This window comes from Corvus hawaiiensis, chromosome Z (genome assembly GCF_020740725.1).
Source record: "Corvus hawaiiensis isolate bCorHaw1 chromosome Z, bCorHaw1.pri.cur, whole genome shotgun sequence".
In the NCBI taxonomy this organism is placed as follows: domain Eukaryota; kingdom Metazoa; phylum Chordata; class Aves; order Passeriformes; family Corvidae; genus Corvus; species Corvus hawaiiensis.
In genome coordinates this window covers 53,778,967-53,845,788 of record NC_063255.1, presented here as the reverse complement: position 1 = coordinate 53,845,788, position 66,822 = coordinate 53,778,967, and the positions used below count along the sequence as shown (strand labels likewise).

General features: G+C 39.2%; 1 protein-coding gene across 3 annotated transcripts; it reads left to right on the top strand.

The window, feature by feature from the left end:
- The first annotated feature begins 14,055 nt into the window (after window positions 1-14,055).
- On the top strand, window positions 14,056-65,332 carry CEMIP2 (cell migration inducing hyaluronidase 2). Of its 3 annotated transcripts, none has more exons than XM_048291316.1 (24): window positions 14,056-14,283; window positions 27,073-27,409; window positions 31,810-31,950; window positions 32,486-33,047; window positions 36,208-36,377; window positions 37,642-37,830; window positions 40,491-40,660; window positions 43,160-43,369; window positions 43,776-43,981; window positions 44,547-44,616; window positions 47,702-47,830; window positions 49,467-49,555; window positions 51,432-51,563; window positions 52,059-52,094; window positions 52,782-52,937; window positions 55,599-55,776; window positions 56,261-56,476; window positions 57,156-57,367; window positions 57,896-58,081; window positions 59,230-59,449; window positions 60,057-60,155; window positions 61,261-61,409; window positions 62,111-62,217; window positions 62,950-65,332. In XM_048291316.1, exons 2-24 carry the CDS (start codon window positions 27,085-27,087, stop codon window positions 63,144-63,146), a joined length of 4,149 nt encoding a protein of 1,382 aa, XP_048147273.1. In that variant the 5' UTR covers window positions 14,056-14,283; window positions 27,073-27,084; the 3' UTR covers window positions 63,147-65,332. The 3 variants fall into 3 exon arrangements, with proteins under 3 accessions (XP_048147273.1, XP_048147272.1, XP_048147275.1); XM_048291315.1 differs by lacking the exon at window positions 14,056-14,283 and adding an exon at window positions 14,934-15,134; XM_048291318.1 differs by lacking the exons at window positions 14,056-14,283; window positions 27,073-27,409; window positions 31,810-31,950; window positions 36,208-36,377 and having other exon boundaries at window positions 32,963-33,047.
- The last annotated feature ends 1,490 nt before the right edge of the window (window positions 65,333-66,822 follow it).

Sequence of the window (66,822 nt, the reverse complement as noted above, 5' to 3'; positions counted from 1 at the left end):
CTTTAATTGTATCACATTTTCACATGGTTTAGAACATGCAAACAGATTAGCAACTAGTGTACAGTAAAAACTTTTCTTATAGTAAATTCTCTTTAAAAGTGCTGTAATGTGTCAAGTAAGTTGTCCATCTGTCCCAGCACTCTCTCTGCAACATTGCTAGTCAAAAGTGTGATTTAGGAACAGCTTGTAGACTGGGCACTCTCTGTTGTCAGATCTCGTGCTCCATTGACATCTTAAACTAGAGAACTAGAAATGTTAAAGACTACATCCAAACCTGTGTCCTTTAAAATCTTTAGTGTATTATTGTGTTTATTGCCTTTTTGAACTTCTTGATACTGTTGTTCCATGGCTACAAATAGAACAATTTAATCACTCTAAAAGAAGTACTTTCTTTTCTCTGTTTTTAAATCCATCTTCTTAAATTTTCACTCCTAAATGAATGTCCTCCCTTTTCTGTTTGCAAGACTTAGTGAACAGTTCTGCCACCATCTTGCCCAACTATTCCCTAATGGATTTGATTATTTTTCTTGGTAAAGGAAGTACTCCCCCTCCTTAATCATTTAGTTGTCCTATTCTGTGTCCTGTTTGAGATGTAGTGCACACTTAGGGTGCACTAAGAAACTGCATTACTGAAAATATGTTCTCATGCTTTCAAATAATCTGATAAAAAGAAACAACATATGTATTATCTACAGAAAAACATAGTGTATAAATATATAATTTAGCCATTGTTATATTTTATGGGTCAGTATTTCTGTAGATACTTTTATTGACCTTTGAGACCATTAGTGTAGAAAAGGACATGGTATTTATAGGATGTAGGTGCTGATACTGTTCCTGTGACAGAATATTTAAAAGAACATGTTATTAGAAGAAACCATGTCTCCAAAGCACTTAGCCTGTTTTTAGCATAGTTAAAGCAGTGAAACTAGGTACCAGCAAACACTTTGAGAACTAATGTAAATGGTCATCTTTAGTAAAGTTAGTAACGTTTTCTGATATGTACTATAATACATAGTTTGATGTGATGGTTTTGACAAAAAAATGTGCATCTACATTGGTAATTCCTGTAGTGATCCTTTCTTTTAACTCGAGGGATTTTTCTAGGAGGAAAAAAAACATTAAGTGTCATAGGTATCTGCATCACTTATTTTGGATTACGCTTCACTGTGACTGATAATTTCTTAGGCCGTTGTGTTAGTAGGTTAATAATTAACTAGGTAAATATTTTTTTTGAAAAGTGCAGTAACAAAGAAGAAACTAAATTAAGCAAGCTTATTCCTGCTTTCATAAGGGAAGGTTTGTTGCCAAGTAGCCGGAAGGCCAGAGGAAGCAGAACACTACAAAAGCTTGTCTCTGCTCCTAAGGATTTCTCTTCCATTTTGTTGTGGGAAAAGAAAATAACAGGGAAGAGAGGATGTGGAAAATAGGAAGTTCCACTGGAGAAAAAGAAAAAAGGTTAAGGTAAATGATCAGCCTGCTGAAGGCCCAAAGATGGATCTGCAGATCAGATGAAAGGAGTTTGTAGTTAGGTAGTGGAGGGCAAAACCAGCAGAATGAGACAGAAAAAGAGGAGATGCTGGGAGAAGCAAGAGATTTTGACAGCAAAATGAGGAAAAGGAAAAATGAAAAGAAAAATACAATAGGCGCTTCAAGCTTTTGTCCTTACAAAATAAAACTTTTTTTGAAAGAAAAATAATCCAAATAGGAGTGGAGAAATTAGTAAATGGAGAAGTGCCAAATGTAATGAAAAAATAGAGAGGAAGAAGGAAAATGGAAAAATGAAAGGAAGTGGAAAGAGGGGGGAACACCCTACATTACTTCTTGTTTTCCAATTCCTTTGTTTTATCATATGTCCTTGGGAAATCAGTTTATTGTGATAAAAGAATTTATGTCTAACAATGGCATATCTTCTGCTTTTATTCACTGATACTGTACTAGGACTAGACCAGTGATCTCCAAATGTTTTTGATCATGCACCTTTATCAGTAAGACCTTTTTTAGCTTGCACCCATAATAGAGGCATATATATTTGTTTATAAACTGTATACATGTACTATTAATGTATTATGTACATTATAGAACATATTTTAAAAATAGAAATTAAATCAATGTGGCATAAAGAGGAAACAAACACTATTTTGAAAATATTTTATTTTATTTTATTTTATTTTATTTTATTTTGCTAAAATCTCTATTCCTTCACTCCAGTGGATTGTCTGGCACACACCCTGGGGGTACTTTTCCCTGCCACATGCATACTTTGGAGAGCACTGGACTACACCCTAATGCAAAGCCTAAAGCTTTGTGATGAGCTCTGTCCACAGCTATTGTTTACATTTCTGATGGCCTTGGTGAGGAGGATAAGGAGGTGGCCTCCTTATCACAAGATGCAGAGCTGCCTCAGCTCTTCTTAAGTGTTTTACAGTACTGCAGAAAAACAGATTCTGAAACAGCTGGTTAGGACAGTCAAAATCATTGATAAAAATGATCATTCAGCCTGACCACATCTGAATTTTCTAGGTTCTGTTTTCTTATATTTACCAGCTACAGGGAAAAAAATGTCAGTTTTCAAAAAAAAACCAAAAAACCCCCACAACTTACTGAAAGCAGTGGCCATGACTTTAGAAGTTTCTAACCCATTTACAGCCAAAGTAGACCTACAACCATTTGATAAAGACATTGAGAATTTTATTTAGTCTTTTATATTGTCCTAAGTTTCTTTTCAAATTAGGATCAGCAAACTGAGGATTAGCAAATGCGCACATTCTTTGAATTAGACCTGCAATCATGCTTTCAGTTATACTGATAAGATTAAACCCACTGTTTCAGGCATAACTTTATTTACATATGCTGACTCTTGGTTTTCAAATGTGTTTAATGTAACACATTTGAAAGTAGTGTGACATTCAAATCTTTGTTAATAAATTATGCTGGGCTTTCTTGAGAAAGGTAAACCCACAAACACCTGCCTTTGTTTTGCCATTTTCCTGTGTGCTTTCCTGTGGAAATTCATATAGCAAAGGTTTTGGGAAAGTAAGAGCTGTAAGAATATAAGCATGAACTTGTATTTAAAGAATAATTTTTTATAGCTGTTTAACAACATTTATAATTAAAGTTTGTTTAATTCATTTTCTTGTGTCTAGAAGCAGCAATTTGAAGCAGTAACAGAAAGCAAATATTGATAGTGAAACAAAACTATGATAAAATGCTGGATTATTTAAAGGTATTTTCAGACTAGTTTACATTTGAAAGCTTTCTGATATTCTTTATGCCCTCTGCTGACATATACCTGAATTACCAGACAATTAGTACATTTAACATGCTAGTCTAATAAATCTTCGTTACTGGCAGATTATCTAACGCAGTCTGCAGTTCGATGGAAAGGCTCTGGGTTTGAGTGCTCTAGAAATGTAGGAATTTATGCCAGCACAAAACCTGGCAAATTATGTTAACCCTTTTGTTTGAATTTATACTTATATTTCAAATATGTAATTGGATGTCAGTGTTTGGGGGTAGGTTTCTGACTTTATATGTTTTCTTGTAAGAGTCCCTCAGTGCTATTGACTGGCCATGTTAATGACTTAAGGACCAGAATGCATAGATCCCCAAAAGACGTGCTTAATCTTCTTGGGCTGCCCAGCACCTTTCTGCTGGAATATTAGAAGAGACAGTAATGATTACAAAACAGACACTGGTTTGCATTGACTTGGACTGAGAAGATTGCTTGTCTTCAGTTTGCTTCCCCCACGGTGGCATCAGGCAATTCCTCTGTACTTTGTTTTCAACCCACTTTATAAACACAAATCCATCATTCTTTTAATCTGCTGGAGTGCTGGTTGAAGTTGACTCAAAGATAAAAGGGTCTGTATCCTGTTGGGTCTCTGCTATCCTTTAAGTAGTATTTAATGACTGTACTGTTGGTGAGACAATACTGGCAGAGTCATAGGAAGACTGTACTGCATTGTGACCTAGATCATTATCAATCAGATAAAAAAGAAAAAGAGGTGCACAGAGCTCTTTTTTAGATTTAGTTGTAAATAGAATGCATTCCATAGAGTTTTGTATGAGCTCTGTTTTACAGAGGATGTTTATGAGTCTTTTCAACAAGGAAGGGCCAGTAAAGTCTTTACTATACCAATCCAGTATATTGAAAACATATGTTGAACCACAAAAAGTCTTGAGTTTATCCCTCTCCCACAACACAAACTAATCCAAGCCTGGTCTTTTTAATTTATCTCCTGTATTTTGAACCATCAACGGACATAAAAGTTATATTGCCAAACTCCAGCTTCAAAACAGAAGCTAAAGTACTTCATTTTTAAAAGAAACCTTAGATTCTGATGTAATCATAGCATTCTAAAGAGAATGAGAGAGTCTAGAGACTGTAAGGCAAATGTTATTAAACTTTGAGCTAATGAAAGAGTCATGAGAGCTGACAACACCAAATGAGCTTGAGTTTCCACATTTATTGATGGTGCTGCTACTTGCAGGACCAATTATGAGATTCTGCAAGCTGGGTCTTAAGGCTGTCAAGGACAGGTGCCTGAGGTTGTAACCAATGGGTACCTTGCTGTATATAACATGGGAGATCATAGCTTTGGCCTCTATTCACAACTTCTCTGAGTTTAACCCATTTGTATTTCAGAGGAGATTAAAAAGAAAGATCAAATATGTTTGTGTCAGCCAGACATCAAATGTAGCAGTCTCCTGCTTTAGATTTACCCAGTCCACAGTAAGGTGCAGCTAGTGTTACTTAAATGTTCAGAACACCCTTAAGCCACAGAGAACTTTGTGCTAAAAGTTCTGTTCATTCTAGTTCCTATGGAAAGTCTATGAATCATCTTTTTCAGTGCTATCTTATTCCATGGCCATGTGTTGGGGTCTCCTCCCCCTGCCATGTAGCCCTGGGAGAGGGGCCCTGAGGGCACAGACACGGGGCTTCCCTGTCCCTGCTCAGCCTCGTTCCCATTGGTTGGTTTGTGTTCCCTGTGCGGGCAGAAGGACCCTTGGTCCCGTGACTGGAACAGTTCCTCGGCAGAGCCCCGGCCATGCGGCTGGAGAAATAAACGTCTCTGAAACATCTACCAAGAATCTGTCCATATAGATTTCCTTTCCACGGGACTCCTGGTTTGATATATGCGTGTTACAGTAATCCCCGCTGTAGCAGCCACGTTCACATCCAAGAAAATGGAATTCACCTGACAGTTCTATTCAGATCTTAAATCCTTCTCTAACTTGAGTTCTAGCTCAAGACTAGTCTAGTCCAAGGAGAGGAGCAAGCCTCCTGTGAAGTTTTGAGTGTTATCAACTGCATATGAAAAAGTCAGCATTTCTTTCACAAAATAAGAAAGAGAAAGGTTGTAGCTGTCTGCCTTCCTCATTGAGGGAACACTTGAAAATATGACTAGTGAAAAGGACAGCATGTATACCAGAACGAAAATGAAGTTCCTTTAAAGGGAGGAAGACACTCCATTCCCCTGGTAAGCAATTCAAGTTAGCAAGTAAGTATATGTTCCACTCCAGGTTTCAGTTGGAATATGGCACTAACCAATAGTGGTGAGGAGTTATCAGTCACACTAACATTTTTTTTTCTGATTAGTAATAAAGTGTTTACTAATATTTCCCTTTAAAGTGTGGTTACTCAGTTTCAGGATTAGCACCCATGAGACATACGGGAGCCATTCACATCTCATGTCTTTTGTTGTACCAGATATGCATATTTTGAAACCTAATCGTAGAGCTGCAGGCCTTCCAAGGCAGATATTAAGATTGTTTGAATATGTGTGTATAGTATCTTGCAAGAAACTTAGACACTGAATTGTAAATACACCAAATAAAATAGGCTTCCTTTTTGGGGGGATGAGAGATGAATAGTAAACCAAAGCTTAAACTCTGAAGACCAAATAGAGCCATGCATTGAAAAAAAAAGAAGAGTCATTACTACAGAATAATACTTTAGATTTATATATAGCAACATATTCCTGAGTATTTTCTACACAAGATAAGTGGATCGGGTAGTACTTTTTCAAATTCAACAATATTCTATCAGAAGAGGTCCAAAATAATAGCATGCAAAGATATTTGTGCCCATTTGTGTCTAGTTTTAATTCATTATCTGTACATGAAGTCAATATTTTGCACTGGCGAATAAGTTTTAAAAGTGAATGTTCTTTCTGTACACTCCGGCTTTCAGACAATTTATGATTTGTTATCACATTTCTCTGATTCCAAAAAAGTGTCTTCTTTCACTGGTTACATGTGAGAGACTTACGAAGTTGACCAAAGGTAAGCTGTTATCAAAAATGCAAAAGAAACAGGCAGAAGCCTCTTTTAAAGTATTTCTGTTAAAATGACACGCCACAAAGATTAAGTTAATATGTAATTGTGGTGGGTTGACCTCAGCTGGATGTCAGGTGTCCACCCAGCTACTCTATCACTCCCCTCCTCAACTGACAGAAGCCTGTTCCAGCGCAGGATTCCCACGGGATGGCATCCTCCTTCAGGCATCCCCCTGCTCTGGTGTGCGGGTCCTTCATGAGCTGCAGGTGGATCTCTGCATCACCATCAACCTCCAAGGGGCTGCAGGGGCACAGCTGCCTCACCATGGGCTGCACCGCAGGCTTCAGGGGAATCTCTGCCGCAGCACCTGGAGCATATCCTGCCCCTCCATCTGCAGGTCTCACATATCCTCACTTCTCCCCAGTGCAATAATTTACATACATGCTTTCATTTTTATCTCCTGAAATGTGTATGATCTAAAACAGTAATGTCAAAAGTGTTAATTACATAACAAATGAAGTAAAATAACAATCTAGAACCACATAGTAGTCCTTTCTGCATAGCAAGAGATTTGACTTAAAGCATCTATAGCTTTGGGAAATGACTGGATCCCACTCTGTCTTTTTGGTTAGCCAGAACATGAGTGTCTAAGAGTTTATGTCCAATTACTGAGTGCTTCAACGAGAGGACAAAAATTTTCTCAGTCTCATACAGCTTTTTGTTCTGACCAGTCTGTCTAGCATGAATCTGGTCCATGTGCAGGTGGAGATTTAGTCCAAAGCCTGCGTGAATCTCACCCCTGCAGCAGGGGCTGATGAAAGCTGCTGCATTGCTTTGGCCTCATGTGAATTTTAGTCTGAACCCATGAAAAGGTCTAATCGTTGTATCAGCTCAGCACCATTGGTGATTCCTTATGCTTGTAAAAACCGTAAATATATGGTGGGAAACGCCAGGCTTTATGGAAAATATTGTCCAAGTAAGTTTTTTAGACAGGTTCTGTCATACATAAAGCCAGCAAGACCTTTTCTGCACAGTCATTACCTCTGATTCTCTAGAGGCTTGGTTGTGAGGTTTTTCTTTTAGACCCCCCCAATTGTAGCATTGTTTTTTCCCAGGAGTTGGCTTCAGTTAAGTTTTTAATCTCTATTAAGTCTGTGCTCTGCCTAATTTGGAATGGAGACAATTGCTTCGACAGTTGTTATACCTTCACTATGCTCAGCTTGAAGTTTCAGCTAAGAAATCATTGTCTAAGTTATCTTTTCTGTCTGAGTTTTGGATGCATTATGTACAAACAAGAAGTATCTTTCTAGCTGTAGTCTTCTTCTTTCTTTTTTTCCTGTGTTCTCTTTTCCATGCAGCTTGCTGCATGGAATTTTGCAGAGGTAGGACTTCACTATAAAATATTGGTGTCAGTCCAACATGTACATCTGCCTGGCTTAGTAAATATGCTTCTACTGCAAAAAAAAATAGGAAACAGGCTAAGGGAGTGGAACCAAAAAGCAAGAGGGAAACATAAGATTGGTAGCAAAAGAACTTGAAGGAAAATTAAAGGGTCAGCAGAAAAGAACTTCCCTGACTGAGTAGCTTTATGTGGACAAAGAATGGCAAGCTTGCACAGAGAATGCTGTCTTGCCTTGAGCACGTTATATATTTTATTAGGTATTTTTTCCTGTCTTTTCTTCCCCTTGTTGCTTACCAAAAATTAAATGACGGTATTTAAGGAGACAATAGGGAACTGATGGCCTCTTTTTTTCAAAGGGCTAGTTTATTACAAAGGTTATCATTTTTGTGTGGCTCCTATTTTGCAATTGACACAAAACAGGAACTTGCTGAACAAAACACGAACAATCTGAAATCCAGCTCCTCCTTAAAAGCTTACTGATGTGATTGTGATAGCATATGGTACTTACAGGTTTTTGGGAAATCCCAAGTACAGTTTAGGTACACAATTACAGATTCGAAACAGTTACTGTTCAGAAATACTACTAAGGAGACATCAGCTGAGTACTCAGTGGTGACCAACAAAGCAAAAAGACTTTAGATATGATTTAGGGAGAAAGGAGAATGAAAAGAAAACACTTTTTTTAATCTAAGGTACCCATATTCTGGAGTATACTGCAATTCTCCTGTCCTCTTTAAATAAGTGGGCAGCAAAATTGGCAAAAGGAAAATAAAGATTCTGAGAAATGCAACCATTTCCATGAAAGGGACAAAGAAATATGTTTTGTTAATACATTTATTATTATCTCAAAAGAGATAAGCATGAGAGACCATGATGGAGTGTCATGGAAAAGGTAAATAAGGACTAACTTTCAACATCAGAACTCCAGGGTATCATATGAAATGAGGTAAGTGAAACCTCTGAACAAGAGAAAGAGATATTTCTCATTACAAGAAGCAGTTCTGCTACAGAGCTCCTTGTCACAGGGCATCATGGATGTTAGGAACTTACATAGTTCAGAAAGCAACAGATTCTTTAATAGAAGCTGGTAAAAAGAAGCATATCAATGGTGACACAAAGCTGCAAATCACTTGAAGAAGGGGAAGTAGTCTATCAAGTTTTGATGTATGTTTACTTTACTTTTTTTAATATATTCTTGTAATTTCTTGTCATCAGCTGTCGGAAGGAGTCTACTTTGCTAGATGAACCTCTGCTTTAGTGTAGAGAGTCTTATTTTAATGTTAATTTATGGTTTTTGTAAAGAAACAGATCTGCAAAACCAGTAATGATCATGGTGTTTTCACCTCAAGCTCTTGTTTAAAGAACTGACTTTAAAAAAAGTAGCATAATTTTTAGGATTATTGAATATCTCAATCAGAACCAAATGCTTAAGGTCCATGTTCTGCAGGACTACAAATGCATCTCAGAGAATCAAAGTATTCATTTCTGTCCGGCAAAAAAATACTTCTTGTTTTCACATTTGGTTGTCATTCATATGAGACACTTCAGTTCCTGGGGCGTTTTTGTAAAAAATACAAAAGGTCAGAATGATGTCCTATGCATGGAATCCAACAGATAACTTTTCCTGTAACTGTGATTCGCCTTTGTATTTGTTCTTCCAAAAAGGAAAAAGGTTCCGTCAGTCATTTGGTGACATGCTGTGTTGGCAGAAAACTGAAAATTTACTGGAAACAACCCCCCCTGCTTTTACATATGCATGTTGTTGCTTTGTTACAAAACAAGGTAAGCATAACTGCCTTATTCTACGACATCACTTAAACATGTGTCAAATGTGTTCCTGCTGAATTTTACAGAAGTTTTTATAAAATAATGAAATTTTGAGGGCTACAATCTAAATGTGAATAGGGAAGCCCAAAGCTTTGCAAGAAGGCTTGTATTAATGAATCATCATGTGCAATAAATGTATCTTGTGATTGATGGAGAGTTCTGTTTTGAACTTGGTTTTAATGCCATGGAAAACAATGTTATCTTAGTGTTGTAATGTTGCAGTTGGCCTTTTATATTTTCAAATACACAAAGTGTATTCCTACCTACATATGTTTCTTCTGGGACAAAATGAGGTACCAGCAAATACAGGCTTTTAGAACTTTCCATATCTGTTTTTGGCACTAATTTGGAAGTATTACAGCTTTGTTATTTTCCAAATGTTTTAATTATTTTAAAATACGTAATATTCCTGAGCATTTCACCTTGTGAAAATATTTATATTTTCTTTTCAATCAGATACATAATAAATAACCATAAGAGCAGACCACTTAAAATGCATTTCTCTACAGTGGAAGTCAGACACTCTGTCCTTCTCAAAAATTAAAATAACACAATTTTGCCATGTTTAATGGCTTATTAGTATGTGAATGCAGATCAGAAATCTGTGCTTTAAGCTGTGCTCTTCTTCTCATAAAATTCACAGAGTTTTAACCAAAATCATTCTCTTTTAAGAGAAAAACAAAACAAAAAATTCAGGACTTAAATTTATCACATAGAAACGTGCATAATTTAAAAGCAATTACACCAGGCCCATGAGATGAAATGCAAATGATCATAGGCCTTTCAAATAGTCTCAACCAAAGTCTAGCAGGCAATTTGTAGGAAATTATGCATGTAACAATTTTTAGTCTGCCTTATGGACTGTGGAACGTCTCATAATCAAAGATTTCTGAGAGATGTTAAAAGGTCTGTAGACTGTGGCTCTTGTCTCTTGAGCACAGCACTCCAAATTTAACTCTCATGGACCTGACTAGCCTAACAGTGTATCTGCTTATATATTGCTTATGGTTCTTGACCAAACAAGCAACTAGAACCAGTAGTCCTTGCAGCTGTGTTTCTGGTCACTCATTTACAAATGAGTTTCCATCAATATCTACTTTAAATGCAAGGCAAATTTACTGTTGCACTTAGCTTGTGAAATTAACATAAATGTCAACCCAATTCACATTAAAATATATATTGAAGTGACTTGGAAGGTGGACACCTGCCGTGAGAAGCTTTCCCAAGGAAAAGTTTTTAAAATACATAAGACAATCACAATCACAAGTTTTTTAATAACGTTGAACTAAAATCTAAGCACAATGAGAAAGTAGTACCTGTGTTTCTTAACTGTTGAATTGATTTGGTAGGGAAATGTGACTTTTGTTCAGATGATATTTAAAACTAATGCACTATGGCTTTGTTGCATTTTGGTTTTCATCCAACTGCACTTTAGAAGTGTAAAAGGCAAAATACAGCTTTCTTGTACTCATATCTGCTTTGTGATTTTGTCGGGGATTTTTTCTTTTTTCCTTTTGTCTCAATTATGTGCTCCCCTTCATATGTTCCATCTGTGTATATCTGCTTCCCCCTCCCATTCTTATTTGTTCTTTATACTTATTTTCAACTATTCTTTTAAAACCTAGTTTATTAATTCTCCTTGTACCCTTCAGTGCAGCCTATGCTCCTTTCATTAACAGAAGCTTTAAAATTATTTTGCTGATTCACTATCAACTTTTGATTACAGAGGAGGAAATCTAAAAGCCATTAAAAATATATCAGTTTTTGTTGTTGGGTTTCAAGAGTTTCTCATCTTTATATGACCCAGAATCTTGAAATTCTGACAAGTTTCTCCACTGTAAAATTTTTGGGAACAGACGAAGTAAGGGAGGAGAGTGACAGGTAGGATTCAGCAGAACTCAGAAATAGGTCACACTTTTCTGTAAACCTGAAAAAAATAAATTAGTTGCATATGGGTTGTCTTGACATACAGAAAGAAAAGGGCATTGGCTCTTCAGTGAGCAGGGGAAGATGGTTCACTGAAACTGCTCCCAACTAAATTTGGTTAAAAATTACTTCTACATTCCCCCAATATGCATTTTACACTCTTGTCTTCTCCCTTATACTGATGTTATATTTTATTAACTGCTATTACCTTTGGTTGAAGCACAGTATGTCAAAGTAAGATCAGGCTTTTACTGAGAGCAAACCTTCCCCCAGCCTAGGCAGCCATTGTACTCTTTCAATAATTTAACTTTTATTTTGCTACATGTGCTAAACTCCCAGAAAGTTAATTAAAAATCTGTGTGTTTTTTATGATAATTTAAAACATGGCTACTATATGGAAAAAGTATTACCACAGAGTACCTGGAAGATATGCCAGAAAGGCTTAAGTAAGGAAAGAAATATGTACATTTGCTCTCTTATCTCAATAGACCAACAGCAGTATTTTCTAAGGACCTCCACGGGAATTGAGAGGACACAATTTTAACTGGTAACTACCAATACTTACTCCCTCCTGTTGCTTCCTAACTCACTCCCTCCTCTCTCCTAGTACCTCTTTTTATTCAGAAGGACAAAAGCTGCTTCATTCTCACTTATTTTGAAATCATTAGACCATAGTGATGGCATCAATCATCTCTTTCAAATCCATCTTTTGCCAGTTTTAAACTTTGGTTTATACACTTTACCTACCTTTTGTCTGCTGAAACCCAAAGCAGTGTGAAGAAACTAATCATATCAAATGCAGAAGCACTAATGCTTTAGTGTACCATTTGGGTTTGATAGAGAGGTTTCAAATACTCAGGTAATTTCAAAGTCTAATATTTTGCATACTTACAGGGTTAGGGATTGTTTTATTCAAATGTATCCATCACTTAAAGACATTGTAGTTGTTTGGTGATAATTCCGTTCTGTAAGAGATCTACAACTACCTGTAAGGAGGTCATAGTAAGGTGAGTGTCAGTCTTTTCTCCTGGGTAACAAGTAGCAGAATGAGAGGAAATGGCCTCAAGTTGCACCAGGGGAAGTTTAGATTAAATGTTTGGATTTTTTTTTTTTTTTTTTTTTTTTTTTCACAGAAAGGGTTGTAAAGCATGGAAACAGATTGCCCAGGGAAGTGGTGGGGTCACGATCCCCAGATGTGTTCAAAAAACCTGTGGGTATAGCACTTGTGGACATGGTTTAATGGTGAACATGGTGGTGGTGCTGGGTTGACAGTTGGACTTAATGATCTTAAACGTTTTTTCCAGCCTTAATTTTTCTATGGTCCTATGATCTAGTGCTTTCGCAGCTCAAAGATGTTTGGGACTTGCCGGAGACTGAAAAAAACGTATTATGTCAGTTGTCTAAAATATACACACACGTGCACTCCTACACACACACACATACATAATGCAATACATTTTGTTTCAGACTATTTAAGCGTCTAGAAATGTTTTACTTTATGCCCCTATATAGTCGTACTGGCAAAAACATCTACATGGGTATCACTGAAACAAGCTTGTTTTCAGGCTTCTGGCTGAGAATGTTGATCAGCAGTCTGTATTTCTTCTTTCTTTACACAAGTATATAAAAAAGTGAATACTCTCTGATCCTGGACGGAAATACAATAGTAATATCTTTCCAGTAGATAAGCAATGCTTACTATTCAATTTAATTTTAGCCAAAGTAATTGGCAAATCTAAGTATTCAGTTTGCATATGTTTGTTGAAAAGAGGCAAAGATTTACAATTATATGTGTTAGAATGATTGTGCTCCTGGGCTAGCAAAGAAAGAATAGAAACAGAGAAACACTATCAAAGCCAAGAGGAAACTGTCTTATTAATACACCTAAGGGCTTTCCTCTCTGTGGTTTAGTGGCAAGGGCAAGTTAGGAACTGTCTCAACACCTTTCGTGTCTATACAGGCAAATCTCTGTCTTGAGTCAATTACTGCTGTAAATCTCAGGCCTGAAGCTCAAGCTGTGCAGCAGAGCTGCAGTCACAGCTCCCTCCTGAGCTAGTTCAGCTGCTTATTCTACCACAGTCCCTGCCCACGGCAGCTGCTATTCAGTGGTGTGACAGTTTGCGGTAAAACCGCTCCGCACCCAGCAGTCCTAGGGTGAAATATTGCAAGCAATGGATTCAGCTGTGATCTCCAAGATTTCAGACTAATGAAGCTGATTTGCAGTCTATTATTTAGGCGCTAGATGTCTCCATATGCTATAAGCACACCACACAGGCTATGCTTATTCGTAAACAAAGAGGAAATCGCTAGAGCCAAAGTAGGGCAGTGTTCATAGACACACAAGTGAGTTATTACTTTGTATTCATCTGTTTGTAATATTCCCAAGGAAATAACTATGTTGGGAAACGTTTGTATTTCCCGAAGCATTTCATTGAAGCATCTTGAATACGATCAGGGTGTCTTTTTTGGTTTTTGGTTTTGTTTTTTTTTTTACTGTCTCATTAGTAATGAGTGTGGCCCAACCTCGGTGCACGGAAATGGTGGGAGGTCCCAGACTTAAGAGAAGTCCGTTGTCAGACTTACATCAAAGCAGACAGCCTGAGAGGCTGAGGTGCCCTGAATCTTCACAGTTCCTCTGAATGTCTACACCAATTGATGCTCTTTGCTATGTAACAGCTACAGGCAGCGGTTCTCTGAAATTCAGAACATTTTTTGGGTTTAGCTTGATTTTACTTAAAAAACATTAAAACCTGACACAAAATTAAAAAAAAAAAAAAATCAGAAAGTGGAGTCAGGTTTTCCAGTCAGCTCTTTGCCCTGGTCAGACTGCCCGGACTACAACCGCCGTAAGTAACTCAGTTCAGCCTGCACGTACCGACAGCTGCCGCGTGTCTCTGCTCTCTGCTACTGTCGCCTCTCATGCGCTCCGGGTGTCTCTCCATCGCTCCCCGCTGCCCCTCCGGAGACAGCACACTATCTTTCCTCGCTGCCGCCTGGCTCTTCAACTGCTCTCGTACCTCGCGCAAATTTCACACCGCCCAGGCAGCACCTGCGTGCTTATACTGTGGATTTATTATTATTTTATTATTGTTATTATTACTACTGCTACTATTACTATTATTACTATTACTTTAACTCGGACATCGGTATCTAACGCCGTGTCCAGTATTTGAGCTGCCAGTCAGCTCTTCTCCACACTGCCCAGAGGAGAGCCGTAGGTCAGGGCATGGATGCAAACTACCCTGTGCCTCCACTTGCCCACCCCAGGCCCTGGCGCTGCAGGAGGCGGCACCTGGTCCCCCGGTAGCAGCGGGAGGGCCTAGGCATACAGTCCGGCGGGGGAGCTCCAGGGGAGAGCCGGGCAGCGCAGCACCCGGCGGAGCGCAGAGCTGAGGTGCGGCCGGGCCGGGCGAGGGGCGGGCGGGCGGCCCCGCTCCTCCCCCGGCGCGGGGGCGGTGGGAGCGTGGGAGGCGGGGCTGCGGCGGCGGGGCGCAGCCGCCTCCGCTCGGGGCCCGCGATCTGGGTAGCCCCGCGGGGTTGCGGCCGCTGCCAATTGCGTAAGGGCGGCAGCCGAGGCGGGGAGCGGCGGAGTTAGAGAGCAGCCGGCGGCCTCCCGCCGTCTCCGGGGCGGGGAGCGCTATGCCGCCGCCCTGAGCGCGCCGCCGCCGCCCTGAGCGCGCCGCCGCGCCGGGCCCAGGTGAGAGCGCGCCCGGCCCGGCCGGGACCAGCGCGGGGCCGGGCCGTGCCGGGGCGAGGGCCGGGCCGCCGCGCCTCGCCAGCCGGGCTCCGCCGCACTGGCGTCTTTTGTTCCCGGGGCCGGCAGGAGGGGAGGGAAGGAGGGAGCGGGGGCGGCAGCAGCCGGCGGCGGGGCGGGGAGGGCCGGGCGGCAGCCGGAGGCGGGTGCGGCCGCCCTGAGGAGTCGCGCGTGCCCGGCAGGTGTGGGCCTCGCTCCGCTCCGCGGGGTCGCGGCAGGTGCGGCGGCGGGGCCGCGCTCCTCGGGCCGCGGCTTTGTTGGCGCGCCTGGTCGGATGCTGCCGGGATCGCGGTGGAGAGCGACTGGGCTCAGGTCCGCATCGCGGCGTGACTGCGCTCGGACTTGTCATAGGCATACGCGAGTGCTTGGGCTGTCGTGGAATGCCGTCCTTGTGACTGATAACCAGCAGCTGCTTTACTTGCCCCGAGGCACGGAAGAAACACTGAGAGTTGTACATCATCGCAGCCCCTCTAGGAAAAGCGGGTGTGCAGTGATTAATGCGCTGCATTTGTGCGACATCACATCTTAGATGAGGGCTGTGTGCTGAAGATACTACCCTTATTTGTATTTTACATGTGTATTTTACATGTGTATTTAGTGGCACGGTTTCCTTAAAAAAAAAGAGATTTTATGTTTCTGAGTAGTTCTAAAAACAAAATAGGAGCTGGGGCTTGACAAAGACAATGTAATAAGGAGTATAAAGTAGTACTTTGTATTTTTGTGTGGCGTTAGTCTGTTTTAATGAATCACAGAAAAAGATTGCCGTGGCTTGCTGGTGGTGTGAAATGGCCCATGGGTAGCAGTAAGGAGGAGGGAGGTTCATCTTTGTTCGTAGGAGTCTATAGCTCTTCGAGGTGCTTTGTCTGCGTGGATCCTGTGCACTGCCAGCATGGATGTGAAATCTCCTACCAGATCAAGTTTGTTGGGCCTGCTCCTCCTGCACTCTCTCTATTAATACAGCATCCGGCAGACTGTATGCCAGGGACTTGAGCTAGGCAAAGAGGCCAGAGAAATAAGTTATATGTAAAGCACAAGTAATGCCTCCAGCTACAGAGGGATTCAGGAAGAAAAAAGAGAATGTGGAGGGGAAGAGGACAAAGACAAGGGGTCTTGTGAGGTCTGTGCTAAAATGAGAGTGTCTTCTGAAGTTCAGCATCTCAGCAGGAGCTGTGGTGTGTGCTGTTTTGAGATGTGGATAGATGTTTCTCAGTGGCACACTGTAGGTTTTTTTAATTACGAATATTAACACATTAGCCCCACAGTATTTTGTGGGGAATGTGGTGTTGAGGGTTGGCTGGAAGCTTTTAGCAAGTTCATCTGACTTGTTGTTAGTAGAGACACTAACTAGTAGGAGATGGTGGCGTCTCTTGTAAAAATCATTGTTTTCAGAAGGCCCTGTGTAATCCACTAAAGGTCTCCCAGCTGTTACAACTCCTGTGACTGGAAGCACTGGAAGCCTTTTGGTGGCACAGTTCACAAGTTGACAAACCAGGGGAACAAATAAGGTTGTTTTTCCTCTAAGGCATGAATATAAAAACAGGTAGAGCACAAGCTGTGGGACTGTCTTGGTTATTTTGCTCAGGGTTTTTGGGTTTTTTGTTTTTTGGTTCGGTTTTTTTTTTTTTGGTGTTGATACATATTGGAGTAGCTTGTATTTCAAATGAAGTTAGGAGGTTTATTTCCTTGATTAATGACAGGGTCCAGCAGGACAGGTGCTTTTCAGTCTGACTTAAATACTTCAACATCCTTACCACCAAGGTTGCAAAGAAATGTCTGCATGCTGATGCCATGAAGATTTTTTGCCTTTTCTTTTATACCCATTATACCTTTTTTACAACTTCTGTATTCTTAGTGCTTTTTGCCTACATTCTTGGACTTGTTTGTTCAACTAGGAGACTAAATGTTTTGGAAGCTCCATAGGTAGGGGTTAGTGTGCCCCAGACCCCAAGGTCCTCTCCAGAACACATTATGTAAACTAAGATAGAACCATCCAGGAGAAGGTTCCTTGGGGAGGAGGGGGGGCTCATTCAGGCCTCTCATTGGGGAATTTTTGATAGATATGCTGGTTAGTAAGACCTATAATGTTATACCAGATCTTTTGGGGGTGGGCATTGCAGTGTGCATTGGGGTGCATTTGACCTGGACGTAGTGCACCTAAGGATCCTTAAAATAAATACCAAGGTAAAATGCTTTTTTCCCTCCTAACCATGTTTGACTCTTGATTTTAAGACCAGGAAAAGGCATCATTGCCTTGGACCATCAGGACTAAAAATGTTTTTTAATTACAGGTAACTTTTAATATGCATTAAATACAAAGCCCAGTCATTAAATTCCTTTATTATATGTCCAGCATGTTTCAGAAAAGTTTTATTAAACAGTTTTAGCATACTGTGTTTGTGTGTTTTGAGGTAAGTCAATTCAGCTTCTTGCTGGGGAAGTCTTGTTTGCAGAAAAGGAGCAGTGACTCAATTTTGTCTTACTTGTTGGATAGGAGGGAGCTGTTTGCTTCTCTACATGTGGGAAGGCTCCAGCTACCCTGTGCTAGGATTGGAGCTTCATCTCCTCTTAGTTCTGCCTTGTACTGGAGCTGGGGGAAGCTGGGGAGGAGAGGGAACCTGTCCCCATTGTCTGCTGGAGGCCGATGCTGCAGCCTCCACAGCTGTAAGGGCACACCCCTGCTACCCCTGCCCCACGGCTGAAGGAGCTCCCTCATGGGTCATATCATGTGTGACTTCAAGGGAACCTGTCCCACAGTGCTTGCGATGAACTGTTCTTCACCTTCTGTGTGCATGCACCAGTGATTTAAAAATTTCAGAAACTAGTGGGAAAATTTTTGCCTAGTAAATCTCACTTTCTGTATATTAAAAAATTAAACCATAGGAGTGTAATCTGAAGTATATCAGTAAGGTTCATACTTTGCATTAATAAGGCTGTTCTGTAGAATCACCTACAGTATGCATCAAAACATGGTTAAAGTCTGTATTGTAAATTGCAGTTTCTTGTTTGGAGTCAAATTGTGACTAGACTTGATCCATTCTCAACTTACCGAAAGGGATTTCACTATCAATTTAATGGAGTTATTTTTGGCAAGACAAATGGGAATGAATTGTTTGTAGATGTGGGTGTTTTTCCACAGAAGTATTTTCTTGGAATAGTAATACTGAGAAAGAAAGTGGAAAAAGAGTTGAAAAGTTGAGCAAAGATGTGAGGGAGAAAAGCGATGTATTTGCCAATACGGAAAGGAAATACTGAAGGCATTAAAGAATGCATACTTTAGAACTTGTAACTGGTTTTATTGCTTTCTTGTGAAGTAGGTTAACGGAAGGGAATGTGCTAGTAGCTCTTCTATCTTTTTCTCATATGGGATTAAGAAGAACATGATAAAAAGAGTACTGCAGTCATGTAAGATGACTAGCTATACCTGGCAGGATGTTGCAGTACTTGGCAGTTGGTTGCAGAGTTCTTGGAGTTTCCTAGAATGGAATTTACTGTAGTCAGCCAAAATACAAATGTAGCCACCAGCTCAGCAGAATGCATACTTAATGGTGGATTACGGGGCTTTGTTTTGCTGTTTGAAGATTGATATTTTGAGATATCCCAAATATGCTGTTTGTGTTTTTAATAAAAGGGCAATGATAGAATGTTTTTTCTTTAATAAAATTGTACGAACATATCACATTGTCAGTTGAGAGCCTGATGAAAAAGGAACAGTGACTTAATTTACCCATAGTTCTGTGATTTCTGTGATACCTTAGAGCCATGGGGTATGCTAGCATTCACATATACAGTCAAGTTGTTCTTCTTTAGTTCATCAGTAGACACACTTTACACAAGACCTTGTGCCCTCATGCATTTAGCTGGCAAGTGCTGTGCCCTTCTGCTGGATCGCCACAGTTCCTACAGCAAAATGAAAATTGTACTATGTTTCGGCTACTGTGTATCAGTTTGGCAGGTAGTGTACACAATCAGGTGAGGGTGTATTTTGTGCTGCTGATCTCAGCAGGCAATTGCAGCAGCTGAATTGAGGGGGATTTGGTCCTTAGAGGAGGAGAGGGGATTTTGGAAAAGTGAAGGCAAAAGACAGTTAAATGAGATCTTAAAGCATAGTAGAAGAGTGACCACATCACATCAGGCAAAGTGGCCATCCAGGCAATTACCGAGTGTTTGACAGTCATGAGTAATAGCCATCTGGTGAGGCTACTGCATGGTGATGCTACTGCTCTCAGCCTCAAAAAGCTTGCATTCCAAGGACTTCCTAAACTCAAAAGTGTTATTTATCCAATAATTCTCAGCTGACTTCTCTTCTGCACCCTTGTTGCTCTCTGAACCTATGTAAATTCTTGAAGTCCAGAGCATACAGCACTGAGTCAGGTTCACAGACTTCTCAGTGTCATCTTTTTTTTTCTTTCTTGGAAGAGGCATGAAACGTAATTTGCATTCTGCCAGCTACTTCTGACTCTATGGACCTGTGTCATATAGCTTCTCTCTTAAGTCATCCATTACCAGGATGAAAAATCCTTTGGGAGTTCAAAGAGCTAAGAGGTGCTGATGTCCCAGCTGTGTTCACACTGGATGTGATTGGATGTGATTTGGAGCTCTTAATTATTTTTTAATGCAGACTCATTTAACTTGGCTCATACAAATGCAAGACAGAAGAATGTGGGTGTGCAGCTGCAACAATTCAGCTTTTCAAGCAGCATTGTTTTTTTGTGGTTGATGCAGTTAAAATCTGCAGAGACAGTCCTTCAAGTATGCAGAATAAGGGGTGACATGTCATTTACTGAAGCTTGAGTTGGACTGAAGAAAAAATTCTAAGAACTTAACAGCTTTGCCTAAGAAAGAAAGAAATCCACATGCTGATATGGAAGAGAGCATGTTATGATACCGATTCATGTTTAAAATAATTTGAACATGACAACCCTTTGATGATTAAGTGATCGTATGAGTACACTCAGGAGTATTTTTGCATATGTCGGTTAACCAAAGCTAAGTATTGGATCTGACTCTTTCCCACACTTCCTGTTATATTCTGTGCTTTCATATATGCTTATGATGTATTTACAAGAGCTTTTCTAATTTGGTAATAAATATCTAATCTTACTACCTTTCTCTTTGGAGGAGGATTGTAGGCCTAGTGATTCAAGGTAGTGCCAGAACTCAACTTTACTTTTCTGAAGTGTAATACCATTACACAAAAAATTTTCCACTTTGAAGTCCTAAGGTGTAGCTGTTTTGGTTGGGATTTGGGTTTTTTTTAGAGACTACAAATACCTGTATTCCACTTCTTATTGTCAATATGAGAAGTAGTTTAAGTGTTTTTCCCTGGTTTTCATTTGGTTTTTTCCCCTACCGTCTTACTCAGGTTCTCTAAGGTGAATTTGCCTTCTCTAAGGCAAATCCGTCACTTTCGGGTGAAAGTTGTTGACTTAAGTGTAGCTATTTATTTACTTAAAAGTAGGCTGGTACTCAGATGCATCACTGAGCTGAGGCCAAAGCGTTCTCTAAACTAACCATCACAAAGTCCCTGTGAGGCTAGTGACCACTTTTTTTCTCATGTTACAGGCTTGGGACCCAAATAAGCTGTGACTCATGCAGCAAGCTAATGGCAGATGGGTGATTAAAATGCGAGTTTCCACTCTTGATCTCTTACACAAATTATTGAACATTTCATTTCTGAAAGTGGAACAGTGAAAATTATTCCATTCATTTTTCCTATTTCAGTATGTGCCATATTTCCTAGTGTGCTCTTGGATGTGCTGTATTTAAGTTGTTGATAATTCACTTGTTTCTGCATGGTTTCCTCCAGCAGAATGTGCTATTTTTTAAACAGTGAATGAAAAACAGAGTAGAGCTCTCCAATTTATAAGTAACTTATAAAGATAAACTGTGTCAAAAAGAAACAAAGGAAGGAAAAGAGGGAATTCGCTGGAAATGTCAGACACCATTTTAGATACACTGACTACAGTTTGCTGTGGCTTCTGGCTTACTTTTCTTTGTTTCAGTGGGCAAGACCTGATGCTACTACAGTTGTATTTGAGCAGACTGAAAATTGCAGTGTCTTCGGGTGAATTAAGAATTCTTGAAGGCTTACAGGATGATGTTTGGTGTCTAGGAACTGGAAAAAAACATGTCCCTGCAGTTTCTGCAGTAAGACGCATCTCTGCAGCACTACAAAAATCCCTAAGTTTTGTACGTAAACTTTCTGCAAAATTACATACTTCATCTGCTGCATCAAATGTTCTGTAAGTGAAACCAGGTGAGTGCTGCAGAGCTTGTTCACACAAACTGTATGTGAAGGACAAAAGCCCAGTTGTCATTGGAACAGGGAACCATTTTTCTTGTACAAATACCATCTGAGCTTTGTCTCATCCTTACTAGTGATCTGCCAAACACCTGCACAGGAGGGTAGGAATGAAATTCATGGCTCTCCTGTATGCTGTCAGCCATGGACATGAGAATGGTTTTATTTGACCATAATTTCATACTTATTCCCACAGACAAATTCTATTCCAGAGTGTCTGTTTACCTGTTTCCCTTGGAATGGAATCTTCTGACTATTCTCTCCCCCTCACCTCATCATCCTTTCTAATCCATGGATAATAGCTTAACTGTTTTGCATATCACCTAAACATATGTAGTTCAACTTTCCTTTCTTGTATATAAGTTTGAAATTTGCTTCTGAACTGGAGAGAGACTTGTGTTCTCCTAGAGTTCATTAGACCAGCTGATGAAGTTTATTTCTATCTAAAGGCCTTCTCTCTCACCATAAATATAAGGCATGCTTTCACTTCTGTCTCTCGATGTGTGGTACTGAAGTAATTCTGTGATTCTGTACTTTGAAAGATTCGGTTTAAGAAATGTGGACCTTGGCTCAAGTGGTTGTGTATCATGGAATTTTACATGTTTTCTAAGTGCCAAGAAATTCACTAAAAATTAGTAGTTGCTATGCAGGAAATTCAGAAAATCTGGTGCAATAAAGCTTATCTTTTAAGTTTTGTAACTTCTACCATTCTTATATCTCTGTTTCTTGCTGATTTTTGCTCTGATTTTCTTCTGAAAGTGGTGGGCAAGGGAAAAGACTTGGTAGTGGCATGCAGAAAACAGCATATGTGTCTAGATGTCAGTAGAGTTTTTACAGATTTTTTTTTTTGTAACTCAGCTGAGATTTTCAGGCTTTTATAAATTTTGTGATTTCCAACAGTTACTTAACCGTAGCAGTGCATCTTACTGTGTACGTATTCTTTCCAGCTTTTGTGCATGGGTGGAAAAGTAGGTTCCTTCCAATATGCTGTTTATTGTCTTAGTGAATAGGTGTAATTTCAGAATGAGGCAGTATGAGAAAATGTGGGCATGGAAAGGAAAGCATGTGGGCACCCTGTTTGGAATCATTCTTACTAGTGAGGTTGAGATTTGTTGAACTGGGGACTTCCAAAGCACTTGAGCATTGACATTAGTATCTCTATTGTAGTTGACCAGCTTGAAGGTCTGTAAAGGTGTGTATGTCATACTTTAGGAGCTTGCTTTACATCACTTTCTGTTCAATAATTGTTTCTACTTAGGAGCTTTTTAATACTGCGTTCTTGTCTCTTTCCATTTTCATGGGTTTCTCACTGCCCTTTGGTTTTATACCAGACAAGTGCCTCTACCAGGAAAGTAGTAATAACTTTTGTGGTACTATGTTGCATGGGGAAATATTTTTTTGTGTATGTGTTGTTTTCCTCCACCCTTTGCTCAGTCTTTTCCTTAGCAGGAATTATATACTCTGAGGCTAGACAGTGTGATGATAGGTCAACAGTAGAGCTGGTGGTGTTTGGTGGCCCAGATCAACAGAAGTGTGTCATTTCTTCTGGTTTCTCTTTTGTTTTACTTTTAAGACCTGTGATCCGTAAAGCATGCTTCAAGAGAAGCATTAATTTCTTTGCACTGTATGAAGTAAGCAAACTTTCTTCACTAAGTTTTCAGACAGTGCAGGAGTAGTGTGGGAGTTTTTTAGCACGTTTGACATGTTTTTTTACAGTTAGCACTTGGCAACACAGAAATGTAAAATATCTTGGTATTTTTCTCACTTTTTGGGTGGTGTCAGGTGATGTTTTGAGTTATCTGGTAAAAGAAGCCAATTTCCAGCCCCAAAATGAACAACGGATAAGCATGCTGCTTGCTTCCAAGCACACAGTCACGTCTCAGGAGGTTCATATGTTATCCCCTGGTTGTACAGTGTGTACATGTTTCCAGTTTCTGACCATGTGGAGCAATGTGGGTTGTATGAGTGTGTGGTAGCAGCACATGTTAAAAGTGGTGAAGGAATTCTTGAGGAGATGGGAGATGTTGCAGCCTGTTCAGCAGCTCACTGCTGTCTGCCTGCTGGGATTTGCTGTCCACATCTGTTTGCTCAGATGCTCTGTAGACAGATCCGGGCTTGCAGGTATTCACTGTTTTCACTTGGAAGCTGTGCAAAATAAACCTTTAATTTTTTTTTTTTAATTTAAGATGTGTTGCCTGATATGACCAGCATGAGAAGTACTTGTTTGCTTGCTCATGCTGTAAGAAGGGGTGCACGAGCAGAAACCTGGATTGTGTGGAGTAGCCCTCCTCTTGCAAAAGAGTGATATGCAAATAGTGCAGTCATCCAGCAGATGGGTGGCGATACTCCAGATATATCGTGGGCTGAAGCATCTGAGATACTCCAGCTGAGTCTGTGCATTGGAAGCTTCCCTCCTACTGATGGGCTGGAAGCACATGCTTAAGTGTGGCCCTGCCTAAAAGCTGTGTTGAATCTTGCATAATACTCTGATGTGCAAGAAGTTTGGGAATAGTATAACAGCAGCATTAGTAAGTGGTGTTACAACACATTTGTACAGATACAGCTCTGTATAAATGCTAAGTAATTGGTTTTATGTGGTGTGAGAACTTGACTCTTATTGAAAGCACTGTGAAGCAAGCAGCAAAGTAAAATACTGCATCATCCTGTGTACCACAGTACGATTGCAAAAGTGTGTGGTGTTCTTGTCTGGGACTGACCATCAGGAAGTGATGCCCAGATCATGAGTTCCTGTAGGAGACCACAGCATAGGCACAGGTCAAAGGGAAACGTGGAAAAATTCAGATGCATGGGAACTTGCAAGCAAATGTGGTATTTACATCATTCAGGTGTTTGACTATTTTGTCCTGCATTTTACTCTGTAAATTCATTTGCAGAGTAAAATTTGTGTTGTATTTGTGACGCACTGTATTTGTGCAGCCAAATAACTGCACTCTTTGGGTCATAACTGGCCATACAGCCAATTACTATACATGCATTTATGTGGTGCTCTCTGAAGGCTTCCTCAGAGTGGAAATAAAGAAGCCAATAATTTGAATCAGATTATCAGTCTGTCTTTTAAAAAAACCAGTAGCTGCTCAACAGGATATAAGAGATCCTTTTTCAGCGAGACTTTCAAATAACACATGAAGAGGGAAGGGAGTATTGCAATGGTTCCTCCTGTTGTAATGGAAAACTGTATGGTGAGTCTTTAGAATATGCTAAGTATCTCCTTATGTCTTAGTTTCATTATTTTTATTTTATAATGGCTAAGACAGCAATTCTGCCGTCTCTTTCCCACCTGTCCTTGGGGTGACCTGTGTTTTCACTTGAGCAGGATAGTTGAAAACCTTTTACAGTTGCCAAAATGAGGTTTGCAAACGAAGCGCAATGCTTTGTACAACAAAAAATACGCTTGAAATATGACACAATTGTTTCCAATGGCTGCTGTAATGAATGTTTGTTTGTTTTTTATTATTTCTTTAGAGGTCTGGCAGTACTTTAAGAGGCTTTGGTGGGCAAAACTATGGTAAAATTATTTTGTAAAACTATTTCAAGTCTTGCATAGCCAATCTGAATTTAGTTGATATAGCTGAGTAATTAACAAACTTTTTAACTGTTGGTATTACACTATAATGAGCTCTGTAGTAATTTCCTCAGTGTCACAGATAAATGTCATAGCTGAAAACTTAACCAAGTTTAAGGTGTTGGGGTTTCAAACCATAAAAAAAACCCTCAATGCTGGATCAGATTTCTTAAAATGTTTAATTAAGAAGCTAGTCCAGCATTTGTTTAGCGAGACATAAATACTGTCTTTGAATTAGCTGAAAAGCTCCATCTCTAGTCAGCTTTTAATACATCTAAAACACAGAAATTACTTTCACTGCTGAGAGATGACAAGTTGAGTGTAAAAGCACATGAGGTTAAAGCAAACTGTTCCACAGTACACATGACTCATTGGGCAGTTAAGTTTGAGAGCAGAGGATTAGGTTTGGGAAATAGTTTGTCAAAGAACAGAAAGGAGAATGCTGAAAATTAATTTTTTATAATGAGCAGGTGCAAGAAGCACTTCTGAAGGACTCGGAATAATTTTTGCATTCTGAGATAGCTACTCCAGTTAATGTTTCAGTGCCTTCATTGTCATTGTGCATACGTCTGGGGGTGCACTGTCTCCCATGAAAGAGTAATCTAGCCTGTTCAGTAGTAACAGCTCTTTTTCCTTGAAACAGTGACATATCAGATTTTGCGGCATGTGGGACAAAAGGTTCCTTTGCTACTTCTCAGAATAAGATTACAGTTCTCACATTCTTCCTTCATCAGCGTGCCTGACACTTCAGAGTATGGCTCAGACTTCCCTTTGTTAATGGAACAGAAAGAGGATCTTTATACTCCCCCATTATCAGTAGTTTTTATTTTTCCTAAACTTTGCTGTTTAATACACTACTTGTGCCTAAATCCTCTTCAGGGTTTGGTTTCAAAAGTTAGGTTTCAGTTAACTGAAACTTGACCATCTTTATCCAAAAATTCCATCTATAAGAAATGTTAATCATTTTGAGGAAGAAAAATTATACCAGCTTTGTGAATACTCTGTACAACACTGTTGACTGGAAAACCAGAGAAAACAGTCAAATGCAGGTTTGTCTCTTAAACTAGACAAGTGTGGTGAGTTACAACTGCTGCTGAAGATGGGTGAGGCAGTGATGGCACTGGTACGCTTTCCTCTTGATGTACTTCAGAAGATGGAAACAGTACTAGTAACTGAAATAAAAGCAGCACTCACTTCTGCGTGGTAGGTACAAAGATCTGAAGCAGTCATGTTGCTTCCAGACTTCGTGTCCAAAGCCAGGCATCTCAGCAGTGAGAAAAATTACAAGGTTTGCTGAACAAGATGTAGGTGACTTTCTTACAGAATCGTTCCTGATGCACCTTTACTAGCAATTGAATCATACTGTGAGTAAATTAAGAGTTTGACAGCTCTATGCACCTCAGCTTATTAAAAGGGTTCACAAAGTTGCATCAGCATGACTAGAAATAAAATAGTATTTGGTATTTTGTATATAAAATTTAAATAGCTTTTAGGGCTTCCAGTGTAGAAGGCAGGCTTGTCTTTTTTCAGCTTCTTTTCCACAAGGGAAAGTGGTGAGTTTGTTCAGCTTCTGTGTACAGAAAAAGTACATTTAGACATTCTTTGCATAATTGTGGGGAAGCAGGAGTTGCTAGCTTTGTCATTGTTCAGCTGATTTCTTAATCTCATACTACAAGTTAGCTGTGAAAATAGTCTGTGAAAAATACCCACTGGAACTATGAAGAAGTGGTGTGTGCTGTACTGGGTTCCCACACCACATGCTTTTGAATTTTTGTTGAAGACGTATGCTATTGTTCGATGCAGTTATTCCATGGCAAGTGACCAGTAACAGGTGACTGATACTTTGTAAATAGTCCCAGCTTCAGTGGCTGTTCTTGACATATGTGGCTTAAAATTGCCTTTTGTTGTCCTTTTTTTTTGTTTTATGCATTTTGATGTGTGTTCTGAAAGCCTGTCTCTTTATTTTTTCCCTCTGTGTGTGTGTGTGCGTGTTCCAGTGACTTTATAACATGCAAGGCACTGATACCAGGGGGACCTCCCCTGCATTCCTCCGTCCTCAGAATGGGAGCAGTCACAGGTCTTCGGGATATGTCCCAGGGAGAATTGCCCCTCTCCGTCCCCCGCCGCCTTCGCAGAGCCATGCTGCAGCAGAATTTACCTCGGCGAGACAAGAAGCCCAGACAAGACTCCCGTCCCTACCAGTGGAGCAGCACCGCCGACAGGCAGAAGCCAACAGGCATAAAAATACTCTCATTTGCTCTGCCATTTCTAGCCTTTCACTTTTTGTTGCACTGGGGATTTTTTTGGGAATAGCTTCAAAATATGCTCCAGATGGTAAGTTCTTTTGCAAAGAAAATAATCCCTAGAAGTTATGCTACCTGTGAGCATAATTCAGTAATTCAGCATCAGGATTAATGTTGAAAGTTAAGTGCAAAAATAGGACACTTACTGTGATTTTAACATCGAAGGAGGCAGAGTTTGGGGGCAAAGATCAGCTCCCATTTTTGTTATCTGTGTTGTTTTTATTATGCGTGGTTTGATTTACTTACATGAAATAGAAAGGCATAGCAGTAAATAAAGATTACTGGTGAGGGGAGAAAGAGGCATGAATGCTTTATAATTATTTTTGTCTGCAGAAGCTGTCTTATAGGTTCACAAATTGTAGACCACACTAAATCCTATCTGTTTAAGCAGTAACTAAGGAAGATAGTAAAAAAATGTTAAAGTAAAATCACTTAAAAAAATCTCTGAGAACGTATGCTAATAGTATGTGTTTGTTTTGTTTATATGCAAATTGGGCAGGGACCTTTTTTGATCTATGAGCCCTGATTTTTTGTTTTCAGCTCATTTTAGAAAACAGGGCAGCTTCTGCGGAATTTGGAGAATCTCTGAAATGTGTCAGTGGTTGTAAAGCATCAACAGGTGATGTGATCACAAAGTGTATGTCCCTCTAGCCAGTTACTCCTAGAAGATGCTGTGAGGTGCAGTTGCTAAATCTTGGTAGTACAGTTTGCAGTATGGGTTGTTTTGGTGAGTTTGTTTAGATTTTTTAAGGCAGTAGTCAGGTTTCTAAAAGCTAAACAGGATTTTGAATTGAAACTGTTGGCTGTTGTAATAAGAGACTTCTCAGTGGCTTTTGACATAGTAATTAAAAAGATGCTGTTTCCAAAGTCAGTGCAATACAGGCTGAACAAATCAGATAAGCAGCTGAAGACTTCAGATACAGTACAAAATGCTTCCAGCTGAAGTGCTCTTGGTGGTGGCTTGCTGATATACCTCCTTGGATGAAGACTGAGTTTTCCTAATAATTATGAAGGAAATCAATAAAACCTTAGGGACTAGTAAATGGAAGGTTATTCCTGTTATGATCTAGATTGCTGTTAATGGGTACATATGCAGTAAGTGCTTTGGTTACAGACAAATTCCAGAGGAGACCGAAGGGTGACTTACCCAAATGACTCTCTGAAATACTTTAGGGTGGAGCCAGGCTCTTCTCAGTGGTACTGTACAATAGGACAAGAGTTAATAAGAAGTTCCACCATAATATGAGGAAGAACTTCACTGTATGAGTGACTGTGCACTGGCACAGATTGCCCAGAGAGGCTGTGGAGTCTCCCTCACTGGAGATACTCCAGAACTGTCTGGACACAATTCTGTGCAATGTGCTCTGGGATGACCCTGCTTAAGCAGGGAGGCTGGACCAAATGACCCACTGTGGTCCCTTCCAGCCTTATTTATTCTATGATATTGTGAAACCCTGACACAAGAGAAACTGCTACAGGCACCAGGGAAAGTCTGGCTGTTGTTTCAGTCTTGCAGTATGGTTGTTGCAGAAGCTCCCCAAAAGTTCCCCAGCAGGTTGAAATGTTAATGTGTTTACCTCTGACCCAAGCACATGTGGTACTGCAGCGAATGACACCACTTCCTGTTAGGTGTGCTTTTCTTCAGGGCTAATTGGAAATCCGTATTGTCAGAACTTGTAATGGCTGTTTAAAAGGCAGTGGAGGGAATGTGACACTTGGTAGTAAATGCACGTAAATCCTAAACCTCCACCATACTTTCCCTGAAGGGAGGATGCTGCTTGTCAGCGTTTCTGTTCCTGCTTGTCAGCTGGTTTCTTTTTCCTCCTTGCTTCTGTATTCCTGGCATTTACTCCTAACTCATCTAAGGAGTCCTGAACACTGGAGATCAGGGAGAGCAATGGAAATGCAGTTTCCTTCCCCATTTCCCCAGGCTTCTGATGCAAGGAGAATGGCAAGCTGGGGAGACTTCCAGGGAAGAGTTCTTCACTCTTGAAGCTCTCAGCTGGACTTGGCCAGGGCAAACAGAATCCTCAGAAAATTTAGCTGCAGAAGTCTGATAAACTTCTGCTGAGCAGAATATAGCACTGATTACTTTTTTCCAGAGGCCTTAAAAGCTCCAGATGTGGTGTCTAAACAGGTAGAAAGGAACTGTTTAGTTATAGCTCAAGAACTGTTTCCTGCCTGTCTTTTTCTCCTGTCAAATTTCATTTGCTTACTCCATGAAAAGTTCTAGCATTGGGGTTTTTTTTGTCAGGACATTTTCTCGTGAATGGTGTACTTTTCCTCCACCATTTGTAGAAATTTTACTTTTCCCCCCAACTCTAATAAAAGCAACTAAACCTTAAGGAATGCTTCAGGTTCCATTTTTACAGAAGTGTTTTGAAGCAGAGGCTTGACTTGAAAAATTTTCAACGTTAGTGGCTAAATTTGGCAAGGTCATCACTACCTAACAGTTTCTGGTCTGTGCTTCTGTTTTTATTTAACTTTAAAGGCAATAACTATCATCTATAAAATCTACTCGGTAATTTTGGAGATAACATATGGTGAAGTTCTAAATATTTTATGTTTTCATGAAACCCACCACAATTGCTAAGGGAGAATTTCAAAATACTTTTGCTAAATACATATGATCTGCTTGCCAAAAAGTTGACCCACTGTGCCCCAAAAGCATGTTTGCATTACAGGAGTGCCTGTTTCTGATTCTGATGGCTTTCTTGCTGGATTGTAATGTACAATAGATTTGTAAACTATAATTTTTTTAGTTACTGTTCTATACCTCTTCTTTCTGATTCAACAGAAAAATCATGGTCACTAGATCTGCTCTTCTGTGAATCACACTAAGCAGAAGTCATCAGGTTGCTGACTCATGGTTTCCTCACACTGCCCTTTGCTACCAGCCAGGAAATAAGTGTTTCTTCACAATGCTTGTGTGTGTGGTGTCTGGGGAAAAGGGATTAGGGACTCTGCATGAATCAGGCAGTAGACTTGCCTTTATCTGGTGTGTGCTCAGCAGTCTTGCTGATTGCAGTTCTCCTTGCTTTTTGGCTTTCCCTCATGTTGAATTACATTTTCTAAAAGATGTCTTCATAGGATTCTCCCAAAAGATTTTATTTTGTTTTTATTTTTATAATACTACTTGTATGCCTTTTGCCCTTTCTGCAGTTTGCTAATTTTTCCCCAATGGTAGTCAAATCTTGGTTTATGTGGGTTTCCTGAGTTGGGAGGGATTTGAAATGTGGAGAGTTAATAGCAAAGGAAAAATATTTCTGTTAGCAAAACTAAGGCTGGCTTGTATTAAACTTGTGGATATTAATTTCTTTAGATGCTGCAAGAATGGACTATTTCTGACAGCTTTTTGCATTGAAGGAGCATTTCAGAAGTGGGGGTGTATTTCTCCAGAAGATAGGATGTGAAAAGGTTATTTTGGCTGTTACCCTCAGTTGGCCTCTCCTAACATGTTTATTTTGGCATCTTTTTGATTGTCTTTTGCATAAGAAAAATATCTTCAATATTTTAATTTTTTAATATTTATTTTTAATTTTGGTAAGATAATCCAAGGAATATGGCTTCCAGTTTTTACAGTATGTCTATGCTTCCACATTACTCAGATGCTTAATTTGCTAGAGGTGTGTAGTATAAATACTACATTGCTGTAACTTTGTCTGAAATCACGCAAGCCTGACACTTCTTGCTGTTGCCTCTCCTTCTCTGGCCTTGTAGCTCCGTGTTACTGCCTGTGTAGTGCCAGGGTTTCCAGCAAGGATTGCCTGTGTCTCTGCTCTTGTGTAGTTTGTAGCCTGGTATTTAAGCTGACTTCCTGAGGGATACAAATGTTTAAGTTTAGACCCAAGTGTTCTATCTCCTGGGAAACTGCTCTAGGTAGTTAGGTTTTATACTAAGTATATTAAGGGTGTCTTGTCCCTCCTGCAAGCTTCCCCTTAAATAATGATTTGGATGCTTAAAAGTAAGAAGGGATTAGCCTTTCTGACACGGTTGAGACCTTGAGGAGGTGAGATTCTTAGATGCTTTACAACCATGTTAGTTATCCTAGTTAGTAGTGTAAGACTTCCAGTGCTCAGCATGGTTGCTCTGTGTCTGACTGCATTCCACTTATCTCTGCTCATCTACTACAGGTGATCCAGCAAGTAAGAAGAAAATCAGTTGGGGTTCAAAAGTATCTATGGTCAACAATGTGTGGTCAACAGTAGTTTAATTCGATAAAGGAATACCTTCCTACCCCTGAGACTTTAGCTATTTTTCAGGTGTCTTTTTGGCTATTCAAATACAATGACTGTAGTACTGAAACCACAGAAGGAGGTGGGAGTCCTTTGTGGGTGACTGACTCTTTCTTACTTGTGTTCATCCTAATGCTGCCTTGACTGATATGATGATGCTTGTTTTTTAAAAGTTGAATTTCACACTGTGTTGCAGAGAACTGTCCTGATCAGAACCCTCGCCTTAAAAACTGGAGCCCTGGAAAAGATCCTGAAAAACGAGTTACTATCAGAAAAGGGGATTTGTTTCGTCTGAACTCAGATGCTACAGTACACTCTGTAGTTATACAGGATGGAGGTATGAAATAGCAAGATGAACCTCTTGCTTCAGTGTTTGCATATTTTTCGCTTCTGTGATTACATAAAAATATGTTGAAACTTTATCTTGCAGCTTATTGACCAGTTCCCATGTTTTTTACTTTTCAGCCTGCTGCCAGGTCAGGTATATAATTCAAAAGATGAATAACCACTCTAGTATCTTTTCAGTGCAGCATTGGTGTAGTTTTCTGTGCAATATAGTAAAACAAGGTTGTTTAGTAGCCTTTCTGGTACTAAATCTGTTTGTCCTCCAATGGTAACTGTTGTATATTAGTAATCCTATCAAAAGGGCAGAAAAAAAACAGGAATAAACCAGCAAATTCTTAGAAAGATAAATCACAGTTGGTAGCAGTTACTTTCCCAAATACTCCTAAATACATGTAAGAACATAACAACTTAATTCATGGGTGTGAAAAATAAATCTGTAATTTTTCTGTTGTTGTTACTGCAGAACTTGGTTATTTGAGTCTTTCTGAATTTTGCTTTGATGTACAGAAATACTTCCTTTCCTTTAGGTTTACTTGTTTTTGGTGACGATAAAGAAGGTTCTAAAAATATTACCTTGAGAACTCGATTTATCCTGATAAAGGATGGTGGAATGCTTCATGTTGGAGCAGAGAAATGCCGCTACAAATCCAAAGCAACTATTATTTTGTATGGGAAGTCAAACGAAGGTGCTGATGTGCCAGAATTTGGCCAAAAATTTATTGGCGTGGGCCCTGAAGGAACGCTGGAGTTGCATGGGCACCAGAAGGTATCATGGACTCTTCTGTCAAAGACTGTATATTTCTCAGGGCTGGCCTATGGTCATTATACATTTAAAAAGAATTTTTCCCGAGGACTAAATGTTAGAGTGATCGATCAGGATACTGCAGAGGTTTTGGAAGTGCTGAAATTTGATACTCATGAATTTGCTGAAGAAAGCTTAAAACTCCAGAATTTACTGAGAAATGGACATCCTGGTCGCATTATTGCTATTGCTGTAGGAGATTCAGCTGCTAAAAATCTTCTGGAGGAAACCAGAGTGACTATTCAAAATCTTCTGGGAAGTAAGTTTGTCAGAGGATTAAGTTACAGGTAAGTAATTTATTTTCTCTTTTGTTCTGAGTGAAGATGACATGCAGATTCTCCTGTGGGGGATTTTATGAACTTTGACAGTTCATAAAGTATTCAGAGAATTCTTGTTGTTGTACACAGTGCTGCAGTAACAGTATTCAGTTAGCAGTACAGTGCAGAGACTGGTATCTGTGTGACAGACTTCATTACTTACTTGTAATTGCTTGCTTTCACTGTTCGTTATAGAAATTAAAACTGGGAGCAGCAAGGATTTTTTTTTTCTTGTTCTAAGACATGGATAGATAACAGTTGCTAGGTGAAGCTTTTAATTTGTATGACTTTGGAGGAGCAAGGAGTGGAACTAAATGATCTCTAAGGTCCCTTCCAACCCAAAACATTGTTTCTAAGGGTTGCTAATCCCAGGTATCGAACATCTTATTCATACTCCTGCACTGTTGAAATAAAAGTACCTTACCTCTCCATTGAGTTTTCAAAGGAACTGACCTGTAAAATTGTTTTGTAATTGAAATGCAGTTACAAGGTGTTTCTATATCTTTTGGCCATTCTTTTCAGTTGGTCAGGATTTGGATGGTGAGTCAGTAGAAGAGATAAAACAGGAATTATTACAGCAGGAAAGTTGTGCTCTTCATTTAATTGTTGCGAAGGCTTTTTGCAATGTGTGTTCTGAGCTTGGCTTTGTGCTGCAGAAGGTTGTCCACACTGCTCTGGGCAACACAAAGCAGTGTGCCCTGGGAGCCAAGAAGGGCAATGGCATCCTGGCTTGTATCAGCAATAGTGTGGCCAGCAGGACAGGGAGAGTTCTGTACTGGGCACTGATGAGGCCACACCTTGAGTCCTGTGTCCCGTTCTGGGCCCCTTACTACAATAAAGAGATTGATGTGCTGGCTTGAGTTGAGAGAAGGGCAACAGAGCTGCGGGAGGGTCTAGAATGTAAGTCTTGAGGAGCTGCTGAGGGAGCTGAGAGCGTTTAGCCTGGAGTAAAGGAGGTTCAGAGGAACCTTATTACTCTCTACAAGACAGGTAGGAGTTGGCCTCTTCTCCTAAGCAACCAGTGACAGAACAAGAGGATGCAACCTCAAGCTGTGTCAGGGGAGGTTTACAGTTGGACATCAGAGGAATTTCTTAATGGAAGGAGTTGTTAAGCATTTGAACAGATTGTCCAGGGAGATGGTGGAGTCATCATCCCTGGGGGTGTTCAGGAAACAACTGGATGTGGCACTTAGTGCTGTGGTGTAGGTGACGAGGTGGCCATTGGTCAAAGTTAGACTTGATGGTCTTAGAGGTATTTACCAGCCTAAACGATTCTGTGATTCCTGTGTTGGCAATACAAGTGAAAAGTATACCCAGTCTCCTAGCTGCCTGTCAGTCTGTTCTTCGTCTTCTATTGAGATGGTGTTGTATAACCTCTTTGTATTGTCCAGTGTTTTCCAGGAAATTGGTCACTTAGTTTTTCCATTCCATTCTTATCCCTCACTGTCCCCTGACATCTGGATTCCACTTAGTTTCCTCCCTGTGCTTTGGCAGAAGCGGGCTGGGTGTCAGTCAGGATGGCATGTTCTGACCCCAGTTCCTGTCAGGAGTACATTTGTATCCCTGGCTGTGTAAGCACAGGGGTGTGGGATGGAATGCTCTTGCTTCTGAAGCAGTTTGGCCAAAAGTGCCAAGACCTGGATGTCCTATAGTAGCATACCACTTCCTGAAAGCAGCAAAGCCTGTGTGGCTTCAGATTGTTCAGGTTGTGGTGCAGCCAGCCCAACCTGTCCTCAGAGGTGTAGGTTTCTGCCTGTGGCCTCTGCACCAGTTTGTCTGAAATGAGGAGCTTCTTCAACCTGTAACTGGGAAGAAGCAGCCTTTTTTCTTCTCTGCTGAACTGATTCTTGTCTGCTTTCCTTAGTCAGTAGACGCTCTGTAAGCACATAAAATTATTTTGTTCTGCAGTGGAAGATAGGTGAGAAGCTCTCCCTGATGGCTCACTCAGGAAAAGCAGGGTCATTTTCTTAAACCTCTAAAGCTAGTGAAAGGCAGCATGGAAGTGAGTACTCCATTACAGCCCTCTCCCCTTCTCCCTCTTCTGCAACACATGGAATGCAAAACATGCATCAAAATAATTTTATTTTAAATGTCACTATGTGAGATGTTCAGCTTGTTTGCTGTTGCTGCTGAAAAACTGGCTCAGTTATCTACTACTCCTGTGAACATGTTAACTCTAAATTTGGCCTTTTTGTCCCAATCAACAAAAACATCAAGAAGGGTTAAAATAAAGGCAGCTGGATTGAAGGTGGTTTTATTATCTGCCTTTGAATCAACCATTAGCAACAGACTGCAGTCCGGCTAGCTGACACTGTTTTCACTTGGAGTGAATGATTCAACTTTAATGATGCAAAATTGTCTGGCTTTTTAATAGATGATCTCGACGTCTTCCTTTGCACACATGGTTATGGCATGACAGAGCAGTAAAGGACAGCAAAATAAAGTTGTTTTTTTGAACTTAGTGGCAGCTTGCTGTGGTGTGTGGTTTGCTTTTAATTTCTAAACACTCACACATCAGTGATATCTTGTACAAAGGTTATGTAACAGCATGCATTTCCTTTTCTGGATGTGAGCATCCTGAAAGGTGCAAAAGCTATTGCCTGTCCAGCACTGGGGCAAACACCGGTGGCTGTTGTGGCTGTGTCCATCCCTCTTGGCCTGATGAAAATGTGGTCCACTGGAGTCCTGACTGCTCCTTTGGGGTGTTGCTGGCTGATGGCAAGGGTCTATGGCAGGAGCATTGGCACTGACTCCTGCTCTGCCTGTGCCCTGCTAAAGCTGTTTGGGAGTAGGATCCTGTGTGGCTTTTGTCACTCAGCTCTAGCGATTTGCTTTTGGAAAAATGTGTATCTTGTTGAATGTTTTACTAAAAATGTGTATGAAAGTCTTCTCCAGTAAGAGCTCTAGTATTTGCCAATTTGTGTATAGGACACCAAATCATTTTAAACTATTTTTCTCTGCAGTTAAGTTTGCCCATTTTCCTCTACATTTTGAAGTTGCATTTTAAAATTAGTTTGGAAGAGCAAGCAAAAGGGGTTTTTATGTCTTCTATGCTCCTTGTCTTTTCCCAGTTTTGTAAAGAATTTTTTAAGGGCCATTCTATTTAAACATTTACTTTTGATTTTCACAGGCAAGCCTGGGCTTTAGTTGGTGTCATAGGTGGTGGAAATTCTTCCTGTAATGAATCAGTGAGAAACTATGAAAACCACAGCACTGGTGGGAAAGCTCTTGCTCAGAAAGAGTTTTTCACAGTGGATGGTCAGAAGTTTGTTGTGAAAGCTTACAGCGAATGGAATGATGGTAGGAAAGTGTTCTGTGAAATCCTACAGTTGGGGGAAAAAAAAATACTTTATGTGCTTTTTTTTTTCACTAGAACTGCTGGTTGCAATTTAAATTTTTAGTACTGCTGTAAGTTGCATTTTCTTGCTATGGATGAAATAGGACGACACAGTTCTTCAGTACTACCTATTTTCTCACTGTTTGTATACAGTATGTGAGCAGCATAGTATTGTCTTAAATTTTAGTATATTTAGATAAAGGTAGGAGTCATGTAAGTTCTGAAACTTTTATTTTAGTAATTTGGCAGTCATGGATGTTTTAAATCTAAGCTTCTTAGATGTTGATTATAGTACTAAAAAAGAAAAAACTTAATGGAAGCCAGAAGAAATGTTTTATTCTTGTTACAATTTTCTATTGCTGTTAGAGTCCTGAACTTCAGACAGCTGTTCAGATACAAAGTTGAATCTGTGGTATAAAAAGCTAGAAGACTTGCCACTTGCTTGCTTTTATCCTTTATTCTTCTTTTTAAATTTAAGCTATCTTTGATCTGAGTTTTTATGGGTAATCATCTCTGTATGTTTTTAGAGTTACTGAATGCTACTGTGATTTCCTCAATTTTTTTATGGTACTCATGAATTTATTTGTTAAGTAGTTGAGCTATTTCGTACTACCCCTTTACTGTTCATTACAGCCCCATGAAAATATATGGACTTACATTTAAAAAAGAAATAATCTATCAAAATACATCTTTTACTTACTGGTGCTGTAGAATTAGGTTCAAGAGTTGGCAAAAGCAGCTGAACTTGGGCACATTCATCATAAGCTAATGAAATTCCATGTGTGTGTAATTTAGTCTGCCAAACTGTTCTATTAGTTGTGCTTAAAAAAGAAAGTCCTCTACTTTGTTTTCCAGGTCCTTGTTTACATCTGTACAGTTTCAAATGGCAAAAAAATGTCACTTGAAACAAGCAGAGGTAGCTGGACCTACAAATTAGTGCCATATGATACTAGGGTTTTTTGGGGAAAAAAAGACCAAAAAACCCCCAAACATAGGTTTTTCCTGTCACCATTAGTTCTGTCTTTTCCCTTTGTTTCATTTGAGATCCAATAGGTAAACAGGCTGTAAAGGCATCTCACACTGGCATGTTTGAGGTCAGAGTTGTACTTTAGAGGGTTTTGTGGCCTGCAAAATCTCATACATATTTTATTAGTATCACCTTGAGAATGGTTTCATATGAAGGTGAATATAATCTTATATTTGTTTCCTTTTCTTTTTTTTAATTAGGTGTCCCAATATCAGGCTTCCAGGTGGAAGCGGTGGGTGGAGTAGTACTGAACCTTCTGGATGATGTTAGTAGTTGGGAGCCTGGAGACAGGATTGTGGTTGCGAGCACAGACTATTCAATGTATCAGACAGAGGAATTCACCCTCCTTCCCTGCCCAGAGTGTAACAAGCATCAGGTTAAAGTCAAAGGTATGAGAGCAGTCACTGCATGAAGATCGGTGTGAAATATGTATTTGCTGCTGGACAGGCCCTTGCAGTGGAAGCAGTAAAGAGCAGCCTTTCTCCAGTTGCTGTATGGCTTTGTTGCCATATACACGGATGTGTAATTCTCTTTGCTATAAAGTGGCTCTGTGTGTCAGATCTGCCTCACAGCTCACCATGCTAACTTTTCTTTCTCATTTTTTCCCAGGCTCATTGAATGCCTTATTTTTTTTTTCCAATAGGGTTAGGCTTGTTTTCCTTCCCTGGCTCCTTTCTGTCTTTTCCCAAGTTCTCTTTATACATACTTGAATAGCTGTTGTGGTCATTACTGTTTCCCTTGCCTTTAGTGTCATTCTCATCTTTTGAACTGTTATCATTATAATTTTTTCTGTTGTTGTTAAAAAAGTAGAAGTAAAAGCAGGAAGAAAAAAAGAAAATTGCAGTCTTTGAACGTGTATCTTGTTTCTTTTTTTCTCCTTTTCCTCAGTCTCCTTTCTACCACCTCCCCAACAAAATGGTTATAAAGTAAGTGGTCCTTCCAAGATGCTGCTCTCACAGGATATCCCCGAGTACTTGCAATCTGTTTTTTCCTTTGGGTGTGATGCACAACTAAATGGTCATGCGTGTTGTTGACCATTTCCTTTTTATTATCTGAGTCATTCTGCTTGGCATCGCAAGAGTCTCCCAGGGGACTGGCTTGCCAGCTGTGCTGGCGTCTCTGTTTTCCTTCTGCTGCTCCACACCTGCTCCATGCTGCCGCCCTCCTCCTTGGCGTCCTCCAGCTTCTGGTCTGGAGCTTTACCTCTCACTCCTGGTGGGCTGCAGCATCAGTGCGTAGCACAAACTAATGCGTGTTGTTTCACAGTGTTAGTTTGCAGCAGCTCATGGGTGTTCTTCTCAATCCGGTTTTGCCCCGTTAATTTCTTCACAGTGCAACTTCCTCTTCTTTAAACTGCTCTTCTCCTTCTTCATTCTCGAAAGTTTTCTGTCAATGCCCTCAGACTTCCCTGCCCACCTGTGCCTTAAGGGACTGTCAGTCTGTCTGCCTTTCTGGCAGTGAAATTTGCTTTTCACACATTTGTTAGCATGGTTCACATATGTTTTACTGCACTGAGAAGTCTCGCGTATGAAAAAAGCATATCTGCATTTACCTTATTATACATCAGAGAATACGCATTTGAGTGAAGCTGCAGAGCTAGCTTAGTGCTATTGAACGTGATATTTCCTCAGCTTCGTTCTTAAGTGTCATGTTGTATGTTTTAGTTTGCACAGTGTTTTAAAGAGCAAACTTAACTTGAAGATTGCAGTATGAAATTTAAGGTTTTTGTCACCACTGAATAGTGTGTGTGTAGACTATTTCATCTTGAAAATCATGTGCTGTGAAAAAGTAGCTGCTTTTAAAGGTTAAAAAAAAAAACATTTTCACAAGATTTACAATATGGCATAAAATACAAAATCTTGCCTTTTTTTTTTTTTTTTTGGAAAGTAAATCCTAGCTAAACTATTAAAAAGATATTAAAGGAGGTAAACTTGCAGTCAGCTTGCCCGTTTCAGGTTCTTTGCCACCCTCAATAAAGTTTTCTTTGTCATAGTAATATATACAGTTTTAAAAATTCCCATGCCACCCTACATATTTGTTCCACAAAGAATGAATTTTCTGTGTAATGGTAAACTTGACAAGCTGAAGAATGTGCTGTCTTGAAATTATTTCATGCATTGTTTTGCTAGGTTTTTAGCTGGTTTCACCTTTTTGTAGAAGGAAAACTAAAAAGTATTGTGTTGTGGGAGCCCTAGTTGCTCTTTCTTCACTGGTTTACTGACTTGCTAGTCAAATATAGGGGTAAAACAATAGTTAAGCCTTAGGGAGAGGAATGCAGACATCTCTTGTCTTTTTAAACCCTCAGCAGCAGATACAGAGTTGGTATAACTCTTAGTTCTTCTTCATATTGTGAAGTTTAGGCTTGTATCATTTTTTTTTAAGCCTTGAAAAGATGGTGATAGTCTGTATTCAGGGTATCATTAAATGCATAAATGCATTTTTTAAGGTTTACAGAATCAGATTTTTTTCTCAGTTTAAATAAGAAATTGGTTGGGGTTTTGAAGAAGAGTGTAAAACCTGATTATCTTCTTTTTCCTAATTTTGAGTTTATGCATCTTCAGAATAGCTATCTAAGAAAGAGGAAATTTTAGGAAAGCAAGTCCTTTTTTCTTTTAGGAGGGAGGAATACAGCATTTTCAAACAGTGTTTTGGCTTCACTTTCAGTTCTTAATTTGTCTTTGAAACAGATTAAGCAGACAGCATCTTTCTTCTTTTAAAGCAAGTCTGCATCTGTGTTTCACTAAAAGTTTGATACATTGGATTAATTTCAACTCTTCTTTGTTTTTTTCCCCTTCTGTTCACAAACTATTTGATAGAAATTGAGATGCACTTGCAAATAAAATGCTGATATTTTTTGAGGATTAGTTTCTTATTAAAATGAAAAATACCATAAGAAAAGCTAAAAGGGAACAGCATGTTAAGGAGGAGGAACACATGGGTTTTGTTGCCGCAGTTAGCTTGTTTATTTATATAAGTTGATTCTGGTTTTAATCAGTGGTGACTTTTTTTCTTTCTTTTTCCCCCCACTTCAAAACTTGTTGTTGGACAGAAAACCCTCAGTTTCCTCATGTAGGAGAAGTAATTGATGGAGTGGACATGAGAGCAGAAGTTGGAGTTCTTACAAGAAACATCCTAATAAAGGGGGAGACAGAAAATACCTGCTATCGTGAAAAGGAGTGTCAGTTCTTCAGTTATGATACATTTGGTGGACATATCAAGGTCTGAAAAACATTTTAAATTGACTTTGTCATATAAAGGCATATTAAGCACAAAAAGATGAATGTTAAACTTTAAGGGATTTGAAAACTCACTATCAATTCGTTCAATTGCTTTGTGTGGAAATGACTTTGTTCTCAGCTTTCCCCAAATTAGATTTAACTCATCAAGACTTAGTCTGCAGAAGGAAGGGGTATAATGCACAAACTGTTCTAGAAATGCCCAGCAGGTGTTGTAAAGTTGTATGGCAGGGATTAAACTGTACAAGTGACATCCATGCATGTGCATCCTATAACATTACAGAATAAAGCTTGATCTCCCTTGTATCTCTCTTCCTTCCTTTCACTGCCTTCCTGCTTCCCCAGGTGATGAGCATTGAATCCTAAAGATCTGTCTCATCTGAGGTGAGCACTAGAGAGGCATGGAAAAGGAAGAAACTGACTTGTACCATGGGTTTTTATATTTAGTTTCTTAAAAATCTGAAAGTACTAAGGTTATGTAAAGGAAACTGCTTCTAATTTATTGTTTATGAATATAAACTAAGCTGAGAGAAAGTAGTGTTATAGAAACTAGTATTTAAAGTTGCATTCACTTATATTTTTAGATGAAAGATTTGAACAGCAGTGCTTCACTGATGCTAAAGAAGTTTGAGGCCTCAAATTTTAATTGCAAATATATTTGTGCTCATTATGTGGTCATCGCAGTTTAAATCTCTTTCTAATGTATTTGCATACAGATTTTAGTTTCGTAGTGGTGGACATAAGAGTGGGAAAGAAAATAAGCCCTTGCCTACTATGTGGCAGCTTTTGTTTTGTGGAAAAAAGTAGGTGGACTCAAGGCACCTTTTATATTCATATAACGTAATGAAAGAAGATAATGACAAGCTGTGAATCTTGCAAAGTGTGACCTTGATTGCCACAAAAGTGTAGATACAGCAGACCTTCAGTTGGCTGGAAGGTAGAAAACAAAAATTTTGGCTCATCAAAGTTAAATTGTTCCCAGGAGACTGTTCTGAGTAGTGAGTGTTTGCTGCCAAACCTAGACTTCAGCACAAAAATGAAAGCATTTTTGGCTTATGCTAATCTTACATGCTCAAGCAGAGGGATCCTTGACGTTAAGAAATGTAATAGCTTTTGAACATCCTGGATTTCCTACTGTCACTAGCACAGTAGCCTAAAGGGGGCTTAGTGGCAGTGAGGAGAGGCATTGGTTTGCAATTTTGGTGCTTTTCAATACTAAGCTAGAGATGAGGGATGCCTGGTTTTGACCATCCCTCTTTATGTTAGGCATGCAAACCCTAAGAGTTCAATTAGAGGAGGAGGAAAAAAATACTACTGATTTCCCTAGAGGACACAGTACATATGAAAATTGGTATTTTTGATAAATACTCAGTATAGGTAAGTTAATGAAATGAAGTTACAAAAAAAAAAGAAGTGAGGGTTTGTTTTGGTTCAGTTTCTGGTTTTTTTGTTTGTGTGATTTTTTTCTTTTCCCCCCCTTATGTTAGCTTCTTGCAGTTTAACTGTTGCACTTGGTTTATGCTTTCATAGCAGGTTAGGTGGAAGAAAATGCTTTCTCTTTCCTGCATTACTGGTACAACCCCATTATGATTTTACTTCATACATGGTAACTTTACTGTGAAGTTGTATGATTGTGAGGTAATTTCGTATATATTCCTTAATAAAGATGTTTCTCTGGAGCGCTGTGTCCAGTTTGGGGTTCCCATTGCAACAAAAAAGTAGATGCACTGGGGTGTGTCCAGAAAAGGTGGTGTATGGCAGTATGTGGTGGTGAGTGACGGGGAGCTGAGAGGAGGGATCTTGTTGCTGCCTTCAGGTACTGGTGAGGGTTCAGAACAGCCACAGCAGTCCTTGGAGGTGCACGGTGATATGACAGGAGGCAATGGGACCAGGCTTAAAGAAGGCAAATAATGCTCACATGCTGGGGAAGTGAAAGGATAGAACCAACTGACATCATGAGCATCTCTGTGACTGGAGGTATTTTCTGAGCAGTGTGCGGAGCAGCTGTCTTATGAAGCTGACCCAGCACCGAGCTCTCAACTGGACTAGATATCTCAACATGTTCCTGCATTATTCTGTGGTTTTTATCCAGCCAAGCCCGTCCCAGGTGGACTGTGCTGGTGCAGCTTCATTACAGACACATCCAGATGTGAGTGACTTCTGTTTGGTTGTACCTGTAAGGATATTTAACGTGCCACTTGGTAAAGACCAAACAGTAAAGTGTGGCAATATGTCTGGTGAAAATGCCTCTGTTTTAGCCACGTGGAGATTTAAATTTGAAATTTATTTATGAAGGATGCAGTTTTTGTGAGGCATCTTGTAGAGCAATACAGTAATGTTTGTTCTAACTTTTGTTATGGCCTGTGACAACTGTGTACATCTAGCTCCTGTACATCTGGGGTAGATGATGTATTAATTTAAAATTTCCATTGGTTAAAAAGCAAATAATTGGTTGTTCACTCGGGACTTCATTTTTTTTTAGATTTTGAAGAATTTTACATCTGTTCATCTCTCCTATGTGGAATTGAAGCAAATGGGCCAGCAACAGATTGGAAGTTACCCTGTTCACTTTCACCTCTGTGGGGATGTGGATGAAAAAGGAGGATATACTTATAAAACTTATCTGGAAGGTCTTTCCATTCATCACTGTTTTTCCAGATGTGTGACTGTTCATGCAACTAATGGTTTGCTGGTAGGTGCAAGGAGAGTAAAACGTACTGTGTTGAAATAAATGTTATGAAGAGTATTTAGACACCAACATAATCCCATCCCTTCTGCAAATCCAAGGCTCAGCAATGGTTTTCTTACTTCAGTGAAAAAAAAAACTACTGCTAACAGTATTTTAACAGTTCTCACCATTCTGATTTTTCAGATTCTTACAGCAGCTAGCTGTAAGACAGCTGTAAGGCAGCTAAGCTCTCCAGACATAGCAGTGTGTTTGTAAGGGATAAATAAAACTATGTGCTTGAATCATCTGAGCTGCTGATACTGAAACTTCACTCTGCAGCTGTGCCAAGACAGTAAAACTAGATGGTATTTGTCAAATAAATCTCAGTAAGTGCTGTTACTACTGACATAATGAACTTGTATTTCTGCAGATAAAGGACACCATTGGCTATGACACACTAGGTCACTGTTTCTTCATAGAAGATGGCATTGAACAGAGGAATACTTTGTTCCACAACCTTGGGCTAGTCACAAAACCAGGCACTCTTTTACCTACAGACAGAAACAGCAGCATGTGTATTGGGATTAGGGATAAGGTATATGGAAATTATGTTCCAGTGCCAGCCACAGACTGCATGTGAGTATGTCACGGTGAAAAAGTAAAACCCAACCAGCGACAGCAGTTAAACTGCTGGTGGCCTCTTGACAAAATACAGATGGAAACATTTTTATCTATAATTTAATGACTGTAGTCCACATAGTATTGGTATTTAAAAAATAGTAATAAAAATTAGCATTTAGTCTTCAATAAAAGAAAAAAAATTGGTTTATAGGAATGTTGTTGTTTCGTATGATACTTGGGGCCTTAAAAGTCTATTGAACATTTTCACTGCTGCATAAATGCATATTCCCAAGCTATTGCCACTGTTTTTTCTGAATACTACTTATTTCTTGTGAAAGCTTCTTAAAACAGTTTATCATTGCATGGGATATCTGCACAACATTAAGTACAATACTGTGCACTGAACTAAAAAAAGGGCAATTTTGACTTGTAGATGTGGGAGGTTTTGTGATTTTTATTTTGAATGTGAAGTAGTTACTTCATCAGTTTAGCTTTTTCTGATGTGCTTATGAAAAAGGGGAGATATTTCTGTTGGAGCTAGAGGTTTTCTGTAGTAACTTGTTTCTGAATAATATTTCAGGGCTGTTTCAACATTCTGGATTTCTCATCCCAACAATCATCTTATAAATAATGCAGCAGCAGGCTCACAGGTGAGGCGTGTGGGTGTAATTCATGACAAACTGCTCATGTTACTGGCATTTGTAAAATCTGTAACATGTACTGCCAGATATACATATATTTTTCTTTTTTTATATATGAATTTTTTTATCTTTGGCAGTGTATTGGCATTGAAAGTGGAGGATGTGTCTAGATGTGCATTTAAGAGATGCCAGAAATCTTCATTGTCGCTGGAACAGAGGCTATCTGAGGAGATCTCTTCTTCTTTGTAGTTAATAGACCTTACAGTAGTTATCGATGCGTATATGTAGAAATCCTTTTATTTTCACAGAACTGATGCATTTCATACTGAGTCTTCTGTGTTTTCTGTAGGTTGTCATGAGTTTAGTGACAGCTCTGCAAGAGCTGTAGTCAGTGGAATGAAAACTGACTACAAAAAGGTGTTCATTGTGTAAGAAACAGCTAAAACACTTCTTTTTCTGTTAGTGGTTAGTCAGTTGTTTCCACCCAGTGACTGCTGATACGGTTTTGCTTGTTCTGAACATTGTATTAGTTCAAGTATCTTGCCATAGCTGCCTGTGAAGTAAAGCTCTGTACATATAGTGGAGGAGGGGACTGGAGTCTGTTCTATATTGGGTGAGAGGCTGAGATATGTAAGGTTTTTAACTGGATTTTTCTGAAGAGATCAGTCGGAATAGAAAACAGGAAATGTTGTTAGTTGTTGTTGCAAAGGCTCCAATGTTGGAAGAGTAGGAGCCTGTGTGTTCTTAGCCACAGATAACATTTATCTCTAACAGACAGCATTTATATAAATAGGTAATTTATTTATTAACAGATAACTGTTATTTATAAATAGAATATCAAAATACTTAACTGAGTTGAAATAACTAGAGTATTAAAAAAACTAGAAAATTTTATTCTGCTTTTTGTGTGGTCTAACTTTTGTTGCTTTTATTGTTGTGAGTTTGTTTCTGTCTGTTATGACAAACTTTGCTATTTGACTGTTTCCCACTAGGAAGGATCTGGATGCACCTACCAAATTAAACTAGTTCTTTTCTGGCCAGCAGAATGTTTTTCTATTTCGCCTGCTTTATGTAATATACCTAGTTTAGGCATTGCCTAAAATTAAAGGCTAAAGCTAAGTTAAACAGCTTCTTTGATCTGGTGCTTAAGTCCTGCAAGGTTTTTTTCTGCCTATGTAGCTCATCCCAGTAGATGTCCCAATATGGTCCAAGCCTACACAGGAACGTAGCCCTCATGTCGTACAGGGCCATGGCACTGGTAGCCTTGGTTGTGCCCGAGTCTGCTGACGAGCCAGACTATGAAAATCCTGCTCCTCACACGCCGCGAGGCATGGATTCATGATGCGTCAATATAACACCAATTAACATAATACCGACTGTGACTTGGGTGGACAGGCCACCCTTACTTAACCCGGAGAAGGTGCATATACGTGTGGGTATGCTCATAAAATAGCAGGATGTGCCTGACAGGAGCAAAAAAACTGAAAAAACTTTTGTCTGTTGCAAAGTTTAGCCGCTCTGATACACCTCCCTTGCATGGATGTAAACTCATTAGGAAAAAGGGACCACAGCTTGCTGTGTTTCAAAAACAGTATAATTCAACTGTGTTCATACAAACTCTGCACTATAGAGCTTTTGCTGGTATAAACTAGGGCAATTCACAACAAAATAATTCCATTCCTCCCCCAGGTCCTTTATTATGCAGTTAAGCCTATTGTAAGGCTGTATAGGCAATAGATGTTTCTTTTGTTTTTGTGCATATGAGACAATAGGTGTTTCTTTTGTTTTTGTGCGTATGAGAGAAGAGAAAAAAACGACCCCTTTTTCATATTTCTGAATGCTTGCAGATGCTTAAACAGCTTTTAAGTTTGTCTAAGTCTATTTTTCAAGCATCAGGGGGTGTTTTGGATAAAATTAACTTGAGTCTGCCAAGCACAGATCTGTACTTAATTATATGTGAGGTAAGATTTTTTGGTATTTTTATTAATGGAACATCCATATTTGCTTTGTAATGGTTAATCACCAGAAACGTCAGTGCATCATCATTACACACTGGGATGGGAATGTTACTGTAAAGTAGATTTTCCAGTACTGCTTGGAAAATTAGTATATTCTTGGAATGAAATGCATGAAATCTTTTAAGCCAGGGTGAATTTGCTTTATCCATGTTTCTTGAAAAGGTTGATGACTGTTTCTCATGAGATGGAGTACTCTGTGTCTTTAGCTACCATTTAACCCTTTAATGTGCTTTGTTGGGTGATTTTTTTTTTTTTAAGGGCACACAGCCTGTGGTCAGGCACAATTTTTCGTGTCTGTAGGTGTCTGCTGTGCAGGTGTTGTCATGATGTCACCTCTTGAGAACACAGATGTATGGGTGTAACTCATGACAAGCTGCTTATGTCACTGAAAGGGACATTTTGTGGGTCTCATTTAGCAGATAAATCTAGCTTCTTTAAGAGCAGAGATATTAAAGTATAGAAAATGAACAGAGACTAAAATTATTACTGCATGTTATTGGCACAGTGCCCCGAACTGGCCAGATTTCTTGATGTGCTTTTGTTCTGTCTTCTGAAAGCTCTTGTGGGTTTTTTTGGCTGTGCCATTTAAATTTTCATGGGAGCAAGGATGAACCAACCTTAACAGACTGGAACAATAAGGAGAGGAGGAATTATTTTGAGTATCTTACTGTGAATAATATTCTCTACTAGTAAAGGAAAATCTAGTGTGTGGGATGGCATAACTGAAATACAAAAGTTACATTAACTTGGACACTTTTCTGCTTTGAAATACTAGATATGTGGTGTTAAAGAGCTTCACTGAGAAGTAAAACACTTTTTAGTTCATGTTGTCCACTAGAATATAGCCTTATTTGCAAAATCCCACTTTTTCACTGATTAAATAGTTGTTTGGAGACTTTATTTTAAAAATATATATTCCATTGGGTGCACTTCTATTGGACTATGTTTTTATTTGCTTCTTTACTGAAAATATCCAAGTTCAACTTATTGTACACTTTTTCTGTGCATAGATGTATCAGCACCAATAGTAGTATCAGAATCACTTACAAGTAATATTATTCTCTCCTCTCTTGCAGGATGCTGGAATATGGTATTTGTTCCACAGGGTTGCTACAGGAGATTCTCATAGTTTAGCCATTGAAACCAAATCAGAGCTTACACCTCTAGGAATCTTCTATAACAACAGGGTTCATTCTAATTTTAAGGTAATGTAGTATGTTATTTAAAAAAAAAAGTGAAGTTTTTATTTCTCAGTATTCTATATTAGAACTTGTCTGTTTGCATTTTAAGCTGATTAGGAGAGAGTTTGTGCTGTGTTTGAACTTTACTGTAGAACAATTTATAATCAGTGTGGGTGTATTTTCTAGTTGCATTTTGAGTATTCGCTGTTTCAGATCCTTGTAAGATACAAACAACTAAAATCAATTAATACTTCTAATAAAATACTTTTTCTCTGAAGTAGCATTTCAGATGCTATTCTTTATAGCTTTGTTTCCTACTCTGAAGAAAGCTGATCCTTGAAGAATCAAAGTTTATTATAGTAAGGATTCATCTAGTAGCTTGCTACAGTAGCTCCAACTTCTTTTTCTGAGTCTCCAGTGTATAGTAACTCAGGTGTTTGCACATGGTGACGCAGTCTCTGGCTAGAGATTAAGCTTCAATATTGCCTTCAGGAGCTCAGTTATTTGCAACAGTTATCTTATGGAGTTCTCAGCCTACAGTCATTGAGGAGTGTTTTGTTAGTATGAATTTCAAACCTTTTCCACATCTCAGCTGAAGTTTCACTTCAGCTGAAGTCCTTAAAGTATTTCATTTGGAATCTAGCTGCTGTGTGTATATATAAATACAATGACATTTACAAAGCCACCTAACTCTAAATAAATACTTATTTGTGGTTGGTTGCTGCAGGAGAGTCTCACAGTTTAATGAAACCTCATAGAATCATTATTGGATTTTTTTTTGCCAAGTGGAACTGATGTTGCTTGACAGTTGGTTGTCTGGGATACCAAGAAGTGATGCAACGTTTTATGGAAGCTGTGTTAACAGTGTGTTTGGGACCGTAGGGCATTTTTTTCAGATTGGAATTAAAACATACTGAATAGGGAAGTGCATTGTGAAGAAAAGAGTTTCAGCTAGTATCATCTTTAAACAAGGGTAGCAGTTTGTGTGCTAAAACTCCGTGTTGAAAGAGAACTCCACCAGCAGGTCTGAGAATCTGCTTGTGTATAAGACTCAATTATAATCATAATTTGGATCAGAGGTGAAAGTAGTGTAGGTATTTGTATATAATTCAGGTAAAAGAGCCCAAATGCTTCCTCATGCTATTATTTTCTCAAGTAATTTATTTCATACTGGATTATTGAGTTTCAAGCTTGTGACTGCTTGCACCAGAATAATCTTTAGTATTAAAGGTAGTTTAGTTTTAAAGTGAAATACAAAGGCTTTTTCACAGTGGGTTTTGAGTTTTCCTTTATTTATTTATTTTCATTTATGAGAATAATTTGATTTCGCCACAAGATTGGCTTCCAGATTTTCCAGAACAGCATCTGGTAATAAATGGAAAACCTTAAATAGATGTTGTGAAAGAAATTAGAAGTGAACTTTGATCATTTTCTTTTTTTTTTTTTTTTTAATCACAGATAATTCCTTTCCTTTTAGCACAGACTGGTTTATTATATTAATCAGCTAGTTTTCTCTTAGACAATATCCCAGTTAAAGCCAAACTGAAAGATCTAAGAGTTTCTAATATGTATGGAATGCAAAGCTTAAATTTTAAAAATTTCATGTTTACTCTATCTTTAGTTTTGGATAGTATGAATTTTCTTTCCTTGCTTATTTCAGGCTGGTTTGTTCATTGATAAGGGTGTTAAAACAACTAATGCTAGTGCTGATGATCCCAGAGAATATCTTTGTTTGGACAACAATGCAAGGTAAAGGATATTTTCTTTCAAATGAGTGAAAAATGACAAAGTTTTGAGACTGCTCTCATATGGGGAAAAACCCTTTTAAAGCAATAAAATAATTTATAAATTATACCCAAATAGTAAGTTCATATATGTTCTTTTCCCTTATTTATTCATCTGTTTTGGAAACAACAGAGATGGTGTCTCTTAAAGGATTTGGGTTTCTTCTGAGCTTTTGCTCAGGATGGTTTTCATCCTCTTAGAAGACATTGTTTTAAACATACTCTATTGTCATGCTTAAAATGTTTTCTGGACTTCCTGCTAATAGGAAAAGAATCCTTTAAAACATGATCTTCTGATTTATGACTCAGTTTTAGCTAATGGTTAGAAAAAGGCTTCAGTAATCCATCCACTCGCCTTTCCTACTGCTGAATGTTTCTGCCTTTCCTTCTAGACTTGGAAGTCATAGCTCTGTGGTACAGTTCTACTGGAGGCTCTTTGCAGAGGTGGTACAATCAACCACATTTTCTTTAGTTTACAAAGTGAGAGAAAGTAATGGAGAGTCTAGGAAAGTTCCAGGTTAGACTGTGCCTGGTTAGTCTTGTCCTGAGCTTCAAATAAAATAGCCTGGGATAGTGGTTAAATGAAAGCATTGGATAACTCTATCTGTCAATATTTTATTGTGTCAACTAAGCATTAGCACTGAAAATATGGGTCATAGGATTATCTTTATTTTCAACTGACCTGTGTTTAGGACAAGGACAGTTAAGTGACTGCTGCAGATGGAAAGAGGAAAGTTCCAAATTTTGATGATACTCAATACTTCATAATTTGGAAACGAACCTGCTAGTTCTGTGTTTTGACAGAAAGCCCATATAACCCTTGTGGTTTTACCTCAGTCATTACAAGTAGTCAAGAGGAACTTGAGAGGGTCAAAATGCCCTCTGAGAGCCTGTAGTGTGTTGAGGATGCAAGAAACTCAGTGCATGAGATGGGGTTGTGTTTCATAGCAGAAGCAAAAGGAATGAGGCACTGCATAACTACGTGATGCCCCTAATCATTGTACATGGAACCAGACTGGAGGGGTTTAAGTGTTAATTGAGAAGACTGAGACTATCAAAACCTAATATTTACCTACTTTCCCTTTCTCCCTTGGATGGGGAGGGGGCAGATCCAAATCTGAACAAAAACATTTTATATGATTGGGGCAGCAGACATCTTTACCCACTCAAAATGCTTGTTTGCAATTTTTTTAAATGTATTCCTTTTTTCTCTGGGGTCTTGGGGACAATGAAGTGAAAATGTCACCAGTTTTTAATCAGACTGTTTCTTCCTACGATGTAAACTAGATTCCAGTCATAATTTACTGTACAAGACCATCTTTGTAGCAATGCAATTAAAAAAAAAGTCTCAGGCATGCCTAAAGAGGAAGCACTCCTGTATGTCAGAAGAGTTTGAAACATTTGAAGAACCAGTTATACAAATGTCCAGACTGTGCTTGCGTAACTAATGTCAGCCCTGTGTGTCCTTCCAAGGAGCTTTTAATTCCCTTCATCAAACTTTTACATTAATGCTTCAGTACAAGTGGGGAGGGCAAAAAGAAAAATGGGATAAAGGGAGGCTAAAGGCAGCTAAAGAAACTTAGGGAGACTGAGCAAGAGCCTGTGAGAGTTACTGGAAAAGAGAAGTTTCAGGTTCCTGCTTCATTATATCCCAAAGACTAGTGATTTTCTAGTAATAGAGAGCCAGACCTGTACCTGATTTTAGCTTCTTTCATTCCAAACATGAAACAGAGTGGAATTTGCCCATCAGATGAGTGTTTATCTTGCAGGCTTACTCAGAGCAACATATATGGCACATGTAAAATAAAAGTTTTCTTGTACTGAGTGTTTATCTTTCCCAGGTTTCGACCTCATCAAGATGCAGACCCTGAAAAGCCCCGAGTTGCTGCCCTGATTGACAGATTAATCTCTTTCAAAAACAATGATCATGGGGCCTGGGTCAGGGGAGGGGATATCCTCATTCAAAACTCTGGGTAGGTATTCGGAAGCAAACAGCTGCATGCTGTTAAGTTTTCCCCAAAGCTTTGTTTATGAAAGGACGTTAGAACAGGGTTGTAGGAGAGGGTTGATGGTTAACTTGAGGAACTTCTCAATATCATGACCAGCTTTCATACCATCCTATTACTTCAAATAAGTTTATATGTGATTAGATGAGAACCTGCCTTAAACAGCAAAAAAACAACTGTAGTAAAAAGAAGCCTAAGAGTTGGTAAAGATAGTCAATTCAGACTGGGATTTCTGTTGTCTCCCTGAAGCTCTCAAGTTCTGCTTAAAATGTGTAGAAAATTATTTAATTACTTAACACTTAATTACAACAATGCTTTTAGAAAAGTTAAGTGTGTGGTGGTTGTAAGTTCCATTAATAGAAAAATTCAAGCTTTTTTCAATGCATAGCAGGATGTGCTCTTACATTAGCCAATTGTAGGATAATTCAGAAAAAACAACTGATGCTTTGGGCTCTCTTGTAGGTTTGCAGACAATGGAATAGGTTTGACATTTGCTAGGTGAGTACTTTGTTAATAGTTTCTGTGTTTCCTTGCTTAGAAGCTTAGAAAATCTACATGTATTTATTCAAATTAATATACTTTCATAAGGCTGCAGTTTCGGTTTGGGGCCAGGTTGTATTTCCAGTCATGCAAATGATGTTATAGAGGCTGTAAAGTGGCACAGCTGCCAAAGTTTCCACTTTAGTTCAACCTGTGCTTGGCTTACACCACAGTTTGCTGCCTCTTTACCAGAAAGGCTATATTTATCCAGGTATTCTTGGTAGTGCATGATTCCTTGGGCAGTATTTTATTTTCCAGCTGAAAGTGAGTAATGGAAAAGAAAGGGGGTGAGCATTTAGCTGGGGTGAGGCCTTTTTCTAATGAAAATATCAGGTAACTTAGGTAGTGAGCTAAAATTGCTGCTATTTAGATTATGACAAACTGGTTCTAAGATTGCAAAAGTGGGCTGTAAATAAAAAAGTGCTGCACTACAAAGGGAGGTAGAAATTTTAATGTTTGGCTCTGCTGAACATTTCAAGGAGTTAGCCTCTATTAATGTTAATGATTAAATCTTATTTGTGTATTGTACATGAAGTCTATACTGCTTTGCTTGAGGAGGACTGTTAGAGAAGTAAAAGTAGCCTTGGTATTACCATCTGCTGGAGAGTTGTGGCTAAAGACTTATCTCTGATGTTGCTTTGATAGTGATGGGAGCTTCCCAAATGATGAAGGTGCCAGCCAGGAGGTATCAGAGTCTCTGTTCATAGGGGAGAGCAAGAATTACGGGTTTCAAGGTGGACAAAATAAATATGTGGGAACTGGAGGAATAGACAACAAGACACGCACTCTGCCTAGAAATCGGTAAGTATGTCATGAATGAAGGGAGTAGAAATACAAGAAATACTCTTCTGTATCAGATGTAAAGACTCCATGGTTGAGCTGTGAGAGATTAAGACTCCATTGAAAGTGATGCTGTCTTTTTTTTTAATGCAATGTGTGCAGCTGTGTCGCTCTCACCTTTTGCTGAGGCAGGTTCATCTGATGCTTCCTCAGGTTACTATTCTGTAGCAATTTAAATTTTCCTACTTAAATGAAACCTTAGTCTTAAAAGATATTTGGGTCTGGAAGAGAGCTTTCAGGTAAAAGAATTTCAAAGGTCAGTTTGAGACTATAGACTGCAGTCTGTCTGTGACAAATCACAATTTGTCCATGTCCAAATTTGACCATGATTCTTCTCATTTCTCTTTGACTTACACTGGTGCTTGTTTAACATAGTACCAAGTCCTACTCTTGCCACAGGATAGGAAAGAAGACTGTTTTGGTTTAAGCCCAGCTGGAAATTGAGCCTCATGCAGCCACTCCCCTTTCCCCACCTCCACGGGTGAGAAAGACAAAAGGCAGAGATCTCGAGCTGAGATAAGAACAGTTTACTGGAAACAATGAGGTTAAGGAAATGAAGAGAAACAGCAACAATATTAATAGCAAAAGTATACAGAAGGAAGGTGATTTATGTATTAAAAGAATGCTTACCACTCAACCTGGCACTGGGTGGCCCCCCAAGACAAGGAACAAAATGGCCAACAGACCATCAGCACCCAACAGGTTTCTCCCAGCGGACAAAGTGTTACTCCACTGCTTCCCTGCAAAAGGAGCACTCTTCCTTGAGGAAATGAGAGAGAGAGTCCTTTTCCTCCCACCTCCTTCTTCTAGCCATGATGTAACATGGTATCAAGTAGCGAAGTGTATTGGCCATGCCCACATGGCTCCAAGCTCTGGCCCCTCACATCCTTGGCCAAGTAGGACAAAGGGTGAAGTGGGCCCAGGGCACCCTAGCTTTTTGCTGTTTAGCCATTTAAAGGGGAGAAGTTAATGTGGTGGTGATATGAGGTACTCAGTCTTGTTGAGTGGAATCACAGAACCACTGAGGTTGGAAGGGGCCTCTGGAGGTCATCTTGTCCAAATCCCCTGTTCAAGAAATGTCACCTAGTGCTCATGTTCCAAAACCACATTCAAGTGTCTTTACTATATCTTCAAGGATGGATTCTCCACAACTTCCCTGGGCAATTTGTGCCAGTGCTCAGTCACCCTCTCAGTGAAAAAGTTTCTCCTGATGTTTAGCAGGGACCTCCTGTGTTTCATCTTGTGCCCATAGCTCCTGGTCTTGTCACTGGGAATAGCCTGGCTCCATCTTCTTGGCACCCTCCCTTCAGACGATACTATACATTGAGATTCCTGCCTGAGCCTTTTCTGCTCCCAGTTGAACATGTCCCCAAGTGTTTCTTCCCATGAGAGATGCTCCTGGGACTTAATTGTCTTTGTGGCCCTTTGCTGCACTCTCCAGTATCTCCGTATCTGCCTTGTACTGGGGACAACCACTCTAGCTATTGCTTCACCAGTGCTGAAAAAAACGATATCACTCCCCTGAATTTGCTGGTAACACTTCTCACAGTGCAGCCGTGGATACCTTTTGCCTCTTTGTGGCAAAGGCACATTGTTTGGCTTACGGTTAATTTGGTTTCCGCTGGGACCCGTAGGTCGTTTTCACTGACACAAAGGGTTGTTGCTCCCAATGTGCAAGGCCTTGCATTTCCCCGTGTTAAACTTCATGAGGTTCCCATCTGCCCATTTCTCCAGCCTGTCAGGGTCTGTCTGGATGTTGGCACAACCCTCTGGTGCATCAGCTGCTTCACTCAGTTTTGTGCCCTCTGCAAACTTGGCCCACAGACTATACTTGGCCTAATCATTCAGATCACTAGTGAAGGTAATGAACAAGACTGGACTCAGTATTGACCCCTGGGGTACATCACCAGTTACTGGTCTCCAAGGAGACTATGCCATCACCTTCTGGGCCCAGCTATTTGTTCTCTCATCCAGCCCATACATCATGAGGATCGTATGGGACATGGTGTCAAAAGTCTTAACTGCAGTTTTGGTACACTCTGTCCACTGCTCTCCCCTCAAGCTACCAGGCCAGTCATTTCATCACAGAAGTTTATCAGCTTCTCCTTGGTGAATCCATGCTGATTATTCCTGATGACTTTCCAGTCATTCAGGCACCTGTAAATGGTTTCTAGGATTAGCTGCTCCATAATCTTCCTGGGGGTCAAGCTAAGCCTTACCGGCGTGCCCTTCTCTGGGTTCCTTCTTCCTTCTTCTCTGGGTTCCTTCTTCCTCAAGTTAGAAGTGGTGTTTGCTTTCCTCCAGTCTACAGTCACTTCCAGTTGCTGTGATCAATCAAAGAGTAGGTGGTATTACTTTTCTGCTGTATTTCTCATATTGGAAAAGGGGCACATTTGTGAATGGCCAGTGATATCTCTGCTAACAGGAAAATTTAAGAGTGGGGGATTTTTTGACTCATTAGAGAAGCGCAGAAGCCATATTTCCTTTACTAAAATCTATCTTGCGAGTCGTTCTCTAATTGTTGCTTTCTTGATTTCTCTGAGAGGAAATGTATTTGACACAGATTCAAGCATATCATGCGTTTTGTTACAGGATGGTATAAATATTTGCTTGCATCAACAGGACATTTCCAGTCAGAGGCTTTCAGATTTATGATGGACCTATTCACCTTACCAAGTGCACATTCAAAAACTTTGTGCCAACTCCAGATAGATTTACCAGTGCAGTTGGATTCTTGATGAAAAATCCATGGCAGATGACTCCAAAAAATAACATTTCTCTTGTGAAGTTTGGTCCAAACGTAAGTTTATTACAAGTTTCCCTTAAGCCTTGTAAATGGTTTTCTTTTCTTGTATTTAACATACACAGACAAGAGCTGTAGGTCATCCTTTCTATGCATACCTACTCCAGAGTTTTTATCCTGGCTGGAGTTCACCCAGAGTGTATCCTTTGTCTCCTGAGCAAAAAGCCAGTACAAAGAGAGGTGTAGGATATGTTACAATAAATGATTCATGGCTTGCGGTAAAGCTGAAAGGAAATTTTTTTAAAGTTTGGTACAACCTTAGTAATTAATTTCATGCAGTAAATACTAACACTGTTCAGAAGCAAGAGCTAGCCTGAGCCTATTACCTGAGCCATTACCCAGCATGTCTGTTTTGCAAGATTCTGCTATCTTTGCCTTGAAGTTTTTAATCAGCTTTGTCAAATTTCTGTTTTTCTGCAAATGTACAAATGTTAGTCTGTGTTTCACCTGGGGAAAAAAAAAATTTTACTGTTGTTGTCAGGTTTCTTTGAAAGCCTTCTTTGGAAAGCCTGGTCCCTGGTTTGAAGAAGGAGATCTGGATGGTGACAAGAACTCAATATTTCATGATCTAGATGGTTCAGTGACTGACTACAGAGATACCTATGTGGGCCGAATGGATAATTACTTGATTCAACACCCCAAATGCATTAATATCACAGAATGGAGTGGAGTGGTTTGCAGTGGGAACTATGCACAGGCTAGTACTTTTGGCTTTGTTGGGGAAAATCTGTAATATGAACTCTTTGCAGAGTCAGGTAGTGTAAGAAATACAAAATTACCTGTCTTCAGATTTCAAAATTTTTTGCCATTTAAAAATGCTTTTATTAATATTACACTTTTTAGCCAGTTGTGTATGTATCATGCTTCCTCTCAGCAGACTCAGGATACAGTATTAGGTGCTGCAAGATAAATATAAACATGTATGTTTGCCAAGAGTTCTATGTTGCAGCAGTATCTGCTAAAACATTTTTGCATTGAAGGTGTCTTCTTCCACTCAAGTTCTGTCTCCTTTTTTTTCACAGAGTGGATTTTAAGGGGTTTGGTTTGTTGTTTTGTTTCCTGGAGCTGTTAAATACCACCTTCTGAATACAAGTCTTACAGGCTTGATTCCCATGCTGGTTCCTGTTCTGTGTGGCCAAGTGTCATAGCTGATTCTTTTTTTTCTCCTACATACCTTTTTTGGTCTGTAAAATGGGAAAAATTTATAATAGTTTTTTAGATAGTACTTTTATTCAGGAGAGATCTGTGTACTACATAACTCAGAACCTCAAATTACAGCATTTTGGTTAATAACGTACTGACTGTGCTTCACTATTTCATTTTCTTTTGCAAAGAGACCAAATCTACCTCTTGTCACCCTCTTTAATATCATGTAGGTTTATGTCCAAACCTGGAATGGACAGAATCTTTCCATGACTATTGTCCGAGATGAGTATCCAGGCAATCCCATGGTTCTTCGAGGTATTAATCAGAGAGCAGCTGCCTTTCAGCAATACCAGCCAGTAGTGATGCTCCAAAAGGGCTATACAATACATTGGAATGGAAGAGCTCCAAATGTCACATATCTATATCTCATTAACTTCAACAAGTATGTTTACTTTCTTTCGTGGCTTTGATCAATAAGGCAGCACTGAAGTTATGTCCTACAGAATTACTGTGCATGAGTTTGCAGCCATCTGGAAGACCAGAGCTTGGGTTTGAGATTTTTTTCATAATTACAAATACTAAAGTATGAAAAGTAATTACAGATACTAAGTATGAATAGACCTGCGCCTGAAGTTAAACACTTGTCCAGTACATTGTCTTTAAGCAAACACCTTTGGAGAAGAAAATGTACAAATAGTAAAGTTTGCAGAATTGCAGTTGAATAGCTTATCATACCTGATTTTGTTTGCAGATAAACTTATTAAATATCTCTGAAGTATATAATCAGATATATCCTGAGAGAATCAGAGTTACAAAAGTGTTTAATGAAAGTCTGTGCAGATTCAATCATCTGGTTGGGGATTTAGGAGCTTTTGGTGTTCCTGTTTCTTTTTCTTGGAGCAATCTGTTTGCTCTGTATTGACACCTAAACTGTTCGTATGAGGACTCAAACATTTTATTTTGGTTTTAGGAATGACTGGATTCGTGTTGGTCTTTGTTACCAACCAAAGACAGATTTTCTTATAGTATTGGAAGCCTTTCAAAGGCGGTCATCTGCTCTGTCAAGCAAGGTGGAGCGCTACACGCCTGTATCTTCGATGATGGAGCTTGAAAAGAATCGATCAGACAAGAGGTTTTACTTTGACAACAGTACTGGGTAACTCTTGTAATTTGACTCTACTGGAAGATGTTGTTTAACCTTGAAATGTCCAGTTTTATAATGTTAAAAGTAGCTGATTGAGACACCTGCATAAGAGGAAAGCTGTTGAGAAGGACCCCAAAACCCTTTGGAAGAATGTTTATGTGTCTTTAAATCTCCAAAGTACTCTGGTTGTCATTGAAGTACTTTTCAAGAGCACCACAGTTGCCAAAGATATTTCCTACCCTATGTCTGGGGAAAATACAGTATCTGTGTGCTGCCTTTTAGGATTTAATTTCTTAGTCTTCAGAGAAAATGTGTATTTTCTTGTTAAACTAAAAATTCTAAAAATTTCCAAGAAGCTTTATCTTCCAACATTTAAAAATTATATTTCTGAAAATCCTAATCTGTTTTCAGCTGTCTCAAAAGAATTCAAAAGTCCTAGTCTCTCTTTCAGAAGTACTTCTGACAGAGGTCACTAAGACCCTTCTGAGAGATTTCAGATAAAGTCAACTTTGAATAAATTAAGTCCTATGTACATCACTTGTGTGTTTTGCAAACGTTGCTTCTAAATTTATAATTTGTTCTCTTATTTATTTTGTTCCATTACCTGCTGCTGTGCCTGTCTGTAATAAATACACAAATGAATGTTTTGAACATTTATATTGCTTTGTGTAAGAGCTGCTCTGATAACAGTCTAATATGTAATAGAAGAACTACCAGTCTTCTGTGAACATTATTGAACACAACACCCTAAATTGCATTTCCAGGCATTTGAAGCAGCACAACTGTATTCTCCAGTGCTGCTGGGTGAAACTGAGTATTTCTGCTGTGTGTCTGCAAAGATCTGTGATCAAGGAAAAAATTCGTGCTCTGCAATTTGGTTTTTGTTTCCTGCAAGCCACTGATCTGAGGACTGGTTCTTCTCTGCAAAGCATCTGCATTTATATTGATGTCTCCTTTAATTGTGGGGAATTTTAGATAAGTCGTTAGAGATTTCCTAACTCTAGTAAACTGTAAATACTTTGAAACATTTAGATAGTAGTACAGAAGTGAAAACTGTGGTTTCTCTGCTTCTGAAAATCATGAACTACAACTGTTAAGATTGAATATAAATACCTATATTTCACCAGTTAATTTATATTATTTTTCCCCTTTCTGTGTAGATTACTGTTTTTATTTCTTCAAGCCAAATATAATAGGGATGGTCACAGTTATTGCTCATCTCAGGGATGTGAAAGGATCAAGATTGTGACCAAAGATTCATCAAAAGGGATAAGTAATTGCATGGCAAAAGCTTACCCAAAGTACTACCAAGTACCAGCCGTCATAAAGCAGATGCCAGAAAAAACTACTGTACCATGTAAAAAATGTGGCACAACTCAGGTAAAATAAAATAAGCAGAAACTTTCATGAACTGTTAAATTGGTGATGCTGTCTACTCAATTCAAGTCCAAATTTCAGTCTTTCAGCACAGAATACTGCACTTAGCAATTTGCAGTGGTTAATCTTGCTTAATTTAATCTTTGGTTAATTTGCTTGTTATCTGCTTGGACTCCTTGAAGGCTTGAGGTCCTTTCTGTAGCACAAAGGTTTCAGGGGTTTTTTTCTTCTTTTGTTCAAATCTTGCTCCAAGTCTACAGAAAAGGGACGTAGGTGGATTGGTGTCTTGCACTGCAGTATTGTCTGTGCCACATGGAGAGCTTTGCTGCAGAGATCTAGATGGCCAGCCTTCTTTCTGTTTGGATCTTTGCTTATTAGCATGAACTTTAAATTGTTGCAGCTATACAAACTGAGAAAAATATTGAAATTATGGGATGAAATAGGTTGCACTATGTATCATTATATTTATTAGGATTACTAGTACCATAAATAATGCTGCTGACAAATGGATACATTTGCTTTGGAGCACGGGCTGTCTGTTGTAAACTGGCATGATAAAGTGTTGAAGAAACATCAGTATGTGTACTTAACTTTTTTGTTTGATATCCAGATGGTATTCACCAGTGATCCTCACAAAAACTACCTCCTTGTGCAGATTAATTCATCTGATGAAAAAGAGTCAAGCAAAGGTCAGCAAGCATTTATATATGTAAGTATTCTTTATGATTTTCTTCTTAAATATCACCATAGCAGTTTGTATTATAACAGATGTACAGCTCTACATAATGCAGACCTCAGTTTTCTTCACTTGAATGAAAAGATTGGTTCATTGTTTAAAAAATAAAGTCAAAAAGCTGGTGTTTCAACTTTGGAAAGTGAGGCTTCAAAGCTCCATTTTTATATTTGAATCCTACCTGCTGAAGAGAAAAATGTTCCCTTTAGAGTTTAAAATGTTCAGTTTCATGTTTAATCTGTGTTGGTATACAGTTATGGCTGGTTTTGGAAATAAACAGAACACATAACCAATTTGTTAGTTAAATCCATTTCATTGAAATTGTCCTTGTGCAAACAGATTAGCAACTTAATGGGATGGGTCACACAAGCCATTAAGCTTTGCTAAAGTCCTCTAAGTGGCTATTACTAAAGAGTCAGTAGATTTCTGTATTTGTTCTGATGTGGCCCAAATAAGCCCAGTGATGTGATACTGTATAAAAAGTAGTTTAGTTCGCTTTTCCATTCAGATGCTGAAGTAGACTTGCACATGATGGTGAAATAACATTTGCAGACACCCTCACACCACAGAGCTTGGTCTGCACATGCCTCACATTCTGCAGTGGCACTGATGGCCTGACTGAACCTTCAGTTATCATGACACATGAGCAGCTTAACCTTTGCAGCTGCAAACTTCTCCAGGAATGTGTGTGCCATATCCAAAGCAGTAAGAGCACTCAGTGGGAAGAGACTGGGCTGGAGCTAGCCTGCTGCAGGAATCAATTAACTGTATTATTGTCAAGGGCGTTCAGTATCTGAATTTTAGCTTCCCAAAGCAGGAGCAATGAATGAGGCAGGTAGTAAGTCAGCTGGAAGGTGCAATATTCCTATAGAAGCTACAGACTTAAGACTCCCATGCAATTTCCGAAGTCCCATTAAGCAGTCTCCTTTCAAAGAGAAAATTGAAGAGATGGTAGAGAGAAGCAAGTATTTATAAGGAAATTACTGTGTCTAGACTAGGATAAGCTTAACACTGAGTGCAGTAGAATTGCTGTTTGCTTCATATTAACTTCCTTTTCTCTCTCTTTTTTCTTCCTATTCAGGTCAATGATACCATGTTTTCCTTCAAAGATAATGGAATACTTACTATTGTGGTGGATGCCTGCACTGGCACAGTGCTGGGAAACAAATTATTTTCTGGACTAGACATTAGACGTGTAGATGGATATTTAAAATCTGGAATTCCACAAAGGTATGTGCAATGACCATTCATTTCCAGTATGTCCTGCAGGCTGTAGCTCTGCTCTCTGACAAGGATTTAGATAATGATGAATAGATAATAGTACATGAGCACTGAAAGTGAACAAAACACATGTCTAAGTTGAGGCAAAAGGAGAAACATAGGAGCAATTTATTGGATAGTTTAGCCTTATTTAAGAAAATTAAGCAGATTTTTCACACTTAAAATTTTATGGTGTTGCCTTTTTTCTCAAAAATAATTTCCTTTAAGAAAACGTCATGTAATAACACTGCTTAAAACAAGAATAACTTTTTGTTTAATAAGGACACTGTCAAGGACTATGTGAAAGATGATATACTATTCTCTCCCTGTAGGGAGAAAATTCTTTAATCGCTAAATAAAGATAGAAAGTTAGTGTCAGAAAAAAAAAACAGCATTTTAAATTTCTAATTTTGTATCAATATCTAAACTTGATTTTTTTGATTCAAAATATTAGACTGTGTTTAAATAACACTTTCCAATGATTTTGAAGTTAAAGTCAGTTTAAAACTAAGAAATTCTAAGTACTGCTTTCAGAAAGGGTTGACTATTTCCATGTCGTAAGTACTCGTAAGGAATTGGACTACAAGGACAGCTAGCTGTAAAGGCATGTAGCAGAATATTAAAAAAATGTGTTTATAACAAGTGCTGTGTCTTTACTGTTCCTGTTGCAGGTCTATCATTCTGCTGAGCACAAGAGGTGATGTAGCAATTCCTAATAATTTAGCAGAAGCCTTAATGTCCCTGGGGATGGTGAAACCACCTTACCTTCAGAGCAATGGTTGGTGGAAATGTTGCACATTTCTTTGGCACCACCTTGGTCTTTGTGTTGGCGTGTGGGTTTCTCATGGGGTGTGTGAGAAGGATGCAGCTGGTGGTGGGTGGTTGCCAGTTTGCGCTAGTGTGGCTGCTGTGTGTCAGCTCTTGTTGAGAGAGGAGGTGGGCAGCTCTTCAGCAGATGGGGCAGAAAACCCCTTTACCCCATTGTGTGAAGCTTGTTGCAAACAGAAGTAACGAGCAGTTCTTTGTGCCTATGGATCACACAAAAAGAGTCCCAGGCTTTTTTTCCTAAAGCCTGTATGTTGTGCCTCAGTCAGAAAATTTATCTTTAAGCAATATCCTGTGCCTTCCTTGTATTTCCTGTTCTAAAAATACTTGAAGCTAGAAATGAGAAGCTATTGGTATTTTGAGGGATTATGAGTTTATAGGTCAGATGGGATACCTCTCATCTGTTTAGAGTGATGGCACAAGTTGTCTGAGAAAGCAGGTTTTATAACTGTCCAATTAGCTGTGTTTTCAAATTAAGATTTCAGGGAATTTAATACTAAATATTGAAAAAGGAAATTGCAAAACATTATTTCCTTGTGAGGTGCATGTGAAACTGAGTGTGAATTAATGTCCTGAATAATGTGGGGGAAGGAATTTTGGAGGAGCATGCCTTTTCCTACCTAGCCAGTCCTGTATTGTGCTGCAGTGAGCTTGGTTTGGTAATGCTGAGCTGTTTTTGTCACAGGAAGCTTGGCCTTTCTGGGCTTCAGAGGAAACATTAAGCCATCCTGGATTAAGCTGTTGACCAGTCCTGCTGGGCATGGGCTCGTTCAGATAGAGAAGTATATCCCTTTGCAACTGGAAGAGTATGGCTGTGCCAGAGCAATCAAAAGCCGTCGGAAAGACCTCGAGCTTCTGAAGAAGGCTACACGATCTCATTAAAGACTAAGATGTACATAAAATCTGGGGAAAAAATGTGAACTAACTTATTTTTTAATTTATGGCATTTTAAACTATATTGTTATCCAAGTAAATCATGTTGTTGTCTGACAGATGTTTGCCAGCATTGACTGCTTGAATGCCAATCTGTGCACCTTCTAGTTGTACAAAATATTAAAGAATTTATTAGTATTTGTATAAACAGGTTTCAGAGATTTTTCAGATGTTTGTATTTACTGTAAACAAGTTCCTTCTGTTTAATACTCCTTTTATATGTAAGAGGGTATTCATAAAAGCCTTAAGTTTTTAATAACAGGTGTTTGAGTGCGTTATGGGTTACTTGAAAGATTAACATCAATGCCTTCATAAACAGCTTGAATTGGTCATTATAGCTTGTGCATTTTTCCCTCAGCTGTTTAGGTGTTTCCTTAGGAGTTTATTTATCAGTTAGCTTGGTTACATTCTCAGTCTGCTTTCCAGTGTGTTAAAACCCAATTTCCCCTATGCATGCAGTTAACTCAAGGGATTTTAACTGCAGTAAAAATTTTTGCTTTCCTGTGTGAAAGATGGAGGGAGGAATTCAAAGATCCAGCCTGGGGCTAGGTGAGGATTGTGTACCATTCAGCAGAGTTTTACAAGCCTATGTGTACAAGCATGGCATGCAGAGCAGGAAATTACTACTGTTCTTTAGGATCACTGTTTATTATTCCCTCTAAATATACAGGTGTGTGTGTAAGAGTTGCTTTAATAAACAGTCTAGAAGTTAAGGCTGCAGTCTTGAGTACAGCTTGACTTCAGCTTAGTCTTTTAAAGCTTTTACCCAGAAGGGCAAAGCTGAATTACTGTTATTCTCAATTTGTTAGGAAATTAAGCTTCTACTCTTGCAGTGGTGGTTTTTTTTGGTTTGGGTTTTTTTTGTTGGTGTTTTTGTTTCTTTGTTTGTTTTTGTGTTTGTTTGTTTTGGGAGGGTGTCGGTTTTTCTTTAATTATTTTTAAGGCTATCTCAGCTATAACTTCTAAGTAAATGGAAAGTGCTCTCAGTTCATTCAGTCATACCTTCTGCCTTAACTTTGATTCTTTTAGTATACTCATGTTGTTAATTCCTATTGCCTTTATGTTAGGTCCGTTTGATTTCATCTGGTTTTGTTGCAATTATTTGGCTCTTTCTGGGAATAGTGTGAAAATCATTCAGAACAGCAGCACAGCTACCCTTTTTCAGGATCCTCATCTTTGAAATTAAATTTCAGGGACTGTAAAGATGCATTTCATAATAGGGAACAATAGGTGCCATAGGGCTAAAATGTAACCCTAGTTCTAATAAAACTGACATATTTCCTTCTTCTTGTATATGTTCTCATTCATTCGAGCTGGTATAATGTGTCCACCATTCAGAGATGCTTTGTGCTTTGAATTCAAAATAGAGTGGCTGTTGGAAATTAACTATATGCCTTCTTCTCCAAAGATGTTGAGAAACTGTGGGGATTTTTTTTTGTGCTTTAAAAGGAGAGGAGGCACAGTATCAAACATATTACTCTGTTCAATTAAAATATGCTACCTCAGTGCTACAGTTGAACTGCCTGGTCTAGTGTAGTTTTCTAAGTAGAGAAGGGAGGGGTAAGGAGTAAGACACAAGAGTTGAAGTTAGCAAATAAATGACCGATACTATTTTTATTGTAAAACCAAGCCAAATGGATGATTGTGTATTTTGCAGTTGTTCTGATGCACAGTTCTCTTGTAATGTTTTAAAAAAATAAGTCATTTTGTTAGGGGAAGCTGTGATAAATCTTTAAAACTAGATGTAATGTTTGGTGGTGTTAAAGCAGGGCAGTGTGATTTAAATGCTCTGAGTGCAGTAGTGATAGTGTTTGGGGATTAAAATGGCTTTAAGGCTTCCTCTATTCTGTGGGTTATACTCAACAGAGAAACAGTGATGAGATAGTGACCCTCAGGCTTGTGAAGTTGGCCATTATTTATGATATTCTGCTGTTCTAAGCGTCTTGTAAAAATTGTTCTTGGAAGTGTCAAGGGTGTTCTGATGTAGGGCTTACTGATGAACAATTGGACCTGAAGTTGAAGTGTTTGTCTTTTGTGTAAATTTAAACACTTGATAAATAGCATAAATAAATTTTGTACATCTGACAAGGCAATAAAATTTTGGGTGTCTTCTGTTCTTGGATCAAGTAATTTTATAATGTGTGCTGTGTGAATAATGCGAACTACCTTATTTCAAACACCAGTTTACTTGTAAAGTTTGGGGAGTATAAACCTACTCTTCATTCAGAGACAAGTTAGCAACACTGGAAAGGAGACACTGATGGTGACTGAAGTTATGGGCCTATCTTGAAAGTCAGGTATCTCAAAGCCTGTCTGAGCTGCTGAATCTAGAGTCATTTCAGCTCGGGGGAGCCAGGCGTGCAGCATTGTTACTGACTGAAGGGCATCCTGTCCACGTCTTTAACTACCTGGTGGGGGGGAGTAAAGAAAATGAAGCCAGCCTGTTCTCAGTGGTGCCCAGTGGCAAGGAAGAAGAGGCTGTGGGCGCACATTGAAATGCAGACAATTCCACAAAAACAGAAGGAAAGTTTTTATGGAGTAGGTGGTCAAGCGCTGGAATTGATTGCCAGAGCGCCTGTGGAGTGTTTTGCTATCGAGGAGCAGCTTTAACTGACCTGCTTTGAGACAGCAAGTGTCCTGGGCCCTCTCCAGCAGTGACTGCCAGCGAGGGGATGCTGTGGTTGTGGCAATTAAAGCCAGTGATGCACCTTGGCCTCTCTTTTCAACCTCACAACCTGCAAAGGCTGAGCCAGACACTTCACCTCTGAAATTCTGTGAGCCCCCAAACCCAGTCCAAAAGACATTGTAATTGCTTCTTTATGCTCAGGCTTTGTATACACATTGATTTCCATTCCTTGCTCAAGTGATGGCATCCTGCAGTAAAGAAATTTTTAAAAAAACCCCAAAAGAATAAACAAATTACTTGGAACCAGTAGTCTAGCAAGTGTACTGTCAATAAGGTCCTCTCTCTGGCCAAAAGCACCACTGGAAATCCACTATATGAGGGATGAGAGACCCACTCCCAAAGAGCCGGGATGATGGCAAGGACATGCCTAGGAAAACACAGACTTAATTTTGTGTGTTGTGGGACAGCAGTGACAGCTGAGGCCCCAGATAACTTCTGACCCAGGACATGAGTCTTCCTGTTCAGGGCAAGTCCCATTATTTACTCTGCTTCCCTTCAACTCCTTTTCACCTTGTGTAGGAAGGATGTAGATCTAAGGATAGTCATCTAGCTCTGACTGAAAAGCCCAGTCAGCTGGGTTTGATGCTATCTGGATCTGTAGCTGGCCAATGAAGGTCTTAAGAAGGTTTGTCATGGTTGTATTTGTTTACGGTAATCCTGGTGTCACTTTAGTGCCAGAAAATCTGTGAAAAGCAGTAGCTTTTCTGCTTCAAAATGTGAGCTTTACACAGTCATTATTTTTCCACCTCTTCTGGTCATACTTGTTCTGACACTTACGGGAAGGTTTTGACCCTTCTCAGAGTTCACGAACATATTTTCTTTCCTAATGCCATCTCTTTGGCCTCTGTCTCGGGCTAGTTCAAATTCTAAAATAATACTCAGTATTGAATTACGTAAGGCCACCTTTGACTTGAGAAAATTCATGAGGTTTTTAGTTGT

Bases quoted from the DNA above. Each gene is read 5' to 3' on its own strand.
- CEMIP2 (XM_048291316.1), top strand. From the start codon at position 27,085: ATGCAAGGCACTGATACCAGGGGGACCTCCCCTGCATTCCTCCGTCCT. The intron at 43,370-43,775 runs GTAGGTGCAAGG...GTATTTCTGCAG, and splicing joins ATGCAACTAATGGTTTGCTG to ATAAAGGACACCATTGGCTA. The intron at 52,938-55,598 runs GTAAGTATGTCA...TTGCATCAACAG, and splicing joins CGCACTCTGCCTAGAAATCG to GACATTTCCAGTCAGAGGCT.